Consider the following 72,089-nt stretch of genomic DNA (forward strand, 5'->3'; position numbering starts at 1 on the left):
CTTTTGATGTGCCATCCCATTTGACTCCGCATCCAGAGCACATCCAGGTGGATCTGCCCCAGCAGGGCCCCGTGCCAGTGATGTACACACAGGGAGAGTCAGGCATGTTAATCACTCTGGCTTTATTACACATCTGAGGGTTTCTAGGGAGGTGGAATTTTCAGGTCACTTATGCCAAGTTCATCACTTGCATAAGTTAACTGATGAGCTGCAGTTTTCTGGAACTGTGCTGTCTTTGCTAATTTGATACTTTGCATCTTAGAGAAAACATAGATTTCCTGTCAAAATTGGCATTATATATTCAGCAGAACTCACCTTTCTTCTTGATGATGCACAAATTCTTCTGTGCAAAACAATATCTTCAAGGATGTTGTCATCTTATGCTGTATGTGGCCTGTTTGGGGTGAAACGTGTTTTAGGGAAACAAAAAAATAGTCTGCCCCATGCTTTATCAGTTCCAGGAAGATCCCAACCAGGAATGCACAGCCAATGGAAAATGGGGCTGTGCTGTTGGCCAGCTTGCCTACAGATTTTTGGTTGTACATGCAGGCACTGTTGGATCTCAGAGATCCTGATGTGCTGCTCAAGTGGAGGACCTGCAGCCACAGCCAAATGATCAAATGAGAGTCCCGTAACTGAGTCCACCCTGGGACATTTGGCTCGACAATGAATTTGCATCATGACAGTGAAAAATGTTGCTTAGAAATCCTTACTGCAAGGTAAATATTTTACCTGCATTCCATTTACTAAGTGTCATGCAGGGTCTGTTTGCAGGAAATATCAGCCAGTTCCTCACAAACAAGAATGGACTTATTGAAGCATATTAATTCACTGGTATAAGGCAAATCTCTCTCCCTCAGAGTTCAATGGTGTAGGTCTTTATCCATTCTTTCCAAAAGCTATTAGATCTAATTGCAGTATGATCTGCTTAAAATGACCTTTACTTGAAGTCAAGCAGTCAAAAAATAATAAACTGAGTAGTTTTTTATTAGAAAAATCCCATTGTGTTAAAAACCCCAACTGTCAGAAGCTGGCTGGTTTCAAATAATTTTTCAAACCAATTATTTGGGATTTTAAGTGACCTAACTACAGCTTTTTCATTTCTATGGTTTCATCCTTTATTGTTCTGAAATATTTAATTTTGATTCATTATGTTGTACCATAAAATGAAATTTGGGATGATAGATTTTTCATGTAGAGTGTTTTTTAAATTATGAAAGGAAGGAATAAGCAGAGGTAAGTACTTCAAGAAGTTTATGATAATATTTTTGACTCATGGAGTTTTTATTCTCAGGCATTTTTGAGACCTGGAAGTTGAAGACAATGGCATTCTCTCTGTACCTCTGTATCCTCCCTTGTCCCAGCTTTTTTGTACCATAATTTCACTTCTTCTGTCTTTAGCCGTGTTCTAATTGACACACTCTTCTGGTCCCTGTTTCCTTCTGCTTTTCTCTAAATAACAAAGATCATTTTATTTGTTAATATATTTAAAAATTAATAACAGAGCCTGAGGCCTTTAGATGAAAATACCATGTTTCTAATAGGAGCTCCCTAAATACATTTTAGTTCCTGTCCATGCTGCCATAAAGCAATGCACAAGTGCCTGGAATTGCTCACTGGGAATATTAAGAACTTGGATGTGGTTTGTGTCTCCGGTACACGTGATGGGTAGTGACTTTTTGACTTCCCTGCACTGTAATTGCACCAAGCTACATTCCTTTGAAAAGGAGGTGACCAGACAGCAGAGAAAATATTTGCCTGTTTTCCTTCTTCAGTTTCTGCCCTTGTGGCTCACTGGGGTCTCAGAAAGGAGGAGATTGCTCTTCCACAAGGAGCAGCTTTTGGTGGCTGGGGGAGAAGCCTGGGGAGAACAGGGCAGGTCAGGAACACTCAGCCAGCAGCCTGACAGAGACTGAGGTCACAGTGAGAGAAGAGCAAAGCCAGTTTGGGAAGAAATGGAAAAAGGATGAGTTCTCCACAGGAGCTCACAAATAAGTGTTAGTCATCACCCAGCTAAAGGCTGGGCTAGATGAAGCCTGACTGCAAGGACATAAATGACAGGGGAGAGATTGTTGCTGCATCCCTTTTTTTCTTAATGTGAGTCATTCTGGGTTCTGCCTCTTAAAATGCCTTTTGGTATTCCAAACTCCTCTGGGATTTTATAAACTCTTCTGGAATCTCAGGGAGTGTGTGTTGTAAAAGAAGAGCTGTGGGGATAGTTCCACTTAATTCTTGCCTGTTCATGCCACAGCTGTGTTTTGGTGGCTGCTTGCACAGTGTCTGATGGGAAAGGGCCCCAAGCTTGGATAAAAGCACCCACCCATGGCATGTGTTGAGGGTCCTGCATGGTGTGAGATATCTCACACCCTCTCCCAGCCCCTCATACTTGTCAGAGCTGTTCCATTTGGCTCACCCAGCCATTTCTTCTGATCAAAACAAGGGCTCTTCCAAACAGCTCTACCAGGAGAAGTGAGGTCCCCCCAGTTCAGCAACAGCTCTCAGAGAGATGGTGGCAAGAAGCTGAGGGCTGAGAGTAGTAGGTGAACCTCCTTTTTTGTTGTAGCTGATGTTAGATCTGCAAACAAAACAATGGTGCAAACCAAAAGCATGTCTGGATTACAGAGCTGTCACGTATTCCAGCTGTTCTGGTGTGGGAGATGCCCAGGACCAGTGTGTGTTCAAAGCAGCTGGAGGAGAAACAGGTTCAGAACAAGAGACAGCCTGCCACGATCCTGCAGTTTGGTGTGAAGCAAAAGGCTTTTGCCCTATGAATTACCCCTTTGTTTATTGTCAGACCCTGCACTTCCACATGCAATCAACTCCCTAAAACTTAAATCAAATATTAAGATGAGTGGTTCATAAGTCATTCAAGTGTTAACTTATCAGAATCTTTTAGCTTGCCCTTTTTTACAAACTGTCATCCCGATGCTCCTGGCTTTGACACCTCAATGACAAAGTAATTCCATAAGATAGAAGTGTGAGTCCAGGGACCTTGGAGCACTTAAGTTGCCACTGTTATGTTATAAATAGCAATTCCCTGTACTAAATAGCTCTAATGTGATTCACCCCAACACACACAGCTCCGGTCCATTGACATCAGAGGATCTGCATGAGGGTGGTTTCAGGGCAGGTTTTAGGTACAGCAAAGCCTGGAATTGCCCAGGGCACTGGGCTGCATTCCTGCCTCAGCTGGGGCAGGGAGAAGAGCTGGGAGAGCAGGATGAGCTACCCATCCCTGCCCACCCCTGCTCAGGAAAGGCTCCATACCTGGGCTGGGGCATTCCTGCAGTTCCCATTCCTCCTGCCCTTGCACACAGCTGGAAATGGCAGAGTCAACTTTTCCCCTCTGCGTGATGGGAGAGGGAGTCTACATAACCTGGGGAGAGGCAAAAGGAGTCCATAGGAGAAGCTGGGCTGTAGGAAACCAAAAAGATCCTTTTGTCCTGCTTCCCACAGATCTTTTGAAATCTTTATCCTTTTGGGAGAGTTTACAGAGTGCCGTCTGTTCAGAGTAGCAGGGAGACAATAACAAGGCATCTTTCATCAAGTGCATATGCAGTGTGGAGGGAAAACTGAAGAAAATTAGAGGGATTTTGTATTTATTGCAGAGAAATCTCTCTGCACCACAGAATGAAGGTGTGGTGGCAGCATGTGTTGGGACTCCTGGGCTAGAGCACCCTAGCCAGGGCAGGTGGTGGTTGTGATTGAAGAGGTGCTGGCACAAGTTGTGACACATGTGGTAGCTGCAGCACAAAAACCTCTCAGGCACCAGGCACTAGCAGGAACTGGAGTAGAAGCAGTGTTTGTGCCTTTTTTTATGGTGTAGAAGCATCAGGCAGTGCACCAGAAAGATGCCTCCAGTTTCTATCCGTTTTTGTAGAGAAAAATGACTGCCAGACCTTACAAAATTTGCCTGGATGTAATGCAAGATAAAACAAAGTCTGCTCTCTACATGTTGGATGCCAAAGAAAACTGAACATAAGGGACACATTTTAATTAACTGCTACAGTAATTTATTGAGGAAAGTGATTTGTTGATCACTACTCACAGCTTTTAAATAAGAATTTGCTTTCTAAGAGGAGTGCTTTTAGTTCAGCCAGATTTTATTCCTTTTGGTATAAGAATTGCTGGGGAACATTCCACATACTTTCAAGCAGATCTGATGAGGTTGTTGCCACAGTTCTTCCTGCCCTTAAAATTAAAAATTTTTAGCATCTCCTGTTCATATATTTTGGGCTAAAATTAAAAGATAAAGCATGCTATGTGTAATGAGGTATTGTATTTTGTTCTAAATTTGTTTGTTCATTTTTTGTTGGAGATGTGGGTAAGGCATCTCCAAGCTTAACTAATGAGTTGAACTTCTCAGTTAAAATCAGAACTTTTTGATCTTTCTGCAAGAGAAATAAAACTTGGTGGGACCAATTTTTAGATCTCTGACTGTGGATGCTAAATGCAAAAGCAAGCAGGGAACAGAGCCTGTGTGAAACTAAGTCACACAGACTTCTCATTCTGGCCTGAGAAAGCATGAGGAAGAATCCAAAAGAATCCAAACAGTCCTTGGAAAAGGACAGCAATCTTAGGAGGTGGTGTTTAGGAAACAGTCAAGGGGTAGTGTTCCACTTCACCAATGATGGTGGATGTGTTGCTTTAATGACCAGTAAGAGTTTTACCTCTTGGACCTTCTCAAACATGTGTATAAAAGAAGATTAAAAATAATGAACTTTGCTCTCTTGGACAATGAAGTTAAGGAGTCAGTGTCGTGCCTATCACCGTTCCTAACATAGTGCAGCATCTGGGTCCCCAACACTGAATTTGTATTTCCAAAATCTCTTTCTAATGCAACTAGGGTGGTGGAAATGTGGATGTCTAGAAAAAGGAAGCTCATAACTGGTGATGTCATTCAGACTTACCCAGAAGAATCACTGCTGTTCATGTCATTAAAATAGTTTGGATGATTTTGCCAGTGTTTTTGTCTCGTTCTCGTTGCTGCAGAATGATCCCAGTTGTAGGTTAACTGCTTGTAGGAATGATGTATTAGTAGGTTATTGAACAGGGATTGATGTTGATCAGACCATTTATTTCATATGTACTGCTTCAATTATGTTATCACTGTAAGCTCTCCTGTTAATTAGTTTAGAAGGAGCAATTTCCCAACAGATTACAGGAGCCTGCATGTAATGAATGTTTCTGACATTAGAAAACCTCATTGATGGAAATTATCTACATTGGAAATCATCTGGAATAAGATACAGATATTACAGATCTACCTTTTGATCAGCTTGTGATAAAAAATGAAAAAAATATTTATCACATCCTGTCACTTTTATTTGATAAGTTTGATTAAAATTTATGAAAGTTAGTCTCCATATGCTTGAACAAACTATTCAAATAGGTGAACTATTTTTTGTTGAGCCAAGAGAAAAAAAACCCTGAAATGTTTCTTTAATTTATTCTTAGGAAAATTATTTTTATATTATTCTGTGAAAAATATCTGGACTTGGATGGATTTGAGAAAAAAGAAGCCTGCTGTTTATTACTCTATGCAAGCTGGTAGTTCTATTACATATGGATTTTGCTAATAGGTGGGTATGATTTTTTTGGGTCACATGGATTGCTTTTTCATAAATTCTGGGGTTTTTGCACTGAGTGAGCCTGCAGAGGTTTTCAAATCTGTGACTGGAAACTTTTCCCAAGCAGTTTTCTTCTCAGCTGGAGAAAATTGTGTGTTGTTATTTCAAAGTCTTACTGACAAGGCACTTTGGTCAGTACAGCATGATTCTCCTCTTTTTTGAAAGAGAATTTTTCACCAGATGGGAGCATACTTGTCATTTGAATCTTTCGAGCTCCCTTTGAAATTCTGAGGCAGCTAATTTGCAAACGCAGGGATGCGCAGTTCCCGTGCAGTCAGTGAGCTGTCAGAGACTCTCATTTTTGGCTGTCTCCCTCCTATCTGTGTCACCAGGTTTCCTCTGGACTTAACTGGGGGCTACTGCTATCTTAATCATGTGAGGAAACTCTTTTAGCTGGTTTATATATCAAAGATATCTCCATGGACTTTCTTAGAATTGTTACCTTTTAGAAGAGACAAGATTTAGAAAGGATGATCCGTGAAACTCTGCCTTTCCTCGTAATGGTTTTGAATAATCCAATAGTAGAACTCACTCTGTAGTTACAGTCTCACAAACAAAAATCATAATTATAATCTAGCAGTTCACGGTGTAGACTTGCTTGAGTTTGCATTATCTGTGTAAAAGACTAGGGTGTGCAAAAGCAAGCGTGAACTTAGGGAATTGTGTATATTTTTATCTCTACATTCTAAGAAGCCACAAATAAATGATCTTCCTAGATACTGACCTGTAAATTTATGGTACCTGAGAATGTGTTACTGATCTTGGTAATCCTAAAGGACTTTTGTGCATATGTTGCACACTGAGCCTTAGGTGTGTGTATAAGTAAGTAGCCTTTTGATTTTGTAAAGGAGGAGCTAGAATAATGGAAAATTATGTTCTCACATCCTAAAAGTCAGTGAGACTGGATCCTCCCTTCATTTCCTTCTGACAATGAAGAGGATGTCTTCACTCCCACTGTCTTTATATTGAGATTCTCTTTCCCTGTGGTGCTCTGGACAATGAAGGAACTTTACCTAAAACTCCAGACATTCACAGAGCTGGTCTTTCAGGAAACCCAGACTGTTGAAATGAAGAGGGAAAGGTGTGAAAGTAAACCATCCCTCTGCATCAACCCATCCAGATGGATTCTGGACAAGAGCAGAGGTGTTTGATGGGCTCTGAGATTCTGTAGCCCCCTGATATAAATCTCTCAGTCCACCTGTATCAGAAGAGAGGATCAGAACATGGCCCTGGCAATCCCCTCTAAAGGTTTCTCTCCCTTTCTTTTTAGCAAATTTGAGCTTTTGTCTTCATCTTTTTCTCAATCAGATCTGGAGAATTGATTTTTCTCCCCCATGACGGGGTGGTTTTGGTGAAGCAGTACTGTTCTGTGTTAATAGAAACTGGGAAGGTGCTATTTTTCCTTAATTTCATCTGATGAAATCTGTGATTTATCTGTCTGGACACATCACTGGTTCCTTCCAACAATGGCAGGTGAAATGTGCAATAAAAACTGTGTCTTATGTCCTTTTACAAAGATCCAGGGATTTGTAAACTCCCCATTGTGCCAGGCATGTGGTGAAGAGGGGACTTGTTGCTGTGCTTTGTAAACACTAGCTCCCATTACACACTTCATAACCTTCACACCTAGTTCGTAGGAGCTACATTCTCCCCACATTAGAAAGGTGGTAGAGTTTTCAGGAGCTGTAGATTGATTACAAAAAGTCCCTTAATACAATAAATCTAACATGAGCCAAGAAATAAATAATGTCTTTGGGCTGCCTGTTCAGTGCTCCTGTGCTACTTCAAGCATACTTGTAGCAGTTATTAATAATAATCATCATAGCACAGCTGTCAGTGGGTACAGAAATGTCTGCAACCTGGAACTTCTCATCCTTGTGACAAGATGTTGAAATTAATTAGAGAAGCTTTTGTTTTGTTTGTATTTATCTATTGTGAAAAAAGGTAAAGGAATGAAAAGAAGTATGAATCCATATGGGATGGCAAACAGGAACTCTTCTCCTCTGAACATTGCAGTTGCTTTATTTTGAATGTGTGAAACAGGTAGGGACTGATAACCTTGTGCTCTGTGTTGGTCCAAATGCAGTTTGAGGTTCAAGCTGGTTGTTGTAAGCAACAGAAAGACCAAAGTTTCCCAAAATCACCTTTGAACAATCCCAGACATGGGTGCAAAACAGGAGGGGGACGAGGGCAGGTGTTTGCTCACACCCAGGTTGCTGCTGGTTCTCCACACTGAGCACAGCTGAGGCTTGACCAGAGAAATCTGTATGCAGTCCCAGAGACAGCACTGGCAGAATTCTTCAGGCCAGTCTGCCAATACCCATCCAACCAGCATCGCTTTCCTGATGATGCTCAAACATGTGGGGCCTTCAGCTGGAAGAAAAACAATAAAGTAGGTTAAAAAATGTTTGTTCAGCTTCAGCTGGGAAAAAGGTGAAAAAGATGAGAGGGGCTGAAATATTATGGGTTATCAGTAACTCAGCAGGAACCTCGGAAGGAAGAGAGGGGGATGTGGATTGAAGAAACTGGAGCCCTGAGGGCAATCCTCTAAAAATATATTAGAACAGCACTGTCAGTATTCTCAAGACACGCAAGTCCTGCACTCTTAATTGAAAAGTGCCAGGGGTAAGGTGCTCACCTTGAAACTCATTATCTATTAAAATAATTTCTTTCATTTTCTACCGCTAAGGACTTGTTTTAAACTGAAGTAAGAGTTGGAGCCTGAAATGCCATTTTATTGTTTTTCTGAGGGGCAGTTCTCTGAAATGGAATGGTAGAGTACAGCTAATAGAGCCTGGTTTATTTAGGATATATATTTATGATTTACCAATTGTTTAGTGCCTCTGAGTTTAATAATATTCCTCTTCTCTTCCCAAAATATGAGAGTTTTCACCATAACTCTAGTTTGAAGTACCTGTCTGTATAGGTGTGTGTGTATATATGTATATATCATTACAAGTACCTTTGGGCACTGTGGTTTGGGGGCTGCTTTAGGGACCTTGTGCTGAAGGGGCTGAGGTCTAACTACACAAAAAAAGCAGAAAAACGATAACTTCTCAGAACAGGTTGAGAATAGAAGCAGAAAATGTTGAGTGACATACAAAATCAAATGCAGTATCTTATACACACAAAATGCTTATTGAATATGATTATTGATTGCTACATTTCCCCCTGATTGTTATTAAATGAGAGGAGATTTTATACTAGGATTAGGAGTCTGATATTCTCTTCTTAAAGTTCAGAGCAAATAGTTGAAAAACTGGAAAAAGGACAACCCAGGAAAATTTACTCCTGGGACAGAGATAAGGTCTTCTCTGTCATTTGAAGTCTGAAGCCCAGGGGATGTGGTGATTATTGAGTAATTCTTATCAATCTGTTGCAGAGCAGAAGAGAAAGAGAAATTGAAGACTGGGAGGAGCAGTAGGGTGTTACAGCTTTAAGGCCTACTTTACTTATCTCTGGGCTCACATTTAATCTAGAGTTCAGTTCAGCAGTTTGCAAAATCAATCTCTCTGCTCCCAATTCACCTTCAGATCCTTTGGCATCTCTTCATTAACCCTGTGGTTTGAGGATAAGGCAGCCATGTGTTCTGCAGCCAGCAGCCCATAGCAGTGTTGCTCTGATTTCTCCTGGGCTCTGTTTGCACAGTTATCTCAGTCCCACAAAGCAGGAGCTGGGTGAACAGCGAGCTGAGTGACCCTTCTGCAGCTCCTGCACGGCAGGGAGTGACAGCACTCGTCTGACCAGCTGCTATTGGGACTGGCAAAGCAATTGGCTTGCTCAGACTGATAAATACCTCATGCTTGCTGAGCCATACAGCAGCAACAGGAATTAGTCTGGCCCTTTTTGGTTTGCCTTCAGCCTTGCCAGAAGCCTTGCCCCCACAAAAGCCATGGATGCTGAGGCAGGATGCTCCCTCCTTGGTGTGGGCCAAAACCTGACAGCATCAAGCCATGATCTCAGCAAGGATGAGGCTGGGGAGGACCACTGAGCATCTTTGATGGTTTGGTAACACCCCCTATGCTGGGAGACAAACAGCAATACTTGACACTTGAAACTTCCCTCTTTTCCCATGTTTCCCTTCAGTATTTAAGTTGCAAATCCAAAATTTGTTTTGTTGTTGCTTATTTCTCTTTTTCTTCATGGTGGTATAGAGCAGTGTTGCAGTGTCAGTGTGAAACAAATGAACAAAAAAGAATCCTGACTCATTCTGGGAGGAAGGGAGATGGCAGCTGCTTGATTTCATCAGTGGGAGCTCTTCTCCAGACTTCATTAATCCTTAATCCTGTCAGCCTGGGACAGAAGGAATCACACAGCTCTTTTAGGAGCACAACATTCATGTAATCCATCATCTGAATACCAGGTGTTGGGCTGAGGAAAAGGGCTCATTGCTGGTCCCTAAACATACTAATTTAGAACATACTAAATTCCACAACAGGTTCTTTCACCTAAGCAGTCCCTGTGTCATGTCCTCACTGTGTCAGCACTCTCAGGAACAAAGCCTGTCCCTGGCACTGAACTACAGGTCTAGCACCAAGAAATTTCTGGAATTCTAGGGCTCATTTCTCCCCAGCTCACTGGGAGCTGTCTTCACAATCTTTTTGACCTGTTCATGACAGAAGGAAGCTACTCTCAAGGCCACTTTCATGAGCAACTTCAAACTATGCTCACTAGGAGCTACCATTCAAGTCTGTGTTCTATGACTGCTTTAATCTTTCAAATCAGTCCTTAGTGTGTCATTTAAAAATTGTTTTTATGCAAAATTCCCAAGATCCTTGAAAGCCTTGGTATGACCTGATTTTGTGGGATGTAGCATTGCTTAAAGTAAGCACTTGAGAAAGTTTCAGGCACCTTCTTTGTGTCTCTTTAGTTTCTATTCACACCAAAATACTCTGTGTAGTTTATTTAGTTTCTCTGAGAAACAAGAAAATCTAATTTACTTAAATATTTAGATAAGCTTCTCCATATTTACTTCCAAGGGCTTGAAGGTAAATAACTCTTAGCACTTTCTAGAGCAGTGCCTGTTTGGCAAAGAGTGGCTGCATGTGTAAGGGATGGGCCAGTGGTCAGATGTATAACAGGATTAAACACTGGATAATAGATGTATCTGTGTGGTTGGGAGCAGACATACACATTTTTTACCCATGCTCAAAGCTGACAATCCTGCTGTGGAGTCTTGGTGCTGCTCTTCAGCAGAAGGAAATGCAATTCCACCCTCTTGACAAAAACACCTCAAGAACCCTTGGCTTGATATGGTTAGTCATTGATGTGGAGGTATATAAAGTCACCCAAATGAAATATGCCCTCATTTATCAGTTTTTTTCCTTTTATTATTTGCTTTGTTTGTTGAGTTTTGTGGTTATTTTTTCACTCTACATTAAAAATCTCAATCATGGCCTCGTCAGTATACATTTCAAATTAGAACCATGATTTTCTTCTCTTGTTAAAGAGAAATGTTAAAAAGTTTGACTAGAGGTATCTATAGAAAACCTCACATGTTTTTAGTGGAATAATATGAATATGACTCTCTCATAATTTTCAAATTATGAAGTTCACCTTGGGGCAAGCAGTGTGAGAAAGAAAGCAGCAAGGAACCGGCACAGTGAAAACTTATCAATACTTGTCTTCTATGATGAAGAGCGAACATTCATTTAGCACTACACATTTCTAATTGCTCATCCCAGGTTCTGGGAGCTGGTGGTCTGGGGGGCATCCTATTTGCAGCCTCATGATAAGCAGCTGTTTCCTTGGCGAATTCATTTCTGAAAGTGAGATAATCCGATTTGAATGGAGCTGCAGACACACACTCATTCAGCTAAGAGAGGAGAAAAGGGGGAAAAGAAAGATTTTCCTCTGTGTCTTCCTTTGCGTTCTGCCATGATTCAAGGACAGATAAAAATCTTGGCCTTGTTTCTCTTTCTCTTGTTTGTGGCCCTTGATAGCTTTGTAAGTCTGTTATGTTGCTGGAAATTGCAGACTCCATTCTCCTTGGTATAATTCTTGCATCTGTAAAACTGAGACTGTGCCAACACACAGGCTTTTCATTCTGATTCAGCAAGGAATATAGGCAAATGTTTAAACTAAAGCATATTTTAAGCCCACCTGTATTCAGCAGAGCTCTCAAGCTATTTGTATGGAGGACCTGCAGTGCCCAAGAGTTGGCAAAACTCCTCACAGTATTGGGAATGTGTGTATGTGAGTGCTGTACACATCCAGGAGCCCATCTCTGATGTATCAGATGCCACAGCTGTTCAGCGATTTCACAATTAATATTTTGATGTTTTCCACCTTCGTTTTAGGAGGAAAATAGCTTTTGTATTTCACTATATCTTTCCTCCTACCCCTGCTCTATTTTTACATTTTCTCAAGTTGTCGCAGCATGCGAGAACTTGGGTGCCCCTTTCTCTGGGTGCAGATTTCTCGAACAAGCTGCCTGAGCAGTTTGGTGTGCAAGCCTGACTGCTCTTTTGTCAGCTTCTCCGAGGCTCTGATCCATCAGCAGTCCCTGGGTGGTCGTGGTTTCACCTCTCTGCACTCCCCACGGAGCTGTGCATGGACATAAACCAAGGTCTGAGTGAGTCTGAGCCTTGCTCAGCATGAACTTGGAAATATCCAGTGAGGAACAGACATGGGCATGGTACTAAGCTATTGGCCAGAGGCAGCAAGGCTAGAAGGAAGGTAGACAGAAGTAATCCTTTTTTTTTGAAGACAAATGGCTCAGAATATTGTTGGCATACAAGAGAGAGTGGGAGGATAGGATGGCAGCTGGCCAGGCTCAGCTGCTTTACACCAGGAACAGAAGGAGCACAGGATCGAGGAGTATTCACAAAATATTGAGGCCCCCTCTCGGGAATGTGCATCCTGGTAAAGAAAAGTGTTCAAAAACTTTTATGGCTAAGACCTGATTTACTGTAATTTAGGTTGTATGTTAGGAAAAGGTTCTTCCCCCAGAAGGTGGTCAGGTACTGCAGCAGCTCCCCAGGGAGCTGATCACATCACCAGGGCTGACAGAGCTCAGGGAGTGTTTGGACAAATCTCAGGCACAGGGTGTGATCCTTGGGGTGTCCTGTGCAGGGCTGGGAGTTGGACTTGGGGGAACCTTGTGGGGCCCTCCCAGCTCAGGATATTTCCTGAGTCTATGATTCTTGCTGAAAGAACAGTAACCAAACATGACCCATCTGAGACAGGTTTCTGCCACGTGACCTTCAGAGATTTGTTCCTCCAGAGACCCATTTTTGGTGGGGAATAGTCTTGGTCATTGTGAGGGCACTGTGCTTGTATTTGCCTGACTGTGCTGGGAGCGTTTTCAGAGCCTTTGTGCCTGTGATTCCTGTAAGTCTTATCTCTCTGATTTTAATGTTATAAGCTCTCTTCTGTCATGGACATGTTTTTTAGATTAAGGAAAGTAACATTTCACCCTTCTGTAGTATGTGCAGTATATTTACCATTAGATAACACCACCCCTAAGGCAGGATTCACCCAAGCCTATGTCTGTAAAATTATATCCCAGCCCTCCTGGAACATGTCTCTGCTGTGAAAAAGAAGCTACTTTAGTAATATGAACGAATGCCAGGAGCAGTGAGTGTCTCTTCTGTAGAAAAATACATTTGTACTGCCTGCTCAGATGAGGAACTCTCTGCCTGAGAAAGAGTAACATTTCCAGATTTAGAAATATGCTAAGTTTTTGTATTGGTAAAGCATTTATTAGCTGTAATTGATAAATCCTCTGACTGGGGGCTGAGTGGGTAAGACTTCATGGGAGTAGGAGAGGTCTTGCCCATCTCTAGCTTCGACCACTTAAAGGTTTCACATGGATGCTTTTGTAGCTGTGTAGCAGTGGCAGTCCAAAGGTTAAATGTCTGCCTTTCAGCTTCTGCACAGCAGTTATAGGGGATTAGGTTTTCTCAGTGGGTTTCTAGGTACTCATGTTTCACAGAGTCCCTTGCTATGATTTCTTCCTTTTTCTGTAATCTTTCCAAGGAAGCAAGTGACCTCTTCTCAGTGCGATTGTGCAGATAACATTTTCCCTGTAGCAAGCCACAAAACTTTTCTGTTCTGTTCTTAGAAGGTTATTGTTGGGGGGTTAAAAATATCCAGATGCCATCCCATGAGAGAGAAAGGTGATAACTCACTGATATATGACAGAGTCTCTGTTGTTCTCCACAGCCTCCTGGCCCAGGCGTTCCTTGGATGCATTTGGCTGAACCCTTCTTCCCAGCACTATTTCTTTTGTTTACTGCCTGAATTCCCTTCTGGAAATACCAGAGTTACTTTTTGCATAATAAAAAGGACTGGGCAGTTTATATGTGCATGAGAAGGAGCATGGCAAAGGGCAGTGAATAAAACATGTGTCTTTAGCCAGCAGCTGGTGTGACTCTGCTGGGTGGTCTGGCTGCACTTCATTTGTTATTCTCCTGTGTAAGTATCAGCAGATTTAACGCTTATTAGTTCCTAGTTATGCTTCTTGCAGGACACTTCTCAGCACCTGTCAGGGATGGTATTAAAGTGAAATACACTGGATCAAATCCAGCTGGTTTACAAGAGATTTTTATTGTGTTCAGCCCATCCCTTTGTCTCAGAGCATTATTAATGTGGTAATGGTGCTGTCTGTGATGTTAAAGGAGATTCTGCAAGAGAATAGTGCTTCCTGGACAGATATGTGTGGAAGTCAGAACAGAGGGCAGAACTGGACTGGAATTAAGTTTATGGACTTAGGCTTCAGCCTAAGGCTCTAGGCTGGATGGTTCCTAAGGGGATGGAAGAACTAGGGTTTAAAATTCAGAGGCTGAGGGGAAGAGGATTGCAGCCTGGGAGTTTACCTTGGAGGTGGGTGGGAATGCAGTGGTTCCATGGCTGGGATGTGCAGATTGACAGCTTCTGTTTGACAGTTAAGGCTTGCCTTAATTTGTCTGGCATTGCCTGGGATTGCCCCAGATTCCGAAAGCTGAAAATTCTTTGAGAAAATATATATTTCTTGGGAAAAGCATATTTGTCAAGTCTAGCATATATCACAGAAATTCGCTGGATTTGAGGAGCTTCTGACAAAACACATACAGGAATTGCTGGAAATGGACCTGGTTTGCTGCCATTAAAACTGGAGCATGGCTCTGGAGCAGGTAATTCTGGAGCCTTTGAGCACCAGCTGGTGTGCAGGTGGCTCCTGCTATAACCTGGCGAGCGGGCTGTTTGTCACAGGGCTGTGGTTTGGCATCCAGGGACTGAGAGGTGACATTTGGGTGCTGTTCCTGTTGGTTTGGGTGCTAGAAGCAGAGTGTAAACCAAAGGGAACCTGTGATACCAAGCTGCAGGAGAGGTGATGGGAAAACAGATCCCTACCCAAAAATCAGGTGGGTGTGACCCACCCAGAAGTCCCCAAGGCTGGACGGTGACTTAGGGACACAAATGGGTGTTTGGTGCTTGCTGGAGGAATTGCAAGGCACCTTGGCATAGAAATCAAAGATGAGGTCTGGGAATACTTTCTCCTTTAAAAGGAGAGGAATTAGTGGGCATGATGTCTTTCCTGATTTGAGGCAGCACTAAATCAGTTAACTGGAATTATTGTCAAATATCAAAAATAGTATATGACACGTAATGGATTGAAGAATTAACAGTATATGCTGAAAAATTCACAGAGGAAAGAACAAAATAACATCTTTCTGGGAAATAAAGATTATTTTTTAAGGGACAATAATTTGCATGAACGGATCTTTTTTTTTTGTAACAGCAACTTTAAAAAGAGGTCATAGACCTCAGTCTTTAGAATTTAGTAGCTCTCAGGCTGAAAGCTCCCATAATCAAGAGAATAAGAGAAAGCAGATCAGCTTTCTCAAGCTTTAATACACAAAACTGCTGCCAGGCAAGTAAATTGATGTCAGAAAGGAAGGAACAACAGAATTTAAAAGTGCAATAAAAAATGTGATCATAAAACACAACATAAAAACATATGTTTAAAGCATTTTTATTCTTTATTTTCCATTTAGCGCTGCGATTATGCCGTAGCTAACATCAGCCATTACAGGAATCAGTGGCAGACAGGCTGAAATACTGTTCCAATTACCCTGCTCACAGCAGCTCACCCTAGCCAGTTATAAATAACCACCAGATCCTCCATGGTTTCCTGGATTAAGATTAAAGATAGTCAGATAATTTAAACCCTCAACATGGATACCTCCTCTGCAGAATGTATTTTGGAGCCAGCTGCTTGTGTCCCCCAAAAGAGAGTACACTGCTGTGGGGCTTCCATGGAATGAAGCATTAGGCTAAAAGTGTTTTATGACAAGGTAATGATAGACTAAGCAAAGCAATTCATCTCTCTCTCTCTCTGTTGCATTGTGTTAGATAGGTAGGAAATGTGTTTTCCCTTCTTTTAACCCGTCCAGGCTCCTGGGGAAATGAGGCAGTCTGTGCCTGTGTCATGCTGTCTCCACAGAAGGGAGCTGTATCCCACCAGCCAGGCTGGAGGGAAGCTTGTTCCTCAAAATTCTAGTCTGTTTAATCTGTTTCAGTTAAGATGATAACTAATACAAACACAAACACAACTCCTCCAATCCCTCTCTGTTTCTGGAGAATTGGTGAGGTACCTGTAGGACATCCAAATGACAAGAGAAGCTAAATTATGCATGGAACAGCATCCCCCAAAAGTTTTTGTATTGTTTGAATGCCTCTGGGCTTAAAATAAGCTGGATTGTGAGCTGTGGCAGGGGAAGGAAAGACAAGACGTTCTGGGAGCTGAGTCAGATGTGAAGCCAGGCTGCCAAGCTGTGGGCTGTGAGTGCTTTTCCTCAGCGACAGACAGAGTGGAATTGTCTTGGAGCTGCTTGCAGAGGCCTGGGTAATTCAGTGCAGGATACTGCAGTGTCTGCTCTGAGCTGACCAAGTCCTCCTCAGGTTCTTGTCCTCGGCTCTAAATTATCCTGGGATTTATATTGATGAAGAATTTGCTATGAACAGGTCCTTGAAACAGCTCCTTCTTGCTATACAGGTGAAAGAAGAGCAAAGCTATTTTCTTCCTCTTCTTCAGATTTTACTGAATGCATCAGTGTTAAGAGCTCATATCCAGGATGTGAGAGATGTGATTTTGTTTCCCTTAGCTTGACAGGACCACTGCCTGCATGTTGTATGGGCTGGTGGAGTGCCCCAGCCATCAGTCTGCTGAGATTTTTGATTTTCAGTGAATAGCAAAATATTGATTGAAGCCAAGTAAGTAAGAGTGAGGAGTAATGTGGTGGTTAACTCCTTAATTTAGCTGCAAGTTCTTGGATTTCAGGCTTATTTATCTCACAGTAAACATCCTCAGATTTAGCTTCTTCCTCTCCCAGATGGAACTCGCAGTCAGCATGCAATGCAGTAATTAATTTTCTTTTTTTTTTTCTTTTTGTTTTCTGTGACTCAGGAAGTATTTTTCCTCTTTAATGGGGAGATTAGATAAAACATTTTGGTTTGAATTTTAGGGAATTTAACTGGGATCTTGTTTATAGTCCCTGCAAAAGGAGAACATTGAATCTAAATCTGCCATGTTTTAGATAAATTTGCTAGTCACTGTGCTAAGAGAAGAAGATTGGAAGACAGCCATGCTGGGGTGTAAAAAGCAGTGCATTAGTGAATTTGTGAGCTTTAGTGTACACATGACCTTCTCAGGCTGTTGTGGATCCCCAGAGAGGCAGCATCTATCACACCTGGAGAACTTAGATAACTGGGAAAATCCAGTTCCTAGATTAGATGGGCTAACTCTGACCCTTGGTAGGTGTCCATTTTGTTCATTCCCATCCTGCTCTGTATTACTTGGCTGTAATTTGTTGCTGACAGTTCTAAAAGCCTTATAAATTCTAAAGGAGTTTGAAATGTCTATACCATTTATTAATACTCTGATTAATTAATCCTATGTATTAAGGAAGGTAATTTGCTCAAACACACATAGGCTGTGTCTGTGAATACCTTTGTTCCCAGGGAGTAGGTTTAGATTGGATATCAGGAAGGAATTCTTTACTGTGAGTGAGGGTGGTGAGGCCCTGGCACAGACTGCCCAGAGAAGCTGTGGATGCCCCATCCCTGGGAGTGTTCAAGGCCAGGCTGGATGGAGCTCTGAGTAACCTGGGGCAGTGGGAGGTGTCCCTGCCCATGGCAGGGGCTTGGAACTGGATAATACTTACGGTCCTTTCCAAGCCAACCCATTCTTTCTCATTTTGCAGTGAAGTTGTGGTTATTCATATGCTGTGAGGATGTGACCAGATGAGAGTGTGTGTGTGCACAGCAGGGAAGTACAGAGAGTAAAGGAAGAAGAGAAGAACATCATCCTGGGAATGGTTTTGACTCTGATTCTTTTCAGTGAGTAAAGGAACCCCCTCAGATACAGCACTGCGTCATAGGGGTGCAAGTTTGTCAATTAGACATAATCTGCTAGAGAATGCCTGTGACATTTCACTCCTTTCTTGTCAGCATGCTTGTCAGAATATGATGGATGAGATATTTGTAGGAAGAAAGTCCATTCTCTTGTGTTGATTTGTGTCGTGTTTTTGCACGACAAAACCCTTCCCCTGTTTTGGGTTGCAAATGCTGTGAAACAGTTATTTACTTTTGTTCCAAATGCAGCTTTAAAATGAAGGGGAATTTGCTTAAAAAATAATGACAAGAGGGCTTTTTTTTTTTTTTTGCATAAATGCAGCCCTGAACCCTTTGTTGTGGTAGGATGCAGCAGAGTCCAATCTAAAAATAATGCAGATCACCTGAAAGTCCCAGCAATTGCTGAAAAGTCTGAGCCAACAAGGAACCTCAGTACTCTTGTACTCTTGGCAAGCTGAGAATTAACTCTGGTTCTGTGGAGAGATAAGACCACAGCTCCTTCCTTCAAGGAGTGAAACTTTTCCCCAACTGAAATGAATCCTTGCAGCTCCCAGGTAAAGCAGAAAGAGAGAGAGGCACCTGAGCTGCTCTGCTCTCTGCTGGGACAGCTGGGAAGGGGTCACAGCAGCACAGAATGAGGCTGGGAGAGAAGGAGCAGTCAAGTCTTGCTGAGAGCTCTCTAAACAGCTTGAAATATTGGCTGCTTCTAGGAAAGGCTTGGTACCCACCTCTGGGTAAATATAATTGGGGAATAATTCCTATGGTGGGAAAGCTCAGGTGCCAGAGGGCTCTTTGAAGGGAGTGGTTGAATGACCTTGAACAAAGACAGGCAAGCTAAATTCCCTCTCTTACAGCTCCCACCCTGCATTAATCTCCACTGACAGTGCAGTTAAGTGAGGGAATTCTCTCTAGTCCCTGAAAACAGTAGCAAAGACAGCACAGTGGAAAGTGCAGAGACTTAAGCCAAAGGGAGGCTGAGAGAATTTTGCAAATCACTTTTTTTGTTCTCCAAATTTTGTAGGGTTGAGAAGGTGCTGAAAGTTATGAAATCTCTCAGTTTCTTTTCTGACAGGGTTTTAAAATCACATAGAGTAGACCCAATTGATGAAATTTTTAATTACAAAAATGAAGACATGCCATGTACGAAAAATCTGGCTTCCTTTTAGAGCAGCAGCAAGCTAAAGAGGCTGGATACAAAATGCTTTTTGCTTGTCTGTACTATGGACTTCTTAACAGCTCCATCCTAAGCACTGTCACCCACTCCCAAAGGCCATGAATGCTGTTGCTGATGGCTCTGAACCAGATGTAGAAACCATTTAAAAACAAGTCATCTTTTTGACAGATGTCTCTTCTCATCATTTCCTTGAATCAGCTCAGACTGTTGCATTTTTTAATATCAGGGAACAAAGTAAGATGGTGTCTGTATCCATGTGAGGGAATGGTTTGAAAGTCAAAAAGCAGACAGAGAAGCCACAGTCTGTGCCTGTCTCTGCTTGGGTGAGCAGAGCCTGCTGTCACCAGCATTTCTGACCTGAATGCAAATGCAGGATTCAGTTCCTGTGAATAGTCTCTACTTGAGCTTATTATTCACTGTTCATTTGCCTGATTCCTGCCAACAGTCACATTCTCTGGTGTGTTTAGCTGGAGAGAACACGCAATGGGTGTAAATACTGCTGATGTGAATTCACTAAGGGAAGGGATTCAAGTGACTGTTTCTGTTAGTTTTGTGGCATTCCCTCAGTTCTGTTTGTTGCCTTGCAGTCAGTTCTCAGCCATTGTTCCCCAGAGATATACACCAAGGATAAAAACATTGTAATTTAATGCAAAGGAAGAATAAGAAAAAGTTCCTGTCACAAGTCAAAGCACTCATTGCTCAGCTGGCGGCTGGTAAGTTTTTAAGTCTTGGCTTTCCCAGCTCCTTGTTTTATCTGAGCTGGAAGACCCTTGTTTATTTTGCACACCTGTCATGAAAGCTTTTGCTTCTTTCGCCTCCTTTATACACATTGTCTGTTCAGAACTGTGATGCTCTGATGTCCTTCAGTTTGTGTTTTTCCTCCCTCAAAGTAAACCAGTAAGGGAAGTGGGGTTCTTCCAATGCCTGCCCCACTGCCTAGTGCCAATATCAGACAAGCTGTTTGCTTCCAGTTGTACCTGGCAGGATGTGTGCAGCAACCATGAGTTGTAAAACGGGGACCTAAGTGCCTTTTTAAGTAGCTAGTACCATTACTTTATTACTTTTATTTCTTATACACTTGGTTTTGGATTTGGGAGCCTGTTCTCTTCCCCTGTTTTCCATACAAGAAACCAATTGTTCTCATCCATCTGCCCCAACACTGTGAGTAGAGAAGTCTGTATTTTTGTTTTATGGTTGAGTTGTTTGGCAGGTTCCCTAGTGCTGTAATGAATTAGAGTCATTGCAAGGTTGTTTCTCTTTGGTATTTCTGGACCTTGAGAGAATAAAGCCACCTGGTCTAGATGCTTTTTTAGCCTGTTTCTCAGTTGACACTTTTCTCTCCAATGCAGGAAGCTGACAGTTCTGCCATTGCCTGAACTATCTGTCTAACAGTGGCAACATCCTGGGTCAGTTCTCCTGGGATACCACATTTCCACAGCACTGATTTCCTGCTGGTCACTGGGAGTTCTTTAACCAGAACAGGACTGGGAACCTTTTTTGTTTGTTTTTTTAGTCTGATCACATCCATTGAAGTCGTCCCTGATCAGAAGGTTGTCTAGCAACAGAGGAGTTTGATGATGATTATCATCTCAGGCACTTGGGGGTGGGATTGCATCAGGCAATAGCACTGCAGTGGGAATTCTGATGAGAATGTGGTGCCACTGGAAAATGCCAGCCCAGTCAGTAAAATGTGGAATGGGCAATGTTTTACTGTATGAATACACTTCCCCATTCAGAACAAGTGTTTTCCATTCTGGAGTTACTCCTCTGCACAGTTACTAATGTGTTGTCATTATCTGCAACTTTTTCAAATGAGTTGAAGGAAATTCAGGCTGACACCAAGCTGTAAGAAGCCAGCTGTAAGTAGGTCTGGGGCCTGTGCTGGTTGTATTGCTGCTTTCCCTGTGCATGTGTCATCATTCACAGCACACAGCAAAGACACAGATCCCTAAACTGTTCTTTTCCAGCTTACATGCTGAGATGGGATCAAGTGCTTCTTCCCTTCCAGAAGCACAGACGTGCCATGGATAAGTCCAGAAAATTAGATCAAAGTCTGACTGCGTTCTTGATAGTTATTCTGAAACAAACCCATTCATGCTTTTGCCATTTAATCTACAACTAGAGAAAGAATTTGAAGAATAAGTGTCTGTAATCATGCTTTTAATTGTGGATAATGCATTCTGCGTTACAGCACAGTTAGGAAGCCTGGCTCTTCTCTGGGAGCTCCTTTGTCAAATAGGCTCAGGATGAACAAGAAACAACATACTGAATTCTTCTCCAAGGGCTGCAGCAGCTGTGGCCATCTGCAGAGGAGTCACTGGACTACAGCGATGGGCTACTTCTGGAGCAGCTTCAGTGAGCTGCAGGAGCTTCATTTCCACAGAATCCATTCCCAGGAGGTTTCTCTGGGTCCCAGGTGGCTGTGGTGTTGCTCCAAAGCAACGAGCATTGTGAAGAGGCTGAGCGGGAGCTGCTGCTGCCTGGAGAGAGCAGGTGTGGGGCAGAGGACCTGCGGTGCTCCCCACATCAGAGCACGCCCAGCACCCGGCAGCGTGTGCGGTCCTGGCTGGGGCTCATGTGAGCAGACAGGGGAAAGAAACCCAAGGGCTCCTTGTCTGCCATCACAGATACCTGGTTCTTGAAACCTCTTACAGCTCTGGGGTTCAATTCCACTGTTGATGTAACCAGTTTGAGTTGGGTGCCCATCTATGTTTAGATCTCTGCATGCCTGGCCCTCCTGCCCCACTGAATTCTTTGTGAGCACTGCTTCATCAGAGCACACTCTCACCAGCTGACTTTGGGTACCTTTCAGATTTTTCACAGCATCAAGATCCATTCCTTTGTGGGAAGAGACCTGTGGATGTATTCTGTTCCATCAGGAAGCTCACACTTCAGGATTTTCTCATTTTCAAATCAGCACAGGGGAGTCTGACAACAACGGGAAGAGTGGCAATGAAAAGGTGCCTTCTGCCTTGTGCTCAGTAAACTGAACACAGCCCGAGCAACTGTGCTTTTGGGAGAGAAAAGCGAATCAATAACTCGATGAGGACTGTCAAGTAATGCTGTTGTCTGCAGTGTCTTTAATGGCTTTGGTCAATAAACTGAAATTATTTTACAAATATGTGTTGTGTTCTCTTCTAAATCTATCTCAACTTCCTATAATGAATTTTTAAAAATGAGAAATATCCTAAGTGCTCGCATTGTATAAAATCTGTACTTAAAATCAATCAATGTACAATAAAAGGCCTGGGCTTGCTTATCCAAAACACACACATATAAAGTGCCATGACTTCCCTAGTACATTTTCTCCTGTTTTTAAAAGCAAATTTCATAATATATCACGATTTATAAATTTTCAGACAGTTCAGAAATATATATTCTTTCTGTCTGTTTTCTTTAGACGTTGGAATTTGTCTATGTATCACAATATATTTTTTTCTTCACAAAATTTTAAAGAAGAAAGTAATCTCCAAACACCTCTAATGTATGAATTTCTCTGTCTAAAAGATTTTTCTTTTTCCTGTGCTGCAAACTCTAATCTATACCTGCCTTCATTTTAGACTCATAACAATATATTCTTTTTACTGTCCCTAGTATTTAGTTGCTTACAGGGAATTTGCTTTCCCCTCTAAATATTAAAAAGAAGCAATGGGGAGGTAGAAGAAAAGGACACAGTTTATTAAAAATAGAAACCAAGCTCAGCATAGGAGGTGGGGTTTTGCTGTCTGTTCTTCAAAGTGTATCAAGATGATGGCTTTCAAATATTTAAAGATGTGCTACTAACTCAAATGTGCAAGTGTCTTTAAAAAACACCAACCAAACAAAAACCAGCAAGGATGATCTTATCCTTAGATAGCAGTGTTCACCCTCAGTCCTACCAGAGGATCAGGAAGAGCAAAGAAAAGCAAAATATTATTAACACCAATAATTGACAACTACTATTTGATAATTAGAATATTTTCAAAGATGCAGAAAGGTGCTAGGGGTTGTTTCAAACTTCCTGGGCTTTTCTATAGATTGGAGTATTTCTCCTGTTTTTTACCATTACTTAAGTAAATAGTGAACACAAGCCCCTGGCCTTACTGAAAGAAAATATCCTGATACCAGTCATTGAAATATTTTTGCTTTACTTCTGCACATTTTTTTTTATTTCCTAAAGCATATTTCAGTGTGAACAAGATCTTCTCAAATATTTTTGACATTTTATCTTTGAAAAACTACTAAAATCTGGTCTCATTTGCCTAATGGGCTAATCAGGTTAAAATGGGAGGGGGAAGAAAATAGAGAACCATTGCAATAGGCAGCAGCATTGAAATTCTATTGGAAAAGGAGGAGTGTTGGCCTCCTGGGGCATCCAGCCTCTCCCAGCCAGCTCCTTTAAGTAGGAATTGGTATCTCTGTGTCCAGCCAGCCCTCCTTGGGGCTCGGAATTTGGGGTTAATCTCACTGAGGAGAAGGTGCTGACAGCAATGCAGGGACTTGGGAGATCACCAGAGAAGGAGGGTGTTGTCACTTCTGAACAAAATGTCTCTCCCCAGCAGCCTCTGCTTCAGCAAACATCTCCCAGCACACACTTGTCTCCATCACCTGGTGTGTCTAAGCTGCAGCACACTGACCCTTCTGCTTCAATAACCTCTTAATGCCACTCTGAATTAACAGTGTGCATTCCAAGTAACCTCTGTGTTTCACACGCTGCTCAGACTGTCGCAGGAGCAGGAAATGTAAAGATCTGCTGAGGTAAATAGTAAATTTGACATTAGCTACTGTGTATTTTGTATCTATTGTACGTTTTTACATAATATGGAAAAGTAACTTCATACCACTTGATACATCAGGCTTTATTCTGTTTGCAAAAGCAGTTTCAAAAATGCTGTGTGGAATATTTTTAACATGGACCTTTTGCTTCTTTGATGGGAAAAAAAAAAAGATCTGCCTACTTTACAACTCGAAGGGTAAATTGAGAAGTGATGATAGAGTTCAGAGTGCATGCCTGCCTCTCATGTGCTCACTCACAGGCTTTCTCTATTCTCTATTCAGCTTCTCCCCCAACATCTGCCAATAGTGCTGTCAGTTCTGTAGTTTTTTGATGTTACTATAAATACCCTTTCCCAAAAGCTGAGAGTTCTGTGTCAGGAGGGGTGGGAGCACCTCAAGACACCATTTCTCTTGGCAGTGGAATGGTAATATATTTCTGGGACTGATTTCTGGAATTAGGAAACATGGGGTATACAGAAAGGCATTTGCAGGTCTTGGAGTGTATTAGTGTGTGCAAGCTGAAAACGCAGCATCAAATTGCATCTTGAGATAGGTAAAGGTGGGAGATTGACTGTCCAGAGGCACAAGGACAAAAAGGACCCCAGATTAAACCATCCCCATTTCCAGAATGCATTATGAGTGTATGAATCAGTAGGATACAGGCACTGCTGTCTTAAAACAGCAGTTTAAAAGGCTTTTTCCTTCTACCCTGTTAATCATGTGTTTAAGCTTTGTATTAGCCACCTGAGAGACAGAATTAAAGAAGATCTTTTAAATGGAAAGGAATTTTCATCATGTTTAGCACTTGTTTAATAGCCTCTTCATGGGCTTCTTCTGAGATAATTTGAAGTATGGTTCCCTAGGTCTTAGAGGTGAACTAGGACTGTGCTCTAGCAAAAAGAAGGGCTGGATATTGCTATTCTCTTTGTGGTCATTGGGAATTTTGTTAAAGCTGAGGCTTTTCTGGAACAAATCAAGACTATGGAATTTTTGCTGCAGCTTTTAAAACATTTGGTAAGATTTTGTAGTTGCTTCAGGGTGTTCAAAGGGTTCAATGACTGCAGTACTGGACTTGCAAGCTTTGGAAGGCAGCAGAGGGTGGGAGAGCACAGGGCCCAGTGACTGCACTTCCTAGAGCCCAGGCTGTACTTCAATATTTAGGAATTTTCATGATTCATTCATTCTTCTGCACCTAGTCTCTCTAAAATACTGTGGGATAATATCCTTCCCTTTCCAAAAGCTGGATAGAGAGGCAATGATGCTTTCACAAGTGCCAACACTGACAGTGAATGGAGAAGGCTTGAAAATGGTAAGAAGAGGCACGTCAGAATAGGCTGAACCCTTTTGAAAACAACAATCCTATTTGACCATTCTCAAAACCAGAGGAAACTTTCTCAAGGTTTTTTGGCAAGATTCACAGATGCCCTCAGTACTCACTGGGTACAACTAAAAGATTGAAGGGGGACTTACAGCTCCCTGATTTGAGCCTGACTTTGTTCTGGCCTTGGCAGGATGAGAAGAGCTTGAGTGCAGCCCATTAGTGCGGGCCACCAGAGGCCAGCTGGGCATGGCTGTGGCCGTGCCTGAATGTGCTCAATGGCTCAATGCACAACCTCTTTCATAAAGCAAGACATTTTTCAACATGGAAAGGAATAATGCTGTCTCTTTACCAGTAAGTATTTTATGTGTGTGTGTATACACCCACAGGAGTGTTTACCTTCCATGTATTTGAGATCTTTTCTGTGTGATGCACAGGCCAGCGACACAGGTCACTCTCTGGACCCTCTTTATTCCCCTCAGTAACTCCCCTGGCATCTTGGTGTGTGTTCCCCCATAGATGATCCTGGGGTACAGAAAAGGAGCCAGTGCAAATGCCACGGCTTTTTCATCATAACAGAAAGGTGAAGAGGAAAACCAAAAATCCATGTTGTCAAGTGAGCAGAATCGGTAGGGAGAGCAGGGTTAGCATCAGGCTGCTTGGAGAACATTACAGCAGTGTGGAGCTGCTCCTGTCCCACAGAACAGCCTCAATAAGGTGACTCACAAACTTGCTAATGAGCCTGGCAGCCCATAAGGAGGAGGCAGTGTGTTGAATTCACATTTGTGTCGGTTTCATCATGCTTTACAAGCACTGGGAGGCTTTTTATAGGGAAGATAATGTTTTGGTTCTGCGCACTGTTTGCAGCTGAGGAATGATCAGAACAGGGAAGCATGACTCGCCTTCGTGTCTGTGCCTTGCAAAGGTGCTGGCAGGCACTGCAAACCCTCATCTTCTCAGTAACTGTGTCTATATGCTATCTCTCGTGTTGTGCAAAGGGCAGTTTTAAGAGCTGTCCTTTTGAACAGAATGGGAACGCAATAGCCCCTCTGGCTTGTGAGCAGAGGCCTGCAGCCAGGGGAGAGAGGTGGCCACTGAGAGTAGCACTCTAGTGCAAGCATTGTGATGCTGCTTTCACAAATTTCTGCTGGGAGTTCTTTGGTGAAACTGCAAAGGTTTTGTCATAGAAAAATAGGCTATATGCTGACTTACTGTCTACCTGCATGAATAAAAAAATGACAGCCTTAACAACAAGAAGAAGGAGGCAATGTAATATTCTAGAAAACATGGCTGGTGTTATTCAGAGGAGAGAAAGTGAGTGAAATTAAGCAAAAGCTTTCTGGCTCACCAGTTTTCTTCTTTTAAGTAAAAATTTATAGACTGCTGACAATTGTTATGCAAAACCAGAATCAATAGCTTTAGGGCTGAAATTTCTAAAGACTGCCAGCTTGATTCATTTTTAAGTAATGTATCTGAACTGCTTGTGATGATTCAAGGTCAAAATTTGTAGATTGTACACAGTGTATGGTGAGAACCTTTGAATTGTTCCTTAAGTTAAGTGTCTTGTCCAAGAACACTGATAGGACACAATTCACTACTAGTGGTACTCTTTCTTTTTAATTTCCATCTGCTCATTTAGGTGACATGTGTACCATCAAAGCAGCTGCTGAGGCAAACTTTGTAGCATAATGATGTTTAAGTCCATAAATCTGTGTTCAAGAAGACTGTGGGCTTAAATACTTTTTTTTTCAAGGATTCCTCATGACTGGTGAATGGTTAGTTGAAAGGAAAGAAATGTTGTCCCAGAAAGATGACCCTGGGAAGGTCTTTCCTTTGGACTTGTACATTCATAGCTTAAAATCCAAACATTGACATAATGCTTTTCTGCCACTTTCTGGATGGCATCTCTTCTTTTCTAGCTGAGTAGACCATTGTAGATGTTGTTGCAATGTGCAGCCTGAAATGTGAGAAACATGCAGAATAGCTGTGCATCATATTTATCCTGCCCTGCCCTCAAGTTTGAGTCGTACAATGTGGACATCTGGTTCCAGTGTGTGAACATATGTGCTGACCATTTAGCTCCATAAGCAGTGTTACTGAAAAACATTAATTTGCTGTTGAATATCATAATATCACAGCCACTTCTTACTGCAGACACCTTTGATATATCATCAAATTTAATGAAATAAGACAAGAATCAGAAATTAGTCTTATCAAACTGTGAATTAGTTTGAATGGTGTTAGGTCAAACCAGATCCAAAAATGTCAATAGCTCCTGGTTCCCCAAAAACCTGGAGAGAGTGCTGCATCTGGAGTTCAAAGCATTTTGGTTAATTTTGGATGAACATGAGAAGCAAATTTCAAATTCACAACTTTGGAAATGGAAATTTTTCTCTAGGCTCTTGATATCTGCCCACATTGCAAGGGCATGGGTTTGTCTGCCCACAGGAGCAGAAACTTTGGTTCATGGCACGGAAATTAGAGTCATCTGAAGGATTTAACCTTATAGGTTAATATACCTTAATATAACCTTAATAGGGTTATAAATAATCCTATTCTATTCTATTCTATTCTATTCTATTCTATTCTATTCTATTCTATTCCTAGAAAATTATAGATATATAAGAATGTATACATTTTATTATATGTAATGTAAATATATAATATTAATATATTATAATAAAATAAATCTGCAGAGGCTGCTGACTGCAGAAGAGAGAGGCTGCTTGCCATGTTGTACCCCACAGTATATTGGACTTCCATGCTCTTGCCAGTTTTATTTTGTGTTCTGCTCAATGTCAGCACTTAGGAGGAAAAATCCCATTACAGAGCTGTGTTTAAATTTCTACCACAATGATACATCAAAATTCTTTATGAAATGAGCAAGAAGGGGAGCTCCTATGTTAGCCTGCCTTACTGGAGGGCACTGTCCATCATTCCTGCATAGTCCTGAACCTGCTTTTTCCAGTCCTGGGGAGTTTCTATGGCTTTTCTCTGGATCTGTCCATGCCCACTTGCATCTTCTGAGTCCACACGTGACTTGCTACTTTCCAGCAGCTATTATTCTATGTGGGACTCCACTCAGGGTTTCCTGTCATCTCTGTGTGTTATTAGGTGTGGGGACAGATATCCCAGGGAAACTCTCAGCTATTCATTTGCCAGTAACTGAGCAGGCCCTCTGCCAAAGTCTGTGATGGTTCTAACTCAAGCATGTGTTCCCAAGTTTCCCTGGAATTAAATGGTCTTTGAGAAGGGGAAATGCAAACTTTGCTTTAGGCACAATGCATGCTTGAAAGTTTTGAAAATAACTTTTCTCTGCCTTTGTGTCTTCACTGTTATATTCCTTTCTGTGGAAAGCTCTGCCTTTCTTAACCAACCCGTAGCTGTAAATTGATACACTTCTCTTTTAGAAAATTTGCTCTGTAGGGATCAGAATATATTAGCTCTGAAAGTTGTTGGAAATGTTTTCCATTATTATGGGAGCTTGTCAAATTCACAGTCCATGTGGAATGCAGATGCAGCAGAAACATCCACTCTGGTGTTGATGGCAGTGCATTCCAATTATCCTGGTGCTAGTGCAGGGGAAGGTATTTTTGGTCCTTGGGAAGCACAGTGGCATGATGCCACATGTTAGGAGATCAAGTCTCTTCCCTGATTTCATATATAAGTGTGGGGGTAAGTGATACATGAAATCTCAGCCTGAAGGAGTCCAGGAGTGAGTGGTGAAAGGAGACTGATGGAATTACAATAGCATATGGAGACAGAATTACAAGACTGAATTTCAATTTCAGCTACGCCTTTTCAGCCACTCAGGAGTCAATCAGCCATTTTTCATAAGCTAGGGCTCTGTATAGATTGATTTGTTATTGTTGTAAAGCCTTTTGTGCTGGGCTCAAAACCTTTTAACCCCTGCTGTGGGGTTTGGAACAGACCATCTCCCATCCCAAAAGCTGGGGATGTTCCTGCAGCAGAGCTTTGCTGGAGATGACAACTCTCCACTGGTCTTGTCATCCCTCGAAGGCAGGACCAGGACACTGTCCCTGGCAATTACATCCCCACATAGGAGAAGGTGTGCTCCTGAGAATAAATTCAGCTCCTAGAAAGCACTTTTGGAACACTGTGGAATAATGTTCAGTTTTTGGAATTCACCAGGGTTCATAAAGAATTCGCTGGATATTTTGCTTCCAGTCATTCTGACTCTTCTCCATTTTTTTCCTTTCCCCACCCCCCCACAAAGGCAATGCAATTTACAATCTATAAGGGAGACTTTTGGGACTGCATTGCACCTGCCTGTCAATCATAGATCAGATCTCACTGAAATACTTACATTTGGGTGCCAAAAGCCAGAGATTCCCAAAATCCTTACTTCATTCTGACAACTGACTGCCCCAGATTTGCAGTGAGCAGGGAGGCAATTCAACATTTTTACTATAGTATTTGAAATTTTTTATTAATTTAAAATGATAGTAGCAAATAAGTTTTGTGAAATGTCTGTTCTGACAGGCCTGCAAAGGAAAGATGTCAGGAATACATGTAATGAGAAGATAACTTTCCTAAACTCAGATTTGTCAACAGCAAACCAGAAGGCAGAAACAATGTGAAAATGTCATTTCCCAGTGGAACTAGTTCCTAATTGACACTTGTAGTCTGCAATGCCTGTTTCTCATTTAACAGCTTTCACAGCAGAGGTACTTAAACTTTACCCCACGTTTTCTTGTTTAGTCTCAATTTCTTACTTCGACACACAGCAGAATCCTAAGGGGAAATGAAACAACAACCCTGCTGCTTGTAAGCTGATGAAACCTTTCTGGGAGAATCAATCCAGAAGAAAACTTGATATGATAGACTGCAGTTGGCTCTATGCAAGGTTTACAAAACAATGTCTTAAAACATGTTGAATTTTTTTCTCCACTGGAAGAATCTCCAAGTAGAGCATGCAGTTAGTTTTCAGACTGTAATTTTAAAATCTGGTGAAGCAGATCCTTGCATGTTTTCAGAAGACATTACTGTTTCTCTCCCTCTCCTTAAAAAAACCTGCAGATGTTGGGTGAGCTGATGAGAGTAAATGACATTATATTTTTTTTGTGATTATTTTAAGCCTTCAGAGGGAGGGAGGGAGGGAGGCAGGATTTTAAAGAAGGTGGTTAAATGGTTAAAGAAAGTGGTTTTGTGGAGGGGAAAGGCTCCTCAAAGCAGGTATATTCATCTAGCTTTTATTGTGGAGAAAGGTGAGATTTTTGGTTTGTCCTCAGGAAATCCCTGCTGGCTCAGAGAGATGCCTCTCTGCTTGGCTGTCTGTTGGCTCCCAGTGTGTTACCTGGCTTCTGTGGTTCAATTCTGGGATTATGGCAGTCAGGGGAAGAGTCTGGAGGCAACTGTTTGGGGACAATTACATTGAACACCTGTCCTGAAAGGAAGGAACCTCACCTCAGACCTGGAATGACACTGCTCAGGTCAGAGCAGATTCCTTATTCAAGGGACTCATCAAATAGTCATGATTTTTCCTAAGCTCCTCAGGGTTTTCCTGGGCTACTGTACCTTTAGTTCTCCTCATAGGGTATCAGTGCTTCAATGGGGATTCAAGGGGTTTTCCAGGTCTCAAGGTGACATGAGCAGTTGTTGATTGCTAGAAAGATATTTATTGTATAAAAGCATCAGTCTCAAAGTAGAGTTCAGAGAGTTAAAGTCCTTGCTAAAAGCTTTTGGCATCAAGTCCTGATTTCTGAGCAGCACCTCTCTGCTATAAGGTCCCGATATTTGGAGCAGCAGCTTCTTGGAGTGGAGTTCTTTTGTCCCAGGCTGCAGAAGCAGTTGGTGATGATGATGGTGCTGCTGTTCTTCTTCAGGTGGGTGTGTGGGGGTATGTGTGGGAGTGAGTGAGTGAGTGAGTGAGTGAGTGAGTGAGTGAGTGAGTGAGTGAGTGAGTGAGTGAGATGCCCAGTACAGGGGATTAAATCTGTAAATCATCCAATCAGCTAAAAACATGATTCTAAAACAAAACTTTTTACACCAATCCAAGCTTCATTCTGACATGTGAAAGCAATGTTCTTTTTATCTAAATCTTATGTATAGGTTATTATCTGTGTACATGAATAATCCTATCTGTTCTAAGAATGCAAGCTTTATTTTCATTATAGCTCTAGACATTACCATTAACTCTAGACATAGAGCTAAGTTGAATCTGTGAAGGGTATTACCACTGAACTTTAAACTGGGTAATAAGGCTTTTCACTAGCTAACACAGACTCTTAAGGTGTTTAAGCTATTCCTACCTTCTTAAAAGTAAAACTTACACTTCTACTTCATATCTATGGCTTAATATATTTTAATTATTTTCTCTGTCTGAGGAACTCAGAGAGGCTTTTATTTTGGATTCTAACAGTAGAGAGCACACACAGCCCAGGTATCTGACTGGAGCTCCCTTGGACTACTTGGCTGGCAAAAGGTTGTGCTCAATACTGTGACACCCAAAGGTGTTTACAAGTCTGCACCTTTGATTTCTCGCCTTAATTCAGAAAACAATTGCATGAATGATTTAACATGAATCAGCTCCTCAGGAACCTGTTCTTGATGATGAATGAATTATTTTCCTTTCTCCTGCTCTTCACCTGGCCACTGTAGGGTTTCAAATTATTAATATTTTATGACCATTTTTCCTTCTTTTTCCTGCTTCTTTCTTTCATCATACATACTGCTTTTTGCTTTGGTTGAAATGCTATAGAGGCTTATCTGGTTTTTATACTGCTGTGCAGCACTCTGCTGCCTCATATGTTTGTTTGTTTGTCATTAAACTATTCATGTGTTTCATGTGGGCTATTTCTCTGTGCCTTTCAACTCCTGATTTTTAGATAAACAAGACAGCAAAGTCAGTGCTAGCTTTTACCTGTTTAAGGATTCAAAGAGTGAGGATTCAATTGGCCACCTAAAATGCAAAGTTACTTGCAGGTCTTTTCATATAAATATGCAGGTCTTAAATCCACATGTCATAGAAGAACTTAAAGAGGTTTTTTCCCTAACAATATAGAATATAGGTAGTGCCATTAGTTTGTTTAGATGAATACCAGATCAAACTAGGAAAACATCTCCAAACTCATCTTCCACTCTGAAGTAATTTTGTATGTGACAGCTTTGTTTTTTCTGTTTACAAAAATATCTTTCATCTTTTTATTCCTTTCACTGAAGGACATTTCACTTGTTTGAAGGTCCTTGATCACCACATTCAAACTGGATGGCAGTGACAGCTCCTGTGCACAGGATCCTTGTCATGTCCTCATCTGCTTTCTTTGAGACTCACCTAATTTAAGTTGAAAAAGAGTTTTGTGCTGCTTCCTGCACCACATTTGTGTCTAAACTTCCAGACCTTGTGCTGTGTGCATTCCTGGAAGCTGGAAGGCAGCAGTGGATAGGATACATGTAGGATGAGGGTGTTCTGGCACTAAACTAAATCCACTCAGCTACCAAGGGAGAAGTTTCACCTTTTCTGTTGGCTTTTAGCCCACATTTCAAATTCTTCCAGCTGTCAGTGCCTGCCCTCAACACATCTGGCTGAAAAATAATCTGTTTCTTTGAAGTTTAGTAGTTTAATCCAGGTTTTAGATTACATTTTGTGACCTAAGTTTCCATGCTGATTTGGATGCTCCCTTTCAAGGACTGACCTCAAAAGATGAAGTGTCATGTCCTACAGGGCTGGCCTGTGTTTTAGTAAGGCCCCAGCCCTAGAAAGGCTGAGGTGTGTGTTCAACCCCCCCTGACTTGGGCAGGACTCCCAAGATTCAGGCAGAAGGGCAGAGTGTGCAGAATCAGTGGCTAAAATTTCAGGTGGGGTTTGTCAGAGAGTTTAGCTCAGCTGCCTCATATTACACAAATTTTAAAAAACCCAGTGCTTCCTTCTGCTTCAGTAAGAGGAAGAGGCTCCTGGTGTTTTGGGGTGTCCCAGCAACAGGCAGGCCTTTCAGCAAATTTATTTTCTGTTGGTTTGAAAGAAGCATACCAGTAATTCTTCACTTTTATCAGCTCTTTTGGTTTGTTTTGTTTCCCTTATAAAGTTTGGCACGTTTTCATCCCCACATCTTATACTTTCTTACTTCTCTTACCAGCTCCTTTGTTTCACCTTTCAAATAGGGACTCTTGATTTTGCATGAAATCTGGTCTGTAGGTGGCCACAGTTGTAGCTGCTAAGAATTTATCTTAAAAACAAGAAGCTCCCTCCTGCTGTGAAGACAATTTGTTAAAATAATATAGACAATTGAACATGAATCCTGCCTAAAAAAGGCAGTCATAGTTTCTAAACAGAAGGGAAACTGGCCTCTCTTATCCTGAAACAAAGGGATTATCTTCTCTGTAGTGTGAAATGTCTTGACTTTCACTGAAACACAGTCAATTTCAGGTGAAATTCCTTTATACTTTATTTTGACAACCATTGAGGGAAAAGGCTTGAGGCTAAATCTGAGATCTGTATCTCATGCATTTTAGAACTAAAAGCTCAGTGAATACTCTTCAGGGAACTTATCCATGTGTGAGTAACATGTGAGCAATTAAAAAAATGAAATGATTGGCTTACTTTGGCCTGAGAGTAAAACAGGAATAGCCTTAGCAAGCAAACGTGATTTCTTCAATTGCCACACAGCTCTTACAAATATTTCTCTGTCAGTGGTTCCCTTTCCTTGCAAAAAATACACAAGATGGCTGTTGTGGAAGTAATTGGAAGTGTAAAGAAGTAGTACTGAAATTTGAAATATTCCTTCTCTCAATCTTCAGTACAGATGTAGCTCAAAGCAAGACTTTGATTTGTTGATGTAAATGGAGTGGCTCATTTAATTGTTGAAATAACTGACTAACCAAGCAACTCCCTGCCCCAGCTATGCTGTGAAGGGTGGTTTTATACTCTGTATTCTTTCAGTTTTCCATAGTTAAATAACTGCTGGAGAAATGGAGCCAAGAGCATTCACATTGTGTATATAAATCAGTGATTTGCATCTGATTTGCCAGGTTCTAATTTGCTAATTAGCAAATGCTATTTAAATGTGTCTAAACCACAATTTCAAATTAGTATGCGTGGTAAAAGAAACAAGCTAATTGAAAACAGGCAAATTAAAGTTCACATGAAACCATATCTATTACTAAAATATCTGTTCTCTCAATCACAGGATCCCTTACCATTTGCCTGAGTGCACAGTCATTTCTTGAAGGGGGGTGACAATGGTGCTGGAAGTCACAGCTCCTGCCTGCACTGGGGATTTCTGATCCATGGTATTGGTATGAAATGCATCAGTGCAGATGTGTAATACACTCAGCATCTGGGCTACAACAAACTGGCTTTTGCCTTTGAAGTATGCTTGGAAACACTTTTAGTCATTTGCATGTATTGAATTCTCAGAGAATATTAATACCGTGCTTAACGTTTTACTTACTCATATCATAAAATGAAGTGCTCAAGTTAATTAGCAAAATGTCATGAATTTTCTGCTTTCTATCACTGGGGAATAGCATCAAGTATCAAAGAATGTATCAACCTTTATTAGCACGCCCAAACGTGATTATGGAGCTACTGAGATGCACCTTAGAATTTTAATTTCTTTTTCATTCTAAGTTTTCAACAATAACTGTAGACATGCCATTCTGGCTAGTGCATTACATTTACGAATTATCTGTTACAAGAGTACTACAAATATAAGACCATAATTTAAAGAGTCATTTTGGTCAGATGTCAAAGACCCAGCCCAAAACTGTCTTACAAAAATAATGAACAAATTAGTACAGGTCAGTTTAGTATGAAATCTCAATTAATATTCAATCAAATCTTGTTAGGCAAGATGCAGCAGAAATATGTATGTATTCAGGCTGAGGCCCTGTAATCACCAAGTTCAGGAGAAATTAGAGCCCCTCAGTATATTAATAATAAGTTCTTTCCCTCATGAACTGATAATGCCAGCAAAAATAACCAAAGGAGGTGCTGGGTCCTTGAAAATAGAGTGGGGAGGACACTGGGTCTTAGCCAAAGCCAGGAAAAGATGTGCTTGCCTAATTAAGGAAAAAAACAAAACAAACTGATTAAAGAAAGCACCTTCCCTACTTGCTTTGTAAGTTCACAGCTTGTGTTATTCACCCTTGTGAAGGAACCAAGAACGAAAACATCCAGCAGCACCAAGAAGAAACAGGTACCTTGGAGCTTTGACCAAGAAGATGATGGCAAGAACATCAGCAGGCTAAGAGCTGCTCACTGTTTTTCTCTGCAGTGATGAGAAGGGAATTTCTATTGCAGTCTGAACACTTCCCAGGTTAAACATGGGATGCTGTATTTCTGGGAAGGGAGCACCAAGCCATTGCTAAACAATGGCATAAGTTTGAGTGATAGATTTAGCTCTCAAAATGTCCCTGTTTGTCTCGTGACACCTTCCACAGCACTTTTTGGGGATGTGGAGGGGCTTTCTTGGAGTCTGGAGGGTCTTGATCTTACTTCTATTTCCCCCTCTCAGGCATCTTGCACAGTTCTGCTGCAAAAAGAGAGCTTTCCTATTTTGTCTTTTTTTCTTTCAAGGAACAGGTTAAGAACTTTTGGCTAGAAATTCTTCCTGTTTTAAACTTTAGCACCATTTGTATTTGCCACAAGTTTGTTGGAGTTTGTTGCTCCCTGTAGAAGCAGAAGACCTTGAAAGCAAGGAGCTCAAGCAATCTCTGTTGAGCACTAGACCCATTTCCTCTTTCCAAGCCCTAAGTTCGATAACTGCAGAATTGAGGAGTTTTGAAAAGTTGATGCATGGGGAAACTATGTGTCTGCCTTTCTTTTTTTTTTCTTTTTTTTTATTAAGTCAAATGTTTTCATTTTAAGGAAAGTAGGAAAACTTTGTTATTTCCATAGCAAAACTAGTGCTTTTTCCCTACCCATGGAAACAGCATAGTTTGGAGAAAGTATGAAACAAGACTTAAAATATTTGGTTAATGCTGGAAGTTAATTGTGAATGTTGGACCCCTGTATTTGATTATAGTTGACTGGAATATGTGGCTCCCCACTAGCCTGGTTTACAAATTTTGTTTCTCTCACAGGCTTGGACCTTCTGTGCCAATTTGTGATTTTTTTTTTTCTAGTGTGGGCTCCACATGACTTTTTCCAATTCTTTCCACCTCCACAGTGAACTGAAAATCCAAGGACTGATACAGGCCAAGAAATGTGAGGTTTTCACATCAGATGCACACGTTTTATTGATTTTTGCTTTGCCTCAAGCAAAAAGTAATTGTATTAAGAACTTTTACAAAGCCTGGGTGTTATTTCCATCCACTGTGGTGTGTCCTGGGGACAAGTCAGAGTAGCTCAATTCCCCTTCTTCGAAAATGAACTACCATGAAGAGAAGCACATAGAGTGAATTTCAATGAAAGAATGACAGGGTCTTTGCCCCTGGGACTGTACCAGAACAATCAATGAAAAACATGTTCACAGGGCCTACAAATACTGCTGAGTTAAAATTAAAAGCCCCAAAGACCTGGTATTGTGGGATAGCAAGAGAAGAACCAACTTGTCTTTATAGCTTTGGTTTGATTTCTGTAGCTTGCCCTCCAGCTTTGTACTTACTTTCTTTTTTCTTAGTTTTGCCTGTTCAGTTATGGCCCTGGTTAAAAGAGCAGGTGTTCTCATGCGTCTTGCAGGACCTCTCAAGATGCTGTGATCCAGGCTGTATGGCTTCTTGTGATCCCAAGGGAAGCCTGCTTCGAACTGACACTGAATGAAAGGTAGTGTTGAGACACCAGTTTGGGAAATTACCTAGAAGGCAAGTCATGGGGTCTGCTGCAAATGGTGTCAGGGCTCAGAAAAAATACCTGCTGCCTGCAAAATCCCAGAAAATGGGTCTTGGAACTCTCCAACTGCCATTGGGATTTCCACTGATGCACAGAAGCACATGTATATATATATATATATATATATATATATATATATATATATGTGTATATATATATATATATATATATACAGACACCACATACACACAAGTTACACAAATCATTTTCTGCTATGCCAGTGTCAGCAATGACAAACTCACCTTTAACACTTCATTAGGGTTTGAGGCCATCAGTGCTTGATTCACAGAACTATTTCTGATTCAGGCCTCAGTTGAACAAAGTTTTCAACATGATTTTCTCTCCTGGGCTTTGTGGTCCTTAGAAGGACCACAGCTTAGGAAGTTAAACTTGCAGATGTTTTCCGGTCACAGCCTTTGCCTGTCAACAAGATTCATCTCCCTGCAAATGAATTTAGATGTCCTTAGAAGGTGGGAAGGCCTTTGGCACAACCTTGAACTCCCTGGCAGTGTAAGGTTGATTTGCATGGAGGATGGTGATTCAATAATCTGTCCAGTGTTCAGTCTCAAATCCTGTCAGACCTGTGACTGTTCTGAGTGTAACTGAAGCCAGCAGTGACTTGCAGATCTCTTAGCAGCAAAGCAGTTTATGTTTGAAGGAAAGAAAGACTTGAGGACCACAGTCTGGACTGCTGTGACATCCATATTTCTGCTTTGAGGAGTGGCTTTTGGACACCTGGTCCACAGATATTCTCCAGCAGCTTGGGTATGCTTCATCTCTCCTATCTCCCTTGTAGTCATGCCCACTTCCCCTTTCATTAATCCTGTTCTTCTAACTGAAAATTCAGTCTCTGTGTTCTTGAGATGCCTCCAAGAAGTGCTCTGGAGCTCCAAGAAGCCATAATGTTACTCATTAAAGGACACCATTCAATTTCTCTGTATTGCTGCTACAGTGACAATGGATTGATCTACCTGCACAGTGGTAGTTTTGGGGAGAATACATAATTTATCTTTTTTTTTCCTCCATGTAGGTGATACAAAGAGAAAAGGCAACTTGCTGAATATTTTCAATCCTATAGGAATGGCATTGATTGTCTGGGAGGAGTTTCTTAGCAGGTGCCATTCAGAAAATGTGTTGTAATGGCCCTTCACTGTGAAGAGTATTTCTTGTGTGATGCTTCCAGCACCAAACCAATCACCAGCTGGCATGAACTGTCATAATGATAAAGAATTGAGCACTAAAATATCAAAAAACACACAATGTTATAAAGGCAAACTAACAGCCTTGATTCATATATATATATATATGAATATAATGTGTATATATTTATTATATTGCAGGGACAATATAATTCTTTACATTTCTTATTCCCCCTTATTTACCTCCCTCACCAGAACCAGTACATCAGGGATTTTATTAATTCAAAAGAAGTAGAAAGAAATGTTTTCAAAGCTTTCTGTCCATAGAGTGACATAAATTGCCCCTCATTGATCCAGGCTTGATTTTGTCCTGCTCATGGGAAGAAGCCCAGGTATCAGTGTCACCCTGTCCACTAAGCTTGACAAATGTGGGAAAGTAGCACAAACATAAGGAGCCCCAAACAATTTGATTGACCCAGAAACATATTTACTTGTCTTTGTATATTGAGTACAAACTTCTTGTAATACTCATATTTCAGAGTTGGATAACTTTTTAAAACTTTCACTGTTGTGCAAGAAGAAAGATGTGTTTTCCACCCAGATTTAACTTTTTTGTGTGCAATTTCACCTACTCCCTGAGGAGGGGGGGACCTTTCCTTACACTGTTCAGAGAGAATCTGAGCATTTCCTTCTAGAGAAATGTTACTCAGGGACTTGTCTGAACACCAGGTCATCTGTGCATGGAGGGAGCAGAATATGATGCAGCAGGAAACACCAAGATGCTGTTCTTATGAGAACTGAATTTCAGAAGGTGTAAGTGAAATTGTGAACTTTGTGTTGAAATAAAGAAGGTCCCAGAATCTTTTCCCAAAATTGGAGCTTATTTTTTGTTGTGCCAAGTTGAACTTTTAATAATTGGTTTATTTTAATTGCAAACTGTGGTACAATGTTCAATAAAACCCTGAGGTTAGCTCTGCTGGTCAGAGCATGGTGCTGATAACACCAAGGTCATAAGTTTGATCCCTGTACACACCATTCACTTAAAAGTTGGACTTGATGATCCTCATGGGCCCCTTCCAACTCAGAATATTCTGTGAAATCTTGCAGCAGAGAAATAAGGAATAATGAGTGAGCCACATGGAACAAATTAGATGTCAGAGGAGCTGCTCTGCTATCAGCGGGTTTCTGTAACATTATCACATCCTTATTCATCAGGTTATGCTCCTCACAGGTGTAAGCACTACAGATAGAATGATAAAGAACCTTCAGCTGTGCTTCAGGCTTGGAAAACAGTGGTGCTGTTGCAATGATGCTTTTTCTCTGCATGTTTACTGGACAAAATGTACTGTATTTCATGTTATTTTTTTGCAGGATAGTACAGGGTTTTTTTCTAATATCAGGAAAGTTATCAAAAGGAAGTGGTGCTCGCGGAGATGTAAGCGGCATAATGAAACCTAGGAGTTCTTTTAATGGCATGCCTATTTTCAAGATGTTTCTTGCTGTTCCTGTGATCTTAGTTGAATAACCTCACAAGGTATTGGAGGGAAAGGTTTCTTCATTCTTCCATCTCCACTACCTTTTCTGACACACACAAACTATGAACTGTGGTATTGAAGTGTTGGGAACTTTTTAGGTTAGATAGAGGATAGAAGAGAGTCCACATTTCCTCTGTAAATAGAGGTCTTGGAAAGTAAGAAAAAATGTAAGCTTACAATCCAAATGAACTCCTTGTGTGTCTTTTTAGTGAGGAACAGATACCTGATCCAGCAGTCTCTCTGCTCTCCAGGACAGTTCTGTTACCGCTTGCATGGTTAAACCTGCCCTACCAGAGAGGCAGCAACAATTCTCTTTCAGAAGCAATGTCCATTATGTGCAGCTGGAGGTGAAGTGTAGTTCACTGCTCTGGTTGTTCTGGGTGGTTGCAAAAGGTGCTCTGGCTGAGGGCCACAACCACCTGTGCAGTTTCTTCTCCTCCTTCAAAGAGTTGTTTTAGTTTTAACTGATTTTATATTTGAGCTATAAACTCCAAGTCACATTTTTCCTTTTTTTCTAGCCCAGGACTCATGGAAGGTGTTTTACCCTGCCTGTGCTAGTGCCCCTGACATTACCAAGAATACCCTGGAAGTGGTACAGACAGAATAGTGCTGAGAAGCACATAACAGATCCATGGGAAGAGTGTCAAGATACAAAGGGATGTGTTCTTCACTGGAGGTAATTTCTTTCTCATTTTCACATTTCTTAACTTGCCATTTCCAATTGTGTCACAACATGTTTGGAAAGACTTTTCACAAAATATGGCCCCAGCCCTGAAGTCAGAAATATGTGTGCAAACTTTCTGTCCATGTAAGGATCCTTTTTGTTCCAGGGACTCTCTGCAGTGGTACTGGGGTCCTTTCTCACATGTCAGACTGCCACAGGTGAAATAGGGAACTTGTGAAGAAGGCACATTTAATCTTCTGCTTCCTAGATTATTCTGGGGAGGTTTACAAACAAAATTCATAAAAAGGAGTTGAGAAAAGTAGGTTGTTCCATCCTGAAAATTCACTGTTCTTGTGCCTCGTTTTCCTTTGTGCAAGGGTCACGTGAAGCAGGGAAAATATGTTATCCCTCCCTGTTGGGGAATTCTTTAGAGGAGGGGAAGGAAGTTTGCTGCAAAAAGAAAATTACTCAGAAGAATAGTTTGGTTACTTTGACAGTAGAATATTGGTGGTGGAGACACAGCCTAGGGCTGATCTAGGCAGGAATTTGATTTCATTTGCCTGAAAAACTACCAGTGGAAAGAGCAGTTCCCTAGCTGAAATTTAAAGAAACTGTGGAAATGACTTCTGGAGGGAAATATAACATATTTAGAATGAAGAATAAACCCACGTGAAAGAAAGAATGCTCTCTCTTCTCCCCTTCCCTACTGTTCCTACGAGGGACATGTCTGTTCTTTGTTCAGCTGTTCTTCTTTCTTCCATCGTATTGTTTCTTCCCCCTTCACATCTGTTCTCTCCAAAGGGTTTGTTGCTGCAGGATTACAAAGAGTTCCTATAAATCTCACACCTGCCATTCATCTGGGCTCTGCTGGTCTCACAAATTGCTGTGATTTAGATACCTTGTCAGAAGTTGTCCTGTGTGGCTGGGCCAGCGTTCTGCCAGACTCTCCTGCCTTCCCCTGCTGAGCCCTGTAATTCCCGTGCTGTGCGGGGACGGTGCTCAGCACTGCTCTGCACAGGACAGTGGCTCCAGGGAAAATTCCCTTCTTCTACACGTGGGAAATGAAACACCACCTCACCCCACCCATCCAAATGTGCTCTGTTTCCTGAAATGAAATTCACAAGTGTTAAGCAGACTGCATTAGAAAGTTAGCTGGTCTACATCAGCCCAAACTTGTTGATCAGACTGCAAAGACTTCTGGCTAGTATGACTGGTACGTAAAATAGGGCTGTTCCCTGGAATTGAGTCTTGTTTTGTCTTCCAATCAGATCAGAAAGCCAAACCCCTTTTGCCTGTCACATCAAAAACCTACCTGTGAAACCTTAGTTTGTTGGAAAGTTTCACCAAGCAGCTTATCTCACAATGTAGAGTATTTCTTACTACCTACACACCTTTACTGGATGTTTGAACATTATAAAACTTCTGTTGGGGCCTGAGGAAGGAGTAGACTTGGAAATAATGCCAATAAATATTTTCTTGTAGCAGCATGAGATAAGGTCACGCCAGGGAATAGGCAATACAAAGATAATGGGCAGGCTGTTCTTTATCTCATTCAGAAGATATAAGAGGAGTTAGATTTTCTAGGGATTTTCTCATAAACCCCAGAAAATGCCACTAATCTCATAATAACTCACATAATGCAGAAAGAAGTTTCCTGGAAAAAGAAAAAAGTAAACTCAGAGCAACACACTGGAACTTATATTTGAATTAAAACTGGAGTAATTCAACACTGAAGGCCAAACTTTCTGCTGGGAAAATTCAATCTAAAATGCAGTGCAAAGTCCATCAGGCTCACTTGGGAACTGTAAATTAATTTCAGATTTTCATACTTAGCTTGTGGAGGGAAAAACTTTTCAGAACATGAACAATGTTGCTGCATCTATGTAAAACTCACTTGCTGTGTATAACACACCTTTGGATAAAGATTTACAGCAATGAAAACAAGGCCACAAGCAGCAGGATCAAATTCATTACAAGAAGAGACAGTGTGCAAATTCCTTTTGAAAGGTAGTACTGTCATCATTAGGGTCACACGTGAGAAGATTATTTAGAGTTTTTCACTGAGACCTGGTGTTTGCAGCTGGCCAACGAGCAGAAACTCTGAGTTAGACAGAGGAAAATGCTGATCTGCTCTGTGCTATTGAATGGGCTTGGAAAGGTTTTACCTTTTGAGTAAAACAAACACCTTGAGACTCTTCAGATTCAAGCAAACATCAGTCAGTCAATCAGACAATTAAATTTGTCAACCAAGAGTGCAAAATTCACATCCAAAATACCTTCAATACTTGAGTGAATATGTAATCAGCTACTTTTGCTATTTGTATGTTATCTTTCTTCCATTTCTTTTATTTCATTGGTCCTTGAAATTCCCTTTATCTCATTATGAAGGCTGCCAGTACTAAATAGCTTTATTAATCCTTTCCCCCTGGCTTTCCCAGTAGTTTAATCAGATATTTACTACAAAACAAGCACAGATTGAAAGCTTCCTAAGCCATATGATACAGCTATCCCTATCAGAAACACAAAACATAGCAAAATCTACAATTCTCTATGGAATCAACCCTGTTGAAATTCAAGGTCCTGCTTTTGACAACTTTTATATAAAATCCTGGCTGGCTGCTGATGCAGCAAAGGATTTCAAGTGCTCATTTGAGGCCAAATGAGTTGCAGCCCTCCCTTCTTTGCCCTGGCTCTTGCCAACCTCTTGGGTGGCCATCAAGTGCCTGGGCTGTTCCATACCACAAGGGGTGCAAACTGGCAGGAGAAAAATTGTTTCTAATAAATCACCTGATTTCTGCAACTGGAACCTAAGGGTTGAATTTGGAAGGCTACAGAGGGCAGAACAGCAGGAGACATGTACAAAGAGATGTGAAAAGAACCATAACAACCCTTAACATGCACATTTACACAAAAATTGTTTTGCATGCAGACACAGGTAGAGTCATATTTCCAGGAATTCACATATAGTGAACTACAGCAATGACATATGATGTGAACTTTGAATAAATATGTTGTTCTAATCTCATCTTTCATGAAGGCAAAATTCTTTTGAACATCTCAGATTATCTTCATTCTTGGGTCTGATACTTAGTAAGTGACATTTATGACATTTTGACTTGTGCTTGCTATACAAATGGCAGACTTCAATGGTGCAAGGTACAAAGATGCAGAAGTGCTTTTAATAGTGAATAGACAAGTTGGGATATCCATGTCTGGGATAGACACTGTTTTTCATGTGGCTTTGAGAATCTTCAAATTGCCATTCATATAATTGCCAGGGAAGGCTGCAGGCTCTCCAGGGTTGGCAGGCACCATTTTACTGGCTGGTTGGTTGTTCTCAGTTCTCTGCAAAAGTTGTGTGACAGAGCCAAACATAAGAGCAGAGAGAAAAAAAAAAAAGGTGGTAGAAACTGATAGTGAAAGCAGCAATTAAAAAAAAATTGTAAGAGATTTCATGCTCATCTCCACACAGATTATACAAAATTTATGACAAAAAATGAAAGAAAATACAGCAAAACCAATCAACTTCCAAAATCTTATTTACTTGGTGTTGCATGTTCGATCATATTTTTCATCTTCCTCATTTGTCATGACTAGAAGAGATGAGCTAGTGTAGCAAGTATGTGATGGGGTATGGACTCAAATATAATATATTGTATATAGGAGATGAGTCAGGTATTTTTCACTGTTATGTCAAGAAGATCATATAAACCTCAGAGGGTCTTAGCACAGAGATGAGTGCAGTAGCAAAAGTTGGGAAAAATCTTATTATTTCAAAGCTTTTCTTGCAGTTACCATTAGGAACTGAAGGGCCTTTGGGTTTGATTTTTCATTTAGCAGTCGTGGTTTGAGCAGGAGCTTTCTTTGTCTAGCTTTCCTGTTTCTATAAAAAAATATTATCATTTCTAATGATGCAGAGTTATGTGGGCACAAACACTTGACCAGCACATCAGGTTCCTTGCCAAACTCTGAGCCTCCACACAACTCTTCAAAGACAGCTCCGTTGCACAGTGGAGGCAAAGGATTTCTATGTTCGACTGACAGTCTTGGACTTGTGGCCATGAGATCTTTACCAAAAGTCATTTACAGTTTGAGTAAGACACAGAAAGGGAAAACAAAGTGTAATTTTATTGTAGATTTTCTATATGGCAGGTTAGAGTTAAACTCTATTAAAAAATGTCCTTGTGATTTCTCTTGCTTTGTTTGTTTGTTTGCTCTAGAGGATGCACAGGACCAATTGGAATGCTAAAGGTCTGGTATTGGTCTGGAAGTCCTCATTCAGAAAAAAATGTTCAGACAATCCGTTCAGACACAACCTTTATGGTCTGCTGACAATGCAGCCCCTCCGAGGGCAGCAATGAGCAGTGCAGAAGCAGAGCATGAAAATGTCATCTGCCATTTCTCCAACATCCTGCAGTCCTGGCTTCAGGCTCCACCTAGGAATCAAACATCCACCACCCAGATGTTCAGCTTCGGTTGGCTGCTAGGGATATTGCCTTTAAGCAATTACTTGCAAAGTTTGGAGAACCAAGGTTTAATGTGTTCCCAGAAGCTTGCACACTGTCCTGCAGAACATTTGTGCAATATTGCTATGCTGAGGGAACCTGTTAACAAATACCTCAGGGTTTTTGTGTGTGGTTTTTTTTTTTTAGATAATTTCTTCCTGTTGGATTTCTTGATACCTGTCTGTTCTTTCCCTTTTGGAGGATAAGTGAATTCTGTGCATGTTTGCAGGTGTCTGCCACCAAGAGAACCTTTTGAAAGTGGGTGAACAGGAGCTGCACAAATATTAAAATATACAGCATCATTTTTCTGCTCTCCATCAAAGTTAAGAACTTGTATCTAAACTTGGCCAGGTTTGTTAATCACTGCTACTCACCCCTGAACAAATTTCCTTTGACAGGTACTTTCAGGTGTCCTGAAAGTTTAAAAATTACCTTAACTGTCCTCTTTTTCATGCAGGTGTCCTGTTGTATCTGCTTATATCTGTAGGTATGTATGTTTTGGCACAGCTTGGTAGTGTAATTGATAAAAAGAGCTGCTTTTAATTACAGCAGCAGAAAAAAAATCCTCAGACTATTCTAATTCTGTTTGCCTGTCTGACCTCAGCAGTGCAGGCCCTGGTTGTTTTCCTTGAACTATTTTTTAGCATTCATTCCCTCCCCATTCCAGTCCCATTAATGTTTCAATCTTCCTTTCTGTGTTTATTCTGTTCTCTGCTTCTCCTCCCTCTTTCATACTTTTGCTCTGATGATTGAATACTAAATTCTGTTATTCACTAAACTAATTTTTAATGTTTTTACAGGCTTATCTCTCTTTTTAGTGAAATCATTACCATTTTCTCTGCTTCCTTTGTTCTCACCTTTCCACTTATCTCTCTCCTGTACCCCCTCCCTTGTTCCTTTCTCAAATATCTCTTGAAATAAACAGACTTTTGACTTCTTGGTGTAGCAAACCAACACCTCTCCCTTTTCTGATCTGAGACGTGCACCCCAAAAGATTCCCTAGATTGTCCTGCTGAGTCTGGAAAGTCTCTGTTCAGAGATGAGCGGGTGAAGAGAGATAATGGTGCCATTTCTTTTCTTGTCTCTAATGGATTTACACGGGAACCTGGGACAATTTTGTTTTGCATGTACCTTAGCAGCAAGGGAACAGCTCCAGCCATAGAGGCATGATCTCCTTAATCCCTCAGTCTGGATTAAGGCAATTGAAATCACACCTCATCCAGAACTGTCACACCTTTCTTTGCTTTCATTTTCCTTCCAGCAGCGTGCAGTAATCAATATCCTTTCAGTGCATATGGTGTTCCTCAGAAATCTAAATGCTAATGGTGCCATTTTGCAAGGTGAGCTGCATCACCTATGTACAATATAAGCGTAAATTGGAAACTGTTTAAGCTTTCACATTTGTTTTATGCCATTAGATTTGCTCATGATTCATTTGTCATTCTAATTGGATTCTAACATGTACTTTACATTTCAAAACTTGAAATGATGAAGACTGCATAACAAAGAATGCTTAAGAACAGGCAGCTCCCCAAGCTGTGTTTAATTTACACCAGATAAGTAAATGAGGAAGGTGAAGAGTCACAAAAATACTGAGTAACAAAGTGATGCTGCCTTAGAAATCCAGCAATTAATTGCAATGATAATAAGAAGAATGATTAAGTTGATTCATTTAAATCCTCCTGCAGCATTGTAATAGCTCAGTTGAGCAGGATGCTAAGCATGATTTTTGCCCTTGTTCTTCCAACTTTTTTCTGGATCTTTCACCTACTCTTGACTTACCTGACTTTGCATAGAATTACCTGAGGAGTAGAGAAAACTTTTTCTCCTGGAAAACAGAAGAAGAGCTGTAAGTCCAGGTGAGAAGCATCTCCTCATCCCTTCTGGAGAGCACACAGGTGTGTTTCTGGCTGTGGGAGTCTGGCTGACCACGTTAACTTACAGCAAACTTCTGGAGTGGGACCTGAGGTCTCCATGGGCCTGGGCCTGTTCCCAACCAAGGGCAGTAGCTTTGTGTACCTTGGCAGACTTCATAGGCTTTGTCTCCTTTTTAATGCAATCATTGCAATAATAATAACCATGAAAACACAAAGTCTATTTTATTCTAGTGCTTTGAGACCTTCAAACACAAATCATATGGATCACAGTGGAATTCCTTGCTGTATTTTCAAAAGAGATAATTGAATCATAAGCTGTTATTTCAGCCAGCTAGGAAATGGGCAGGTTTGCATTGCAGACTTTAGGGTGCGGATGAAGTCTCTTTCTACAGCCTAGGATGTTATGTCAGTGACCTCAACACCATCTGTTCATTCTTTCCCTTTCTTTTATTCTGAGTTGCAGTAGTCAAATCTTAGGGGCCAATGTTCTGCTGCACTTCTCTGACAGTTAAAAGTACAGCACCAAAAAACCCCAAGGGACATAGCCTTTAGCTGGGATAGAAAAAAAATACATATGTAGCATCATCACTAACTGGGATTTGTTTGGATATGTCTGAGATGTAGATTACTTCTGCAGTATTTAATTTCTTTCTTTGCTCTGTGACTTAGTTACCTTTTAGAAAGAATGAGAATATTGTTTTTTTACATCAGAAAAGAGCTAGAGGAGCCCAGCTTAGACAGTTGTAAAGAAAGTTATTGCTGAGATATGAAAAGTGGGATAATAAGTCTTTTGTCCATTTTTTATCTGTTTTCTCTCCTCTTCCCAGCAAACCCATCTTTGTGTGAAAACCCTTTCATTGAAGAATCCAGCAAATGTGGGTACACTAAAGTCAGGGGTACATCAACATGCAAGTGTATTAAAAAAATTCCCTTTATTATCCATTAGTTATTTTTACAACAAGGAGTATTTAACACTTCAAGCAAGAATACATAACAATTTACACAGGTGCTGCATGTTTTTAGACCAGATGGGCCTTTTAGACAAGAGACAAGAACATATTGGATGCAGCAAAACAAATTTGCATTTTTTAAGGTTCTTTTTTTTGTTTTGTTTTCCCAATGTGTTATTTTTCATGAATACATCAACAGTTGTGCCTCTCTTTCTAAACCAAGTGTAATCCAGGCAGCAGATGTGCTGCTGTCCCCACGTTGCTCTGCCAAACCAGTGCTCACCGAGCCGTACGGATGGATGGGTATTTCCAAGGTACCAGCTCCAGAGGTATCCAGGCCTTTCCCTATCAGCTGTAACACAACAGAGGAGCAACCATTCATGGTTTGAGTAACTCCACTATTCATTCCCAGGAATGTGACTCTTGAGCAGTTCTTAGTGAGCAGCAGCTCCTTTCCTGGGCTCATCTCAAATCACTGACTCCACAGTGAAGTGCTCCCTGCAGTGGGTGATCAGGGGCCAAGTCATTTAAAAACAACAGTTCTGGTAATATTAGTCACAGTTTGAATTACAGTGATTTCCAGATGAAGGTTCATCATTGTGCAGTGTATTATAGAGACAGTCTGGGAAATCACAGTATTCTTCCACTTTGGAAGATGGGTTTCTGAGAGGATCACTCATTTCCAGGAACTTGGGATTTCTCAGGAATCCTGAAATATTTCCCTACATTTACAATGTTATCCCCTTGCCCCTTATTCTCAGCTGCAAAAATCTTTATTAAAGGAAGAAACAATTTAGTTTTGTTCTTTCCCAGAAGGACATCATGTCTGCTTTCCTTGGTGCTGTGGTTCCCTGATCAGGCAGCCAGTTTGTTATAGGGCTGTGTGATGAGGGATTTTTTCCAAGGAAAATGTAAACAAAAACCAGGCCAGAACTTTTTTATTCTTAGTTTGCTTTACAAATAATCAGCTCCTCATCAGAGAATGTGAAGAGCTTCATCTAAAAAGAATTTAATTGAACAGATTTTTAGGAACATTTAATATATGCCACTAGAAGGACAAATTTCATGAAATGTTTTGTTTTGTCAGAAACTCATTTTTCCCTGACAAATGGATTTCAGGGGAAATTTTCCAGAAGGCCTTGTTCATTGCTCTGTGTGACTGGAAATAAAATGAGAAGCCTGAACCAGGAGAAACAGACACACAAAAAAATTTTGTCAGCAAAGTTAATGTCTGATGGCAGCTGGCAAGGAACATAGTTGGAATTCCTTGATCTCTTATTTGCTAAGGAAAGCTTACAGAGACACTGTTCTGCAATGGCCATGTCTGGTTTTAGGCATTGCTGGAGTCCAGCACGTCTCTACAGCCTGTTTTAACCTCTCACTCATGATTTTAACTGGAAAAACAACACCTATGATCTTAACTTTGGTTTCTGGACATACGAAGCATAAACCACAGTCGGGAGTTAAGCTGGGTAATTCTTGACCTGTTGAGGCAATTCATTTAATCTGTTTAAAAAACCAAAAACCCAAACAAAACCAACTTTTTACAAATTCTTTTGACCAGTCTTTGGCTCCTAAGTGAAGAAAGGCATCTATATTTTGATCCCTTTCATCCTGCATATCTGTTTAGCACTTACTTTATTTTTCAAGAGGACACCTGCTATTTGTTTTCATCATGGAGACTCCTGAAGCACTGCTGTGCTGTTGAGAACCAGACTCCAGTCTGTTTGATGAAATGAATCTAAAAAGAATGAGAGGCCCTCTTGATGTAGCAGGCATGTGATCATAGATTTGGAGAATGCTCTTGATATTTGTTTGATCACATATGGGTTCTTTACACACTCTTAAAAAGTAAAAGCAGCAGCAGAGCTAACTCAAAGGAGAACCCCATCATGGCTCAGACTTAATGAGATCTTATTTTCCTTATATAATGAAATCATCCTCCCTGCTTTTATTTCCCCAGGAAGGCTTGGGGAGGTTGTAACAGAGGTGGATGCTGCCTGTTGCCATGAAACACAGCTGTTTGCAAGGCAGATAACTCTCTGATGAAGGGATTTAATTTTCTTCTTATGGATGGGATGAAGCACCCTCCTGCACATCTCAGAAAGGGCTCTGTGTGTCTGTGTGTGTGTCTGTAGGAGGCTGCCTCAGTCATGTTAAATTCATGTTAGGTAGCACTTCCAGAAATGACTGGGAACTAGAGCTGTTGTTGATGGGAAAGGTCACAGACATTAATAGCCTGCAGAACAATTCCAGGGTACAGAATTATTCACAGCTGCCAAAAGACAAAGGAAAAGAAAGAAAAGAATGAGGGAAAGAAAAGGTTTGAAACTATGGCATCTCTCTGTTATTACTGCTCTTATACTTTGGATTTTTTAAAAACACTCATCTTGCAGGGGAACTGGGGTGCTAATTCTGAGCTGTTTTCTGCTTTCATCTTTTAAACAGTAACAGGAAATGTGTCTTTTTTTGCACTGCTTTTATTACATTTAGAAGCTTTTGTGGAAATATGAACAGCAGTGAGTCTTGATGAAATACATGTTCTTCTGACTGAGAATAGCCTTTAAAGGGAGTCCAGTCTTTTTTTTTTTTCAAAGGCTCCAGGCATAGACAGAAGAGGTGGAGGGTCAGAAAAGGGAAAGAGTGGAAGGGAAGAGGAGGAAAGCGGTGAAAAGGAAGGGAAGTTGTTGAAGATTCAGACAAGAATATAGGCTGTTCTTTAGGATTGAAAATATCTTGTTGCTCAAATAAATTCAAATTCCTCTATATTTAAGGCTGGTTGTGTACTTGTGGCAGAGGCAGAGAAGGGAAAGGCATAGCTCTTGAAAGCCTTTTCAGAAAAAAAGGAATAAAAAGCACCAAGAATATCAAATGGTAAACTTTTGTCAGTGCTGTTCTCCCTCTCACCAAGACTCACATCCCCCTCTTATTTCCCACACAACCCCTTGCAGACACTCAGGGGTTCCAAGAAGGAGACAGAAAATAACAAAACATCTGTGTTTATAGCTAGATATATAGCTGGTATGATTTGATAGCCTGAGCTGGTAGCCAGTGTTAGGCATGATCCTCTTCTATGTACACTGGCATTTATTATGCCAACAAAGTCACAGATCAATCATTTTCACCCCTGCTGCTGACAGATCAGGTGTAGGCTTACAGCAAGTGAGGAATTGAGCAGATTAGGAGCTGGCTCTATTGTTCTGATTACAAATCACAAAGTCTTTGACTTGCTGAGTAAAATAGGAAGGCATTTTCTCTTTTTCCTTTCTGACTGAAAATTGGAATTACTGTTGTATTTTTAGCCACCCTTTCCCTTCCCACCAGCATGTGGGAAGCATGTCCTTCCCTTTAATACAGATCAATAGTTCTGTCCTTTCCAGCACATATTTTCAGAACTCCACCCTGTACTGAGTCTGCACTCACCCTGTAAAAGGAGAAAGCCCTGGTGCTTATCTGCATCCTCTTCATCTGACAAGTGCACCCCCTGACTGGTTTTATCTGTGTTTCCTCCACTGTTCCTCCTACAGAGACATTTTTGTAAGGATGGCTCAGGAGACAGCCAATGGTCTGTAACACCTTTCCCTCCTACATTTGCTTCCAGCAGTGATTATTGTCTTGTGCTCTTTGGGGGAAGTGAGTTCTCTTCATGGACCTGGCAGATAAGTATCTAAAGGATAGGATTCATGGATGGTAATTAATGGGCACAGCTGTAGTGGAATGTGTAGAACTGGAGCTGACTTTAGCTGTCTAATGCTCTGAGAAATGTATGGACTAAATGCCCCTTCCTGGAGGTATTTTGGGCTGCATAAAAACTCAGTAGGTAATGGAAAATTATTGTATTATTTTTTTTATTTTTTTTTTCTGCCCTTACACCGTTCCTGCCATGTTTGAGTTGTCTGCAGAGTGCAGTGTGTTGTTAATTATCCCAGCACATAAGGAAGCACGAGCTGGCCTCTAATGAGTGTAACGAGGTCTTTCCATGTTTGTGCAGCGACTGAATCAGCTGATGTATGGACACTTAATCAAGAACTTTTCCTAGGGACTTGCAATCAGATGCTGACACAAAAAAAAAAAGTCCCAAACAACTTCTCCAAGCTAAAATAGCTAAAATAGGTGTTACTATTGCTAAGAAAATGCAACGGTTTGTAGTAGTTTAGCCAATGTTCCTACTCTAAATATCACCCAAGGGGTGTACATTAATTTGTCCAAACTATTAACATGACACACAGGATCAAATAACTGTCACTCTGAATAAAAAGGGGAAGGAGATGAAAATCTAGCCCAGCAAATCCTTTTTCTTCAAAGGGAGAGAAAGTAAGAGTGTGTATTCCTGTTATGTGCCTGCTACTCTCCTATCATGCCCTTTTCTTCCCTCTGGTCACTGGTAATCAAAACAGCCAGGGAATCTGAGACAGGCTTGATGGGGAATGAGAACCCATGTAAATATTGTCAGCATGCCTGCCTGACTCTGAATATCAGTTCATGCCTTGCAAGGTGGTGAAGAAAGCTGGAGAATTTATATTTAGCTCCTTTTCCAAGTGGCTGCTGTTTAGTGGAGCGTTGATTGTAGTTGTGGGGGTGTGTGGTGGTCTCAGATGAAGATGGTTATCATCTAAGGACCTAAGGAATTTTCAGGGATAGCAGTCAACCCTAACATTTAGCTTATGTAAATCATGACAAAGTTCAAAAAATTCTGTTATCTGCATCATGCTTCCACTAAACTTGATGTGGAGTATATGGATAAACATATCAAGGTTCAAGCAGTAGTCATCACTAGAGGAGTGGAGATTTCACCACTGCTTTATGTAAAAAGGTATAGAAATATTTCTATAGTTATATTAATATTATAATCTATATTATAATATAGATTATTAGAATATAATAATTTATATTAATAGTAATTCATCTGCCTCTGTAAGAGTTCCAAAAAATCTTGTAAAATAGTTTTGTTTTTGTTTGTTTTTCTGTTGTTGTTTTTTGTGGGGTTTGTTTTGTTTTTGTTTTATTGGGTTTTTTGTAGTAACTGAGGGCTAATTCCAGGGGACAGATCCTGTAGCAAACAGGCTGAGGTATTCCTGCTCAAATGTCAGCGATCCAAGTGCTGCATTTGGTGTTATATGAAGTGAATATAAGCCCAAGCTCAAAGTGCACCAGAGGCTCCTTGGGATGGCAGGAACCTCATGCATTTGAAATGGCTCTACTTTAGCTATTACCCAAGCTGTTTTTAACTTTTTACTTCATATTTACCTGTCATTATGTCAGAAATCATCTCATAACAGTCCTGGTGTCACCACTCCAAGCTCCAGACTCAGCAGTACCAAATTTCTGATGTGCTGTTCACCTGATCCCAGGAAGAGTGGATAAAGAGGCCCTGAGGATGTGTAGGCACCACTCACCAGGAGCAATGGAGATTGCAGAGGCTTTTTCTGCAGCAGGATTTCCTTTTCAGCAATTAAACAGAGGCCAGGAAACTGGTGAGATTCAAATGTACACTTCAGCTGGCTGCAAGCTTTCCTGGCAATGCTTGTACTTGACTTGCTCAGTCCTTGAAGAAAAGTCAGATTTTTTAAACAAAAAATCTTTAGGAAAATTCTTGTCCTCAGTTTTTCATGCTAGAGTCCCACAAAGTTCACAGAAAGGGCTTGCATGTGACAGGAAAGGCTTCTGCATGTGTTATTGCATCCTGTCTTTCCTTGTTTCACAGAAACCACGAGTGTTAACAGAAGTTGCATAAGGCAGAGAGTCTGACTGATTACATCCACTGTTTCTTTCCTGCTTTAGGTTGTCATGCAAGTGTTTTGTGACAGTGCTTCTGAAAGACATAAGGAGGGACAAGTCTTAGGTAATGTTTTTTTATGTTTAAGTTTTATTGAAGTTTCAGCTCACTTGAGTTTGAAATTCACACTAAAGACAATCTGAGAAGAGAAAGAGGCATCTGTTGCTTACTCTCAGTATTTCATTCTCATTCAAATCATTGCAGGACAGGTTTGAAATGCAGCTGACATCTTCCTGAGGTGTTGACACTGCTTTATAGTTCCTCATCACTGTAAGATTAATAGAAGGGAAACACTATGGTTTTTCTTCCACTGGAAGATGTGGTGCAAGTATTTTGGGAGCACCAGCTCTCCATGAGACTGGCTTTGAGAAACAGCATGGTTTTGAAATTGATGTATAACACATTGATGTATAACACACCATCTGAGGCATGGGAGGGTTTGCACAGCATGACAGGTATTTTGGTTCCCATGACAAAAGTCTCATTTTGCAGCCACCATGCTCTGGCTCGTTTTCAGGAGCCAAAGGGCTCTAGGAGATCACCCTGCAAGGCTGACCCAGCTTGGGGCTCTCCTCTTCATGCCCCTTCTCTCACACCAAGCCTGCATGGCCTCACTCCTGCCTTATCCTGGCAGAGACAGAAGCTGATGCCCAGGAGTTCCAAGCACCCCTCCCTGCCATGCAGAACAGGGGGTGGCAGATGAGAAATATCTTTTTGAGGCTTGTGTGCCTTTGTGTGCCTCAAAAAGAGGCGCTTTCCAAGATGGGTGACCTCTGGGAGACTCCAGAGACAGTAAAAGGCAGAAAATCTTTCAGCTGGTGCCATTTAATAATGAAAACACATTTCAGCTCCTCGTTTGCAGCCACATGGATGGGCTGCCTTTTTCACTTGAAAAAGAAATCTTCCAGAGAGGGAGAATAACTGCTGTTTCTGAAAGAGTTTTGCTACATGAGCTGTAACAAACTGACAGCGCTATAAAGCTATTTATAGATCCGTAGTTTCAGACCAGGATGCTCAATAAAGGCTGATGGAGTAGATTTATTATGTGAATTTAAGTTAACTTATGTAAAGGCATTGTTTCTCTGGGAAATCTGGTTCTTTTTTCCCCTTTTCTTAGGCAGTTTTTCCAAGCAATACTTTGACACCTGAGCTAGTTCTCCAGTGCAATGGGAATGAGGAAGGAAGTGTCCTTGATGCTCCCATTGGCACTAAATGGGAAGTCATACACTGATAAACTAAGGGTGAAGAAAATGTCTTTGGAGAGTTCTGATCTTCAGTGGTGTTTATACATCCTCTTTGGCTCTACTGCTTTCACATAGTGCCTACTGACACACTCTAGTTACCTTCCCTGAGGTCAATAAACATTTCACTGGTTCATTTTGGGAATAGAAGCAGTGAGAATTTTCACGGTTTTCCTCCTCCTTTTTCTTTGTCAGGGATGACACTTGGTTCATCTTCCTACTTGCAGTGCTTTAGTTTGATCACTCGACAGCGTCCATCTCATTCAGCTGCCAAAACATGCCTCGTTTTCAAGATATTGAAAACCTGCATCCCTTCTGTTCTGCAAATGAGACACTGTGGACTTGCTTTGCTGCTTTCCTGGGCACAACATGGGAAAGTTGTGCTGCTGGCAGCAGAACACATCTGCTGGCATGGACTGTGCCTATGTAGGCACCCCTGCTCCTCATCAGGACGCTGCATGCCAGTGAGGGGATGAGCTGCTTCTGCTGGAGCTGCCTGCCAGTGTGCACTGAGTGCCTCCTGTGTTTGACACAGAGTGTGTGTAAAGGCTGCAACATTTGCAGGTTGGGCATTTTGCACAGAAGATTTTGGCCACAGGTACAAATACAATGCCAATTCTCTCAGGGAGAAACTTCTATGGCTGGGAAAGTGGTAAAAAAAAAAAATATCTTAAATGTCTAAACACTGGGCAATTTACTAATAATGAGATATATTTGTTATGTTAGCCCACAGCTTTTTCACACCCAAGGCTTGCTGTGAGTATTTCAGTTCTTCCAATGTAGAGTTCAGAATAAGACATTATTTCTTCTAAATGTGTAGTTATAAAAAATGAAGTTCTTTTGGCAAAGGAATGCCATGCTATTCAGCAAAGAGCTAGAGCAAACCAGTTACTGCAGCACTGAAACAGCAAATGTGTTCCCCAGCAGAGGAGTGTGTCTTGGTAAACTAAATCTTTTGCCTGGCACAGATGCAACACTGATTAAGAAACTAGAAAGCTTTACAGCTGTGTCTGTTTACACAGGTCAGAGGGTTGTTGTTCAGTGTGGCTAATTATGTTGATTCTCAGAAATTCAGAGGACACGTGAAAAGTATGCTGGGAGGAGCTGTAATGACAATTGATATTAAGGGAAAAATTCCCCTTTGAATGGCTTGTCAAGTGTTAGAACAGACTGCTCAGGGAAGCAGTGGAGTCACCATCTCTGGAGGTGTTTAAAGATGTGTAGATGTGGCACTTAGGGACATGATTTAGAGGTGGATTTGGCAGTGCCAGGTTAGTGGTTGGACTTGATGGCTTTAAGGGTCTTTTCCAAGCTAAACTGTTCCAAGATCCTGTGACAAGAGTAACAGCAATTGGGAAATTGTCCTGCACATCACATCTTTCTTTTGGTTACCAAGTAATTGGTTTTGCATAAAATGTTCACAATGCTTGCCTGAAGTCTGTGTGCAAACACAGGAAAAATCCTTTGAAGGCTCACTGGGAGGGAAATTTAGGTATTTTGTTGTTACTAAAACCCTCCTGAGTTTATGCTGATATGTACAAGTCATTCAAAAAGATACCTTCTAACAGGAAAAACCTTTGTACAAGCGAAAAAGCAGTGTAAAGCATGCTAAAACCTGATTTGTAGTGGGGGAAAAAAATCACAGAAAGATTTGTTTTGTCCATTCAAATCAAACATTTGTATCTGGCTTTGTATAGTTTCAGACATCCCAAATTTTCCTTTTTAAAAATACTACCAATTGGTACAAAGGAGGTTCAGCTCCTTGCAACAGGATAACTGTGTGAATGAAGAGTTATGCGAGGCTCCCCCCGTCCATCCTGCCAGAGAGATGATGGGGCAGCCTCCTGGGTGAGTGTGTGCAGTGCTCTTTGATAAATGGCCTGAATTTGTGGGTAGCCAGCAATAAAAACTGGCAGATTTACATTCTTGCGAGCACTCAAGCAGTCATCAGGGAATATGTCCAGCTTAAAGCATTTCAAAATTAATGAGCCAGAATTCCAAAATCATTGAGAAGCTTGTGTAAATAATGATTAGGAAAAAAGTTGATCCTTTGCTTTCTGATGCTTTAAACTACATATAACTGCAGTTTGTTTGTTTGCTTGTTTTCCACTGACCACCTGAAGTTTGTTGTGAGGCTGACATCTCTCACATGAACACCCCATTCCACCAGAATAAGATTGGAAAATGTGAATGGTCATGGTGAAACTTATACTGCTGTTCCTCCCCAACACTTTGGGGAAAGGTTGTATGCTGTTTTGGATACTAAGCTCTAGAGACAACTCCCAGTTTTTGCAGTGTGGCTTATTCCAATCAATAAGACATTCATGTTTTCCGCCTTTGCCTCAAGTTTGCTCTACGTTCTCCAGCTCCTTGTGACAGCCAGCCAGGGGTTGGAGATGTCACTGTTGCATCTGACCAAGACAGGGGCAGATATTTCTGTACCACTGGCTTTTCAGCCAAAATCTACCAGAAGTCTGTAGCCATCCAGCCTGGGGAAAGTGAGATGGGGTTTTTTTGTGCCCAGGTTTGTGCTACATGAGCTGAGTTTCTACAAACATGTCCTCGCCCAGCTGAGCTCAGCATCGCCCGCATTACCGCCGGCTCTCACTTGAGGGCCACAGATCTTCAGTTTAGCAGCTCCTGCCTTCCTCAGATTTATTCCTTGGAAAGGGAGCGGGATTGCTCTCTGTCTCGTGGTACCATTAATTTTCGAGCAGAAGGCAGGGTGATCAATAACCTATTCTTCTGGCAGTTTTACTTAGTTTATTCCTGTGTCAGGTATTAGTTTCCTCAGCAATTTTACCACCTGCAGGGTTGATGTCATCCATTCAGCCTGGCACGACCATTGGCTTGCCCCTAACTCTAGTGTGTCACACCAGTCTCCATGTGGCCCTGAGCCACAGCAGAGCTTGGCATGGTAGGTAAGATTAAATAATTCAGAGCTGTGTGTAATTGGCCATCCCTGAACTAAGCAATCATTTGTGATTTATCCCAAAGCATTCAGCAAATGCAGCTGTTTCCATCCACCTGTACAGCTCTGTTGAGTTAGGGAGCTGCAGAAGCTGAACCCAACAGTTCTGCATATTCCAAGCTGTGTTGTGGCATGTTCCTCTTTTGCTGAAAGAGCTGAAAGGTCAGATTTTGAGGTCCTTATTCAGAAAGGTTAAACAAAAAAGGCCTCTCTAGTAAGAACGTATGTTTTAATTTTGTTTTATCACAAAAAGGGATAGTGTCAAAGTAAAAGCACCTGAATTTAATGAGATGAACGGCTTAAAGTCACAATTCTATTTTCCTCATTTAGAACAAAATTAGCAAAAGTTGCCAAACAGACCAAGAAGGATCCCTTTGCAACCACCTAATGTGTGGGCTGTGCCTGGCAGAGGAACTGCACGTACATCTGCCTTTCCAGCTCTGGCCAAGGAAGCTGTCTGTCCCTCATGCTAGCTCTGTCATTTAATACTGTTTAAAACCATAGAACATAATGTAATTTTGTACTCTTAAGCGGCAGCAGACAGACAAGGAAAGAAAAAAATGGACAGTCTCTAATCTCATAGAACAATCACATTTTCTGTGACAGATATTGTCTATATTTCTCTTTTGTTTTTCAGAGTATTTATGTACATGGAAGAGGACCTCTGTTTCCTGAGAGATCATCTGTCCCTGCTGCTTATACCATATTTGATGTCATGATCTTGGTTGCTGTGGAAATGATTAAGCTGTCATCAACAGATTCAGATGGGGAATAAGCTCAGGGAGAAGATGACACAACATTCCTTCTTTTATGCAAATGTGTGCGGTTAAGAATGGCAAACAAACAACCAAAATATAGAGACAAACACCCTTTTGCCTCCCAATTCACTATTCAGACTGAGCAGACTGTTTTTTAAAAAGCACATTTTTTCCAGGGGGTGTTGGGTGGTGCCTAGGAAATGTCACCCACTGCTGGAAGTGGCAGAAGGGAGCTAGAGGCCTGTGAATGTCTTCTCATCTCTTTGGCTTGAAAGGGTACAAATTCCAAAATAGATGCCAAAATAGGTGCCTTTTTGTCCTGAGCTTTAAGCAGGTCAGGGCAGGTGCAATAAGTTGCACAGGTAAGTAGAAGTAGCACATATTTTGTGAGTGCAAACAAATATGCAGCAGGCAGAGCACCAGAACTGTGTCCTCTGCCCTGAAGTAGCTGCCCAGGGTTATGTTAAGCACAGCAAACCACAGTGGGAAAAGTGATGCTCCCAGACATTAGATGAGGTTATGTTGACTCAGGAAAATGAAATACATCCCAGAAGTATCTTTGGATTTAATTAATATGTGCTCAGAGTAGATGGCTATTCTCCAAAGAGGATTGGTGTTAACCACCACCTGATTGCATCTGAAATTGCACAGGGGATTTTTCAGTGTTTGGCACATATAAATGGGGAGCAGGTCGCCTAGGTTGTGTATTTGTAGTTGTAATTAGAAAGACAAACTGTGTGGGAAGAGAGAGTCAACAATGATTCTGATAATTAGTTTAATACTGCTGAGCATGTCTGCTGTGTTCTTTGAAGTAAGTCAGCAATGCCCCTGTCTCACTGGTGGGTGTAAATACTTTGCAGTGAGTCAAACCCAGCTACTATGGCTTTCCAGTCTTGGCAGCACTAATGTCTCAAACATAGTCTATTTTCAGAAAAGGGTCAGAAAATGCTCAAGATGTAACAAATTAGGGTTGTTTTCTCATTGGAGAACTCTCCTAAAATTTTGGGGCTTATTTTCCCAGGATCTTCTGGATATAACGTTCAAAGCCTTTAGCTGATCTTTACCTGCAGCTAAAATTATTCACAGCATAAGGAAAAGTTGATATGTGACTAAGATACTATTATTCAGACACCAATAGGACATTATAAGGCATCAGGTTTATATAGATTAAGGCTGATACCAGGAAAACCTTTCTTGAACTTTTAAAATTATTCCTGATGCTTCCAGAAATATGTTGAGGGAGTTTCCATTCATGAAATACGTGCTGCTTTGTTCTTTCTGATGACAGCTTCTCAGAGAGGGCACAGCCCGAGACATGTTTTGAATCAGGGACTTCACTCTTTTTGGGTGATGCTGTGAAACAGCACAGAAAATTCATTTTGGATGCCATTTTTGTTTCCTGATGCTATTTAGGGGCATTATGGGGTTATTTGGGTCCCAGGTTTTAAAAACCCATCTACATCTTTGAACACTTTTTTGAAACATCTCCACAGTAACTTTTTTAAGTGGCCAAATGTTGTATTGCAGGGTGAAAATAAGCACATGCATAAAGGGGAGGGATTATTCCTAATTCCTAGGTTACTCCTTGCACTTCTAATCCATAGCACACAGTATTATAATGGCTAAACTTCTCATTAAATAGCAAGGCAGAGCAAACTTTCCTTTTCTTTGTTTTTGATGGGGGCTAAAAATAGATTTAATCTTGGATGTAGTCAGAAGTACAAGACTCTATCTGCCTTCTTTTTTTTATGTTATATTGTCTTTCCTCTTGCATGTTTTACAGCTGTGTAAATCCACTGACTTCAGGGGAATTCTTATTTACAGCAAGTGCAAGAGAGGCAGCAAAGTCATTCACAGTGATATGTGAGAAACCAAAGAATACAAGGTGGGCTTCTCCTCAGGACCTGATGTTATTCCATTAAATGTATCACAGGGATTTGTTTCATGGCCTCCTTGTTCCCACTGCCTTTTCAATAGCACACTGCAATTCTTGGTTTAGCAATGGGACACACAGCACTTCCTGAGACATCCTGGAGAGCAAAGAGTTATCACAGGCAGGCCAGTGATGGGGAACAAGGAGAGGTTTGGTCCCTTGGCAAGGCTACAAAGTGCCTTATGTTTTAATGACAGATGCTGTCAAACACTGCACGGATATGCCTCAGAATTAATACATTAGCAGTTAGCACAAAAGGTCCTTGTCAGTGACTAGGAGATGTCATTACAGAAATAATGCAAATATTGATAGCAATTAGTCATGGGACTCTCAATGTAGTTTTCTCTTACCCTTATGTCCTTTCTTTTACTTTTCTTTTCTTTGACTTTCTTTTTTTTTTTTTTTTTTGAGAATTTTTTTTTCAAAATGTCATTTCTTCAAAGAGTCAATGCCTTCCATGATAAGTCTTTGCACTTGGAAATTTTATCTTCATCATTCTTTAGTGCAGTGGTTTACTTCTTGAGGGTATCAAGACTGCCCTACGTAATGCTTCATGTGTTTTAGAAACTTTGTAGTAGATGAGTCCAGAAGCAGAAGTTCAGAAATTGTCAGGGAGAACAGTCACAGCAATGGTCCCATCCAAGGGGCTGAGGACATGTTGGTCAGTTCTGATGGAGTGGCTTAAGCAAAGTGGGGTTCTTTGGAGGGTTGCAGACCTCTCATATTCCTTTTCTGTCTAATGTAGGAGCAAGTTTGCTACAAAAAGTAAGAGAAAGTGCAACTGACACCTAATTCTATGGAGAGTCCATGGCCATTGGTCACTTAATCACATGTCAATACCTTGCTTGCCAAATGGCAGGGTTAAGTATTGTTTTATACCTGTGGGAGAGCTCAGCAAATGCTCATGTACTCTCAGAGGCTCCCAAAGAGAAAATATTCACAGTATCAAACCCTCTGCACCAATTTCTAAGTCCCCAGGCCTGTGCATGTGGTTTTGGTTGGTTGGCAGTTTTTCAGTGCCTCAGCACCCCTGTTCAGAGCAGTGAACATGGTTCACATGGCAGGCTGTCCACAGTCCATGAGTCTAGTGCATCTTTCTCCTGCTTTTTGCAGCACAGGAGAGGTTTGATGGATTGCCTTTGGTTCACACAGTAAACAAATCCCATTAAAATCAGTCTTCTGAATCTAATGTTTGCCTAATAGATTGCTTTCCTCGCATCTCAACATATTTAACTCCCAGTAAAGAGTTCAGGCCTCTTGGGAGGACTCCCTGACATTTGGCATATTCTGAGCATGATTAGAAGCACTGATCTTACAGGAACAACTTCTTCTGTACTGGAGCTGTTTGGTCAGATGCTATTCATGCCCTGAAATGGGAGGTTTAATCAGGTTTCCTCATTCTGAGAATCAGATTGAAGGGATAAAAAGCTTATCCCTTTTCCCTTGCTGCAGCCTTGCATTCCTGTGCCCCATGTTCCATGTGGGTTCCCGTTCCCCTGCACCAGAGGCAAAGCCTTGCAGCAAATGCACACGGGAGGGGTCACATCCCAGCTCTGCTGGAGCCCTGCAGGCAAGCAGCTGGCACAGAGCCACTGCTCCTTTTCCTCTCCTCCTCCCTTGCTGGAAAAATACCCATTGAAATCCATGTCTGGTGGAGAGCTGGTGCTACCCCTGGACTACTAAAACGTAGGGCAGGGGAGGTGGATTGCTAAAATACAGCCTGGAGGCAGATAGGGGCTTTGACAAGATGTAGAATTGTTTGACATCTTGGAGGGACCTTTAGCAGCACAGCGCTGGGGACTGGCAGAGCTCAGCAAATGCTGCTGTGTGTCAGCCTGCTTCTACCATTCTCTCCAGGTAAGGAAAGGAATATCTCAGGTCAGGGACTGGGAACTCAGTGGTGAGTCCAAGAGGCAGGGAGACATCTAAGGGCACTGTTCTCTCTGCTGCACTCAGAGCTCAGTGATCATCCTGGGCAGGTCCTGCTACTCCAGGCTTTGAAAGTGTTGTTTGTTTGTTTGTTTGTTTGAAAAGAAACCTAAAAGCTGTAATCACCATACTGTCTCTATCTCAGTTTTAAGCAACAGCAGAGATGAGTTGATTACACCAATCCCCCTCAAAGTATGGAGCTTACAAGACAGGTAAACAATTATCCAAGGATTTTTTTATCAGAACGAAGTAAATTCCCTCCCTTCAATTTCTTCATTAAAGCAATATTTTTCTTTCCTGGTTTAGTCAGGTTTACTCTGTGCTGATGTACTGCTTACCTAGATTTCATAGGGCTACCTTGCTGTTCTGTAAAGACAAGTATATCTAGCAAAGGGAAAATTCCTCCTGAAATTTAATGTTTTAAAGAGTGAATCATCAAACCACAACAAAGTGTAGCATCCTAGCCCTATCAGTGTTGTGTATGCTTCATTCCAGGCAGCAGCTCAAACAGAAAATAAATTATTCAGACTGAAAGTCAGAGGACAGTAAGTTTCCAGAGTTGCCAGAATTTGATTACTCACTGATGCCTTTGTAGAGGCAGAATTCTGAGGGACAGCTTTCATGTAAAGACTGCCTCCTTCAGTCCTTGGAGCTTTAATAGCTCACCTTCTTCCAGGTGAAAAACAATACACTTGGTTTCTGTTCTTCTGGTTTCTGTGGGTAATAAGGAAAGTAGAAAGAATAATATTAAAGAGAAATAAGATAAAACCACAGAGGATCTCAGCACAAAAAACAACAACAAAAAAAAAACCAACATGAAGCTCCAGATGTGTGTTTGTCAATTAAGCAGCAAATATCTCAATGAATTCATTGTTTATGTGCAGATACAGAAATGCTGAGAGGAAAATCAAGAGATTGCTTAGCAAACACCTTGTACCAGGTTAAGCTCCAGTCAGCGGATTTGGTATTCTTATGATCTGTTTTATTATCAACATTTGAATCTGATGCTGAATGTTTTGGCTGTTATTCCACAGAAATCTGCTGCGTGAGCAGTGTGAAGGGGGCCATATGGGCGTGCAGGCTGGTGAGTGTACACTGATTAAAGAGAGATTTGTGTGGCTGCAGTGACACAATTCTAACCAGCTCCCAGCTGATTCCACACTCCTGTTCCCTGCGTGCCTGAAGGATGCAGTGGGATTCTGGAGTCCCACAGAACAATTGAGGTGTTTTCTCTGCTTTCTCCTCATTGATGCTGCAACTTTGACAGTTTCATCAAGCACCAGAGATCTCTGATGAGCAGGGGAAAGCAGAGGAACTCTGGAGGTCCTTAGAGAAATAATTCAGATCTGTATGCTGTGCCTGAGTGCATTCTGGAGCTGGTTTCCCATGTCTGATTGATGCATGGATAAGTAAGAAGCATCTCTCTAGAACCCAGTTAATGCATGCAAAATCTGGGATAATGCTGTTCTCCTCCAGAAGGCTACTTGAGAAAAACAACCAACCAAACCACAGCCTTATAAAATGTTAATTTTTTTAAATACCTTGATGTTCCATTTCTTCTTTCCCAGATTTTTATTGAACACCTTATCAAATACACATGTATTCATTTAAAGTTATCCATTTGACTGCTAATTTCTTTGTAAAAATCTTTGCAAGAATAAGAATCATATCATTATAGGTGGTGATTGGACTGGAATAATATCTCAAACTCAATAGTTGTCCTTTAGATTGAATGTATCTTCTGACTCAAGGCTATGTGTAACTGCAGTCGAAAAAGCAAAAAGGAAACTAGATTCCACTGATTGTTTTAATGTAACTGCTAGAAATCAAGGGAAAAGCTTTAATTTTCTTCAGAGATACAGAAATCAGATACAAAGAATGAAAAGATACTTTTCAGCTTTAAATGTGCTTTTTCTGTTCTGATGTGTCACTTGACATATGTCAAAATAATGTAACTGCAGTGGAATTTAAAATCAGGGAGCCACTGAGTGGTTTGGTACAGCAGTAATTGTTTCCTTTTCAAGTTCTTATGAATAATTATCATGAGTGACAGCAATAACTTTTAGCTGAGCTACCAATTGCCAGAAGGGCTGTATCATGACCCTCATTAGTGATGAGGTTGGGCTGGTGAGGTTCTGCTCAAAATAATACAGTGTAATTGCTGTTTACTCCAGTGGCTGTGCAGGAGAGCAAATTTGGAATAAAATGCTGAAATGAAAAAGGGAGATTTTTTGAGCTCACATTCTGTTTAACAGAAAGATTGCTTAGAGCAGGAGTCTACAGGCTCCTGGATCAAGCCCAGTACTGAGAAGAATAAAATCTCTATTGAAAACTAGAATTATGGTTCTCAACCATATGCTGCTCATTGTGTTTTAAAACCAATTGCACCCCAAAAACTCTTTAGATTGAGCTGTTCCTGTGAGAGACTGAGCACTGGTTCCATCTGAAGGCTGCAGAGCTCTGAGGTCAGCACTGGACCTACCCACTTCTCACTGCTGAGCTGTGGGAAGGGCTTTGCAGTCTAGAAAAGCCTTGCTGAAAGAGGTGTCACCAAACCAATTTCTCAGGAGGCTTAAAGTCAGCACCTGAGAGATACAGGGAAAGAGAAATTTGAAGTGATGTGTTTAAGGCCATTAGCAGCCCGTAACAGAGACACAGGTAAAATAACAAGAACTAACAATGCTGAAAGCAGGATTAACCTTAAATACAGGGTTAAAAGTGGTAATAAAGATACAGTTTCCCAAACTGACTGAATAATTAGATGAAGTGATCAAGTGAAGAGGGAGAAAACTTCCTACATTGAACGTTCTTCCAGATCAGTGGAGATTCATTACAGCTGGCTCCAAATTACACTGAACTGAGACAGGTTATTCTGTTGCTGAGGAGAGCTGCAATTAGGTCTAAGGCAATACATTTGCATTATTAGTATATTTTTAAGAAATATGCCTTCAGCCACACATCACGCCTGGCTCCATGCACAAATATTAAGTTTGCACTGAGGCAAGTGCAGCACTAATGCAAGAGGTGCAATCAATTCTGCTGGTTATGTAAGTTCTTGGGAACCTGCAGGTTCTTTTGGGTGAAAGGTCAGGGTGGAGGGGAAACAGCTGCAACTCCGAGGATAGGGGGTGACAGGTGACCTGGAAAGCCTGAGTGCTTTATTTGGGAGGCTTCTTGGAGTTTTTCTGGCTTTTTTGTTTGTTTGCTTTTTAAATAATTTCCAAATAAAAGGCTGGAGATATTTACTAAGTGTAAAGTATCACCGTGAGGGGGCTGAGAGTCTAGGGCCTATTTTTCTTCCCTCTGAGGAGAATGCTGTCTCCTCCCATTACTGGGGGATCTAAATGCTCATGCTAAATGCTGCTGGCTTGGTTTGCTGGAGCCCGTAGGAAGGGAGTCTCCCTGCTTTCAGGAAGGTCTGGGAGCCTCTGTTTTGCTTCTTTACTGTGAAACAATGCCGATTAGTTTTCTGTCTGTGTCTTCTTCGTGCTAAGAAATTGTGGTGCCTCCCTCCTCTTCCATGGTAGCTGTTCTTTTCTCCCTGGAGTTATCCCTTTCAGCAGTGACTGTGTCGGGTCTCAGTCCCAAACCACTGCCATTTCCAGGGCTATTGGGATGAGAGAAAAGAGGTACAGTGCTAGCTGTGATCCCATGAGCCATTCTTTGTTTGGTTTCTTAGAAGACTTCAAGCTTCTGTTTGTGTTTGGAAACAAACTTTGTCAGACTCTTGTGGAGAGCAGGGCCTGCCTCAGTAGATGGAAAATACTGCCCATCTGGAGCCCTGCATCACAGCATTCCCAAGCATCCTGGACTGCTAACACACTAACAGGATTCCATATGAGTGTAGCTTTTCTGCATGGAGATTTAGGAAGCATAGCATAGGAGATAATTAGAAGAGGCTAAGTAGCAAGACACAAGGAAATTGGCATTTCTATCTAATAGAAATACAATTGTTCAGATTAAAATGAAGAACTATGGGTTGTCACTAATTTATTACTCTGAGAGGAAAATAAGCTCCCAAATTGCATATAGTGCAGTACTTGGCTTGCTGAGCACTTTCCATAATGACTCATTTGTAATATTCTCTAAGTGCAAGGAGGGGAGGATGATGTTCCTAACTAGACATGGTCTATCGTTTCCTGTATTGGCAATTGTATTGTAACTCGTAAGTTGCAGATGAAGGACTTGAAGCACTCTGCAGCTTTGTGATAAAAGGGGGAAATGTAATGCTTTTATGAAAATAACCTTGAAGGCAAAAGAAAACCTACATCCATCCAGGTGCAGGTCCATTAAATGTTCCCTTAGAAGAATATCATCACAATAGAAACATTTAAGCAATCGGTGTAACAAGAATGGAAAGAAATATTAAGTGTCTGAAGTCCCTGTATCACCTCACTTATTGCACAACTATTTTTGTGACAAGTAGGTAGATTTTCATGGTTTTAGTTGCTCTCTTGGTAGTGAAGTAGTAGTCTTGTCATGTCCTGTGGTCAGGGGGCAAAAATGCAGCTTCAGAGATATGGGGCTTATTCTATGTAAGAATATCTAATTTCTTTTCAACTTTATAACTATATGTGCCATTACTTAACTATGAGCATTTAAAATGTTTTCCTGTACTGCTTCAGTTGCATTACCTAGTGTTAATTTGGAAAGGCAGATCTGACCTTCCGGGCATTTTCTTTAGTGGTGATTTATTTGCTGCTGGCTATTAATTGAACAGGAGGAGATTTTGAGAAAGTAGGAGAGAGCCAGAGGCTTAAGGCAATGGTAGAAGAAGGAACGAGGAGCCAATACTGTGAAACTCAGTTGGAGGTGGAGTTTTGGATGTGGGCCCTTTCTATGACTCTTAGAGAGGTGAGAGGTATATATATATATATACATCTCTGTATGTTTGTGTATAATGCCTTAACATCCCTTAGGCAACTACAGCATGAAATAGTCTTACTCAGGCAGGTAACAACTGAGTTTAATGGTGCTAGAATGGGAAACATGGAGCCTGAAGGTAGGGATGGAGAAGTCAATTCAAGTTTCTTCCTCAGTCCTGAGAAGGTGTCCTGTCCCTAATGCAGAGGACAGGGGAGTAATTTGTACAGTAATTCCCCTGCCATGAGAACTATGGAGAAAGCCTGGAGGGGTGCCTGGACAAGCGCAGTGCATTAAGGACAGAGCCCTGTGAACTGGACAGTCTATCCATGGCTCATGGTCTGGGAAACTCTGTTAAACAGCCTGAGATCTCCCAGAAATGTGTGGGCAGCCCCAGGGCCTTCAAGGACAGAGGTAGCGGGAAGGCACGGGTCCTTTCCTGCTCTCTGAACACTGAGGAGCATCACTGCCAGACCAACATTGGTTGTGGCTTTGTGGAGAGAAAAGGGATGATAACTTACCAGCTTGAAGCACCATCCTGGTCCTGTATTAGCTCCTTCTCTTAGGTGATGTAGATGTGAATGAAGAACGGAAAGGATCACTCCAAAAGGAGGTGCAATCTTTTACCTTTCATCCTACAGTAATCTCTCTCTAGAAGGGACATCTATGTGTGTTATCTCTACTAAGCTAAACTTTCAAAAGCCTATGGATAGTTGTTTAGACACAAGCATTTTATAGTTTCATAGTGCTCTGGGTTCTCACAGAGTGAGAAGGGACCTCAAAAGTCATCTGGTTACAATCCTGCTGCCATGGGGGAAGGGTGAAAGCATTCTAAAAAACTGCCTGAGACAGCGTGCTCTTGGCAGTGGGAATACCCTTCCTGACTGCTGTTTCTCTCCTCATTAAAAAAAACCACAACTCTCCAAAACTTGATTAAAAGTTGCTACTACCCAACAGAAGCTGAAGGCAGATCTGCCTTTCCAAAATGACACTAGGTAATGCAATTGAAGCAGTACAGGGAAACATTTTAAATGCTGGTATTTAAGTAATGGCACACGTAGCTATAAAGTTGAAAAGAAGTAAAAATTATGACTGTCACACAGAGATATCACTATAAGGTTGAATAATAATGAAGTGAATGACTTTTGCGTGAGTGGTGGTAACAATACAATATTACTCATGATTCCATGGCAGAGTCAAGAGACATTTCCATATATTTTTACTAGGAACATCATGGCAACTTGTATGAAGCTGAAATGAATAGAGGAAATTACAAAACAAAACTGATAACATATAAATTAAAAGATTTGAGGTGCTGTCAAGTCAGTGTCTCCTCCTACAAACTAGTACTGCACTGCACAGAAATAATATATATGAAAATGATGGGGTTTCCTTATCTTTTTTTTCTTCTGCTAAGTTCTTGGGGAATGAAAAGTGAAAATAGTCTTCACTGATACATTTGGAGGTTTTGAAGCAGCCATAAGGGCTCAAGGTGGCTTGTTCAGAGTTTAAGTGTTGCTGTGTGACCATATATTTCTGTAAATGGACATGGCCTTAACACTGGAAGATGTGATCCCAGTAACAGAGATGAATGTTAGCAGTAAAAGTTAATTTTGTCAGCATTCAATTCTTATGTCTCATTGATAATATTTTACTGATAGTAAATTCCCTAATAGGAACAATGATAAGATTTAGTACCTACCAGCAGCCAATGCTCTGTGGCCATCATTGAAATAACCATGTTAGTAATAATACTAGGAAATATTTAGAAGAAAGAAATCCACTGCAGGGTGAGATTTTTAAGTAGATGTACTCTGGGAATCATGCAAATGTTTTGGACTGCTCTTAGTTCCTTGGTATCAGAATATTTGGACTAAAGTGATTTCTAGCAGTTTCTGATAACTTCTGGGTCATCATGCAGTCAGGATCTCTGTTATTGTTTTGGCAGATTCTCACAGAACTGGGAACACTTCTAATTTCAGTGTCCTTGGATGTGTGTATGGGGGGGTGGGGAAGTGCATTCAGTCTAAGTGAAGCATTGAACTATGTTCCTAGGTAAAAACCTGAGATGCTGAAGTCTAGTTGCAGTACTTGGGTGTACTTTTCATGAAGACCGTATTTTAAAATAAATCAGACATTATTTTTGCTTAGAAAGAGAGAGATAACATTTATTGCCTTTTCTCTGTTTCTTTTCCTCAAGTGCTTGTTAAATTCCGTGGAATTTAAGTGGAAGCACTTAAATTACTTTCTTTCCAGTACTATTCTCAGAAATAAAACTAAGTTCTATGACTTAAGCTCAGGCTTAAATGGTGATTCTTAACAAGAATAAAATATGAGCTTGGGGGCAGCCAAGACCAGGTATTTGCTTCCCAGGAAGTCCACCATATAAAAGCATAAGGATATGTAATGGTAGCAGATACCCAGAATCTGCATTTAAATAGATTCGTGATGGGGCAGGATATATCTGTTTTCAGCTATGTATAGGCTGATGTTAGTTTTTTTCGTAGCTTAAATCTGAAGTTTTGTGTTTTAGGGGTAGTGGGTACCTGCAGGAATTGGGATTATTTACTTACTTATGTACTGGATGTTGCATTGATGAGGGAGAGTGGCAGGACCAAGAAAGGGTACTGTCCTAAAGTCTTGAAATGAAATCAAATACAATTCTCAAGTTCTTTTGTCAAGAAGATCCTAAGCAAAGTTATAATCAGACCACATACATATAAAGTTCTGAATTAGATGGTGTTTTGAGGTACTTTTTTTAGTGCTGCTTGTGTATATTTGATGTATGTAATTAGGATTGAAGTGGGTGTGCTTTCTGACAGTACACTCTCCAAACAGCAGCACTGTTTTGGAGCCCTGATAAAAGTGAACCAAAACTAAGGAATTTTTTTTAAACTCTGTTTATAATCAGGAGAGAGAAGGGAGGCAGGAGGAAAGTCAGTGCCTTGTGGGCCCTAAAAACAGACAAAATAAAACCATGGGTTTTTTTCCCTTTTTTTTATTTTTTATTTTTTTTATTTTTTTTTATGAGTCTTGCTTGGGAACAGAACCTGCTGTTTTGGTCAGCAGATGTTTGTGGCCAGGGCCACCTTCTGAGCCGTGTCCATCCCTGTGACACACAAGTGCCACCATCGTTTCTCAGCAGGTGTGGGCAGCAGCTCCTGCCAGCGGCACCTCCCCAAGGCCTCAGAGCGCTGCTGGGAGCCTGCACACGAGGGGAGCTGGGCCAGAGGGGAATGTGTGTGTGGGGGGTTTGGTTTTGCTGTGCAGAGGGTGCCAGGGCTCCCTGCTGACCCCAGGGCTCTGGGAGAAGCTGGCTTTGTGGCATTGGTGGAACCGTGGGCTCTGAGGGGGCACCTGGAGCAGTAGGGAGCAGGTCATGGGCCCTGGGCCAGGAGATAGAGCTGTCCCCACCTGTGGGATCCAGGAGTGCTGGGCTGAAGAGCAGGGCATGGGCCCTGGGCCAGGAGATANGGGATCCAGGAGTGCTGGGCTGAAGAGCAGGGCATGGGCCCTGGGCCAGGAGATAGAGCTGTCCCCACCTGTGGGATCCAGGAGTGCTGGGCTGAGGAGCAGGGCATGGGCCCTGGGCCGGGAGATAGAGCTGTCCCCACCTGTGGGATCCAGGACTGCTGGGCTGAGAGTCCCGGGGCTGGCTCTGGGGCACTGTTCCACAATTTTCTTCACTGAAAGTGTGGTCAAGCACTGGGACAGGCTGCCCAGAGAAGTGGTGGAATCATCATCCCTGGAAGTGTTCAAAGTGTAATGTGGTGCTTAGGGAAATGGTTCACTGCTGGACCTGGCAGTCTTTGGTTAATGGTTGAACTTGATCTCAGAGGGGTTTTCCAATCTTAATGACTCTGTGAGGGGAGAGAGTGGGACACACGGCCAGGGCATGCAGTCTTTGAGTCCTGCCACAGAGTGCAGCTGCTTTTGAATCTGAACTGGTTCAAGCAGTTTCCTTTTATTATTTCCCTCAGTTAACATTTACTTACAGGCTTCCTCAGAAGCTGCAGAGGAAGTCAGTCATGATGAACTACTATAAGGCACAGGAACAGTACAAAATATCAGGAAATAACAGTTTCTGTGGCAGGATTGGAACATGAAGCTCTGAAAATATAAAAGGGTGGCATCAAGTGTCAGAAATAATACTGCTTTGAACTTTATAGAAAGAAACTCCTCTTCTGTAATTCAAGCTGTTTAGGATCATAAACAGTTATTCTCAGTACTGCTGAAACCACTGTGACACTCCTATCATCATTTTGATGTTTGATGTCTGTCATGCATCAGAAGGCAAACACAATTACATATCAGGAATATCTCAGAGCTGTTTAAGAAGTCAAGGTTAGTCACAGGATGCTTTTGATGCTCTTCTCCCTCGTGACTGTAGAGTTTTAAGTGTTGTGAGGATGTTATAGCTAAGGTTTGAAAGATGGTTGTTGGAGAAACAGGGCAGACCCTTCAACTTACATTTCTAACAAATGACAGAGTCAGTGACCTCTTGTCAAACTATAGGGAGATGATCAGTAGTACTGTGGGCTTGGGGAATCTGAGGTGAAAAGGTAACATTTCATTTTGGAAGAAGTGGAGTTTTTAAAATGAGGCTTGTGTTGTTAGTTCATGTTTTTCAGTTACCATTCATCAAAACACCTTGGTTTGGATTCTGTGTCAGTGATGCAGCCCATTTCAAGAGTTGCTGCTTTGCCTCAGTAATTTTATTTTGTGGTTTGAAAGAAAATGGCTCCCACGCTGTTAAAGCTTCTTCCATGATGCTCACCCACCTGTGCTGATGTAAGATAGAACCAAAATTGCCCTTTCATCTTGGCTAACAGTGTATGTGCAACAGGTGCACCATGCTGTACTCAGTCTATTATTTCAAAATTTGGTGGCAGAAAAGACAAGGACAATATTAAGTCTGTTTTGATTATCAAGCCACAGTTG

The 72,089-nt window shown here is 41.3% G+C and overlaps 1 long non-coding RNA gene across 1 annotated transcript; it reads left to right on the forward strand.

Moving 5' to 3' along the window:
- The first annotated feature begins 18,282 nt into the window (after positions 1–18,282).
- Positions 18,283–22,262, forward strand: LOC117244681. Its single transcript, XR_004498191.1, has 3 exons — positions 18,283–18,523; positions 19,731–19,856; positions 21,335–22,262. It is a non-coding gene; the product is annotated as an uncharacterized LOC117244681 (long non-coding RNA).
- The last annotated feature ends 49,827 nt before the right edge of the window (positions 22,263–72,089 follow it).

This window comes from Parus major, chromosome 6 (assembly GCF_001522545.3).
Source record: "Parus major isolate Abel chromosome 6, Parus_major1.1, whole genome shotgun sequence".
In the NCBI taxonomy this organism is placed as follows: Eukaryota; Metazoa; Chordata; class Aves; order Passeriformes; family Paridae; genus Parus; species Parus major.